At 46.2% G+C, this 60948-nt stretch overlaps 1 protein-coding gene across 4 annotated transcripts; it reads right to left on the reverse strand.

Annotated features, from left to right (window-relative positions):
- Positions 1 to 978: 978 nt before the first annotated feature.
- LOC146026467 (ADAMTS-like protein 2) lies at positions 979 to 59970 on the reverse strand. 4 transcript variants are annotated; one of them, XM_083157161.1, is made up of 16 exons: positions 59597 to 59970; positions 46279 to 46398; positions 45363 to 45438; positions 41229 to 41331; positions 37520 to 37665; positions 28825 to 28942; positions 26286 to 26366; positions 24289 to 24464; positions 21585 to 21861; positions 17548 to 17791; positions 13986 to 14077; positions 12869 to 12995; positions 12540 to 12753; positions 11946 to 12101; positions 10281 to 10425; positions 979 to 5075 (listed from the first exon to the last, which is right to left on the reverse strand). In XM_083157161.1, the coding sequence occupies exons 2-16, from the start codon at positions 46308 to 46310 to the stop codon at positions 4957 to 4959; spliced, it is 2106 nt and encodes a 701-aa protein (XP_083013287.1). In that variant the 5' UTR covers positions 46311 to 46398; positions 59597 to 59970; the 3' UTR covers positions 979 to 4956. The 4 variants fall into 4 exon arrangements, with proteins under 4 accessions (XP_083013287.1, XP_083013286.1, XP_083013288.1 ...); XM_083157160.1 differs by having other exon boundaries at positions 46279 to 46403; XM_083157162.1 differs by lacking the exon at positions 59597 to 59970 and adding an exon at positions 48006 to 48122 and having other exon boundaries at positions 46279 to 46403.
- Between the last annotated feature and the right edge of the window lie 978 nt (positions 59971 to 60948).

Here is a 60948-nt window from a genome sequence, read left to right on the forward strand (position 1 = left end):
CCCATTTACCACCAGGAGACCCGAATACTAGTTGTGCTTGTACAAATTAAGACATATGGGGGGAAATTTGCTAATAATAAGAATACAAAAAAAACGTATTTGTATTCTTAAAACGAATGGATACAACTGCATACGGTTGTTTTAGCCGAATGCAAATTTTTATTCCGGAGGAAAATGTACTAATCAGTCATATCTGACTGATTCGTATTTTCTGATGGCGTATCCATTCGCATTGTAGCTGATACAAATTTGTATTTTAAATATGAATTCGTATGGACTTCAGTGTAAAAATAAACCAACAACACGAACCTCCGGACTGAATGGAGGAGACGCAGGATGTTTGTTTATATCAGGCATGTCCAACGTTGGCCCTCCAGATGTTGTGAAACTACACATCCCAGCATGCTTTGCAATAGTTTTAGCATTCTCTAATAGCAAAACTGTGGCAAAGCATGCTGGGATGTCTAGTTTCACAACATCTGGAGGGCCAACGTTAAACATGCCTGGTTTACATCCTGCGCCTCCTCCTCCCGAATGAGGCTATTGGCCGGCTTGTAGCCTAGCGGCTCCTGATTGTCCACTCCAGGGGCATCGGGGACAGCCTGGGTAGGGTAATTCTGGAGGGGGGCCTTCATTGAGGGGGTCCCCACTCCCCCAGGACCCCTGCCCAGGTCAGGGGGTGAATGCTTTGGCCGGGGAGCCAAAGCATTCAATGTCTCCCCCCGGCTGTGGCATTACCCTGCTGGCTGGTTGGTCCTGGTGCCGGTTCTTAAAATATGGGGGGACCCCTAGTCATTTTGTCCCCCGTATTTTGGGAACCAGGACCGGCCCTTGGACCTGGTGCTGGTTGTAAAAAAATAAGGGGATCCCTATTTCAATTGTTCCCTGATTTTTTTTTACAACCAACGGTATAGGTGTATTTCTGGATAGAAATACACCTATTTTGTTCGAGTTGCCCTTAGTAAATTTCCCCCATGATGTCACAGCAGATAAATCATGCTTCAGTTTTCCACATGTGTGGCTCATGAGTTCCCATTACTACAGTATGTATATATAGATAATGCCTTGAAGAATAAAAAAAGTGTCAAAATACAATGTTTCTGTTTAGATCTTTTATTTATAATAATAAAATACATCTTTTTTTCAGCCATTTTCATTATAGCAGGAGCCGGGGATGGCGGCCGTTGTCTCAGGAATACAAAATTAGATTCTGCCATAGACCGTACACTGGGATGCTGCAGCATTAAGAGTGGGTTCTCGTCTCCCTTTTAGCCTCTGTGTTAGAGACCTACTGGCACTCCAGCTGGGATTAATCTACATCTTTGAAGATACTAAGAGATTAGTTAAGGGTTCTGTTAAAAAAGTAGAAGCTGGAATGCCTAAAGGGATTTTCTACTTCAAATAAGATTTCTAGCAAATTTTGCTCTATTGCATCACTCATATATCAATTCATCCCTGCCTGGCTCTCTGGCGGTCCTATGCAGCAGTTCTTAATAAGTGCCCATGCTGACTGGAGAAGAGCCTGCTGGCCATCAGTAACTGCTGCTTTGGGTCGCTCCTGCTACAGAGAGAGCCAAGCAGTGTTGAAGCATGAGGCCCAGCTATAGAGGGAATATTGGGGGTTATTGTGGTTGATTCGCAGCCTTGTGAGCCCACCAAACCCGCCAGGCGAATGACCGCCCGCACCCGCCTCGCAGTGTGTGTTCGCACGCAGGGCCTGTGAATGGATGTTTAACATAGACAACCATTTGCAGCCTGTGGGTGAACACCCACATCATTCAATGTTCGCCGACCATCGAATGATGTGGAAAGTGCACACATAATTAAGTGACTTTCAGGTCACTTAGATTGCCGTGCACCCTTGGGAGAAAGGGGGCGGGCAGCTGACTTCCGGTGATTACCATAGGAACGGGCGGATTACCATGGGAACGCCCAGCATTTATATGGGAACCCCCATGAACCGCTGGGTGTTCCCATGGGCGCGACTGCAAACAGTCTGTTCGCCATGGCCGCACGCACCCAGCATATGATCATGCGTAGAAATGACCCTGTGCCTGTGCATACGCCTACCATCGGTCCCCCCCATGTTGGGGTTCCATGGCAGCTATCCACACCAAAGGAATATTCTAGGGAAGATGGGGATTTACTAAATATCATATATAAAGTGAAAAATCCCTTTATGGCTACCCATCCTACCCACCATCCAGCACAGTGCTCCACAGATAGTACCTGAATGACCAATACATGGCCGGGTGCAGTAGTTAGCATGCACCCAAATATATAAATAGAATGCAAAGTAATACACACCGCAACATGACATGCCACTAAGGTCCTGATTCACTAGTGACTGGACCCTGGCGTATTTGCTCCGGGGACCAATGGTGCGGCTCCGTGCATGCGTATAAGCAACTATACGCATGTGCAGGGCCGCTGTGCGAATGTCTTTGGTGACTATCACAGTCACCAAGGCATTCACACAGAGAGGGGAAGGCAGGGGGCTGGTGCATGGCGACGCCCAGCATTTCCTGAGCGTGCCCAAAAAAACGGTGGGTGCGCCCAGAAAAACCACTGGGCATCCCTATGCAAACACAGGAGGGTCGAAGCCTGCATGGGGCGGGAAGCTGATGTCACATGACATAAGCGCCCGCCCCTTTCTCGGACATTTCCAAGCCAAACAATTTATTTGCGAACAGAGGAAAACATTAATTCGATGGTCAGCAATGATTTTTCCCCTGTACGCTCGCATGCAAATGCGTTTAGCTGCTCGTTATGCACTGAATGACCGCTGCTTAGTGAGCGGTACTGAATCAGGCACTAAATGCCAACAAATGAGAAGATGGTATGAATTAGCATAAAGAAATGGGTACTGTATTTCAGCATTGCTAGTACCGTTCATTGCTTCCCCATAAAATGCTGTTTTCTTCTTATTAAGCTCATACTGTACTTTGAGAACAGCTCTTCCCAAGTTATAGCAAAGACTGGTTTAGGGAATTGTTGGTTTTGAGGATTATTTGTTTCTGCCGCAGATTTCATGTTTTGGTGTGCATTATATTGCATTATGACACAGTACTTATAAACCACAGATACAACGCCTACAAAACAGGCTTTTATGTAAATAGCGATTGCACCGTGTAGCACCACTTTGGAATGAAAAATGTAGGTAACAGTATCGGCTATCTATACTTAAATCATTTACAGTTTACTTGCTGACTGTGGTACTACATAACACATGACTGCATAAGAAAGTTCCCATATTACGTCCCCATCGCTGCCTCACAGTAATATCATGGTATACTGGGTTACGCTATCATAGTACATTCTGGTGTCATAGGATAGAACATTAGACGGAGGTCAGGAAAGATGGAATGAGACCTACTGTATATGTAATGCAGGGGCAGTAAAGTCAGGTCTCTAAACCTAAAATTAAGTCAGGCGATAAGAGAGACTATAGTACAGTATTACATCTACATTTAAGACAGGGTGGTATTGTTACCTACTGAGATCTAACATAGCAGACAATCAGCTTCTATCTATAACTTTTCAAACACAGCCTGTAAAATGGAAGCTGATTGGTTTATACCAGTGGTAGCCAACCCTAGCCCTCGAGAGCTACCAACAGTTCACATTTTCCAGACAACCTAGCTGCTGCACAGCTGCACTCATTAATCACTGACACATTTTAAAAGATACACAGATGGAGCTAATTAGCTCTCTTGTGATTCTGTGAGGAGACCTGCAAAACATGCACTGTTGGTAGCTCTCGAGGACTAGGTTTGGCTACCCCAGGTTTATACAATATCTCTCCACTTTAGCTCTCCCCAAGGTTGGATACAATTCACCCTGCAATAATATAATTATAATTTCCTCACACCTGGTGTAAGCACTTGTTCTCTACACCTGGGGCTATAGGGGTAGATGTATGAAGCAGTGATAAGCAGATGAGAAGTGGCCCATGGGAACCAATCAGAACTGAACTAACATCTATCATTTGCATAATATAATATAACATTATACAGAGCAGCTGATTGGTTGCAATGGGCCACTTCTCCCTTATCACAGCTTCATACTGTACATCTATGACATATTTACGAAACAGCAAGTTTTCAAAGTCATCAAATTTTGGTGGCTTCGACAGTAGGGTGCAAAAATAACAAGCCCGATTTAGCACTTATTACTTACTATCACCGTTTTAATCTGAGCAGAAATACTGTAGCTGTCATTAATCTTTAATATTTAGCAGCTATAGCACCTGGTGTAAGACTGTTATGAAAATCCTCCTATCTGGTGTAGACTCTTTTCCGATCCAGATTGCAATATGGGTACCAAGCTTTTAAAACCATACGGAGGAAAATGTAATTGGGTTGCAAAGCTAAAGTTGATCCCAGGAAGGAACTCTTTAGCTCCCTGTGCCTGCGTCAGTACATAATGCCAAAGTTATATATATTTATAACAAAGAAAAACACAGGGCTTCACCATAAAACTGTATGCAGACGCACTGGAGGGAATGTGATAGCCCGCAAGAAGCAGAAAATGTGAAAAATCCCACAAGTTGCCAGTTCTGTTTATTTTTAAAGCGGCAATCATTTACACAGCAAAACTGACCTGGTTATTGCAGGCTAAAACATCCCCCCCCCCTCCTTTGTCTCTGTAGGGATCGTTATAATAGAAGCAGGCATGGGTAACCTGGGAAGGACTGAAGCAGGTGACACAGATTACCTAAGCTTGCAATAAAGGCATTTTAGGCACATAACAGAACAGCAGGTCGATCACTAGGCACTGTAAAATGATATTACAATGAAGAGGTAAAATAACCGCTGTCACAGACACACATCTTCATCTACCGTCTATATCCCCCCAATAGTGTGGTCATAGGGTTATTGTTAGGAGCACCAGGCACAATTCAAAATGTACAGAATTCACAAAAATAAGGGAGAAAATGCTCCAAGGGATCCACAGTCAGGAGGCTTTCCCCCCACAGGCTCGGCAACAGGCCTTCCGGTAATACCAGTGGGAGCACAGCTTCACCTTCAGAACCAGGGAGCAGTTAGCAGTTGCCTTGTCTTCACAGCTTTCATCTGGATGAACAGAAGAAAATAGTGGAAACCAAAGTTATACTTGCACCAATCATACGGCACCCATTTACCCCGGAGCGATTACATGTCAGCTGGTAAAGGTTCCATTACACACAGTATATCAGGGTGCACTATCAGTTCCACATGTGCTCGGCGGGGAAGTGAATATATTTCAGCAGTTTTCCTAATGTAAAAAATAAAAAAAACTTCAAACACATTTAGGGCAAGATGCACTTAAGCAAAATGTGGTGAAAAAACCCCCATTATCGAGATTTTTACAGCAGTTTGATATCCAGGAAAACCTGTACGTCGGGTTTCCGCTGCAGGTGGTATCAAACATGGGTGTCATACCGCATTCTCCGCCGTCCCACACAAACCCCCGCCATTACCCCCATCCTGTGTCCGGGCAGCCTCCTGCTGTGCTGCCGGGACCGGTGACCTCCTCCTCTGTAGCAGCTTCCCGATGCAGTGTGAAAATTGACAAGCAAACATTTGTATTCATCATAACAACCTGTTATTCACTTTATATAGGAAATATCCTTTTTTTTTTTTTACACATTTCTGTTTGAATTTATATAACAAATGTGAGCGGCGCCAGCATTTTCAGCAGATATTTTGCGCATCTCTCACAGAGATGTCGGCACTCAAAGGGATAAATAGAGATGAGCAGCAGGTTTTGCCAACTTAGCGCAAGTTCAGATCTGAAAACGTCATCTTATTGGCTCATTAAAAAACAAGAGATATATAACCAATAAGATGATGCTTCAGAGCCTGAATTAACTGAGTCATAACTGAGCCACTCATCTCTACTTTTAATTGAGGGCAATAACTCTCCGCCTACACTACAATCAGGCTGCGAGTACAGATATCCGAGAAGTCTGCAAAGTGATTCAGCATCTGGCCTAGAACACATAGAAGTCTGAATGAAAATATGGGTTACCCGTGCGACCTGAAGCCTGCACAGACCATAAAATCTGCAGAATGAGACCTTCAACAGCAATGCTTGTAGCGGCTTGCCTTCATCATGCTTCCAGTATATTCAGGTGAAATTGCTGTTGGTCAGCGGCCTTGCTGTGATAATGCTATAGGAACCATCTACTGTGGTGGATGAGTGTTAGATTAAGCACCATTTCCTCAGCTATCTTGCAGTCTGACAAACTGAGGAGGAAGGAGGGTGGGAGGCGGTGGTAAGGAAAGTGTCGTGTGCCAAATACACGTCACTGAATAATTGACAAAATGGGGCCGATTCAGACCCTTCCGAGATGTTTGGGGTCTGAGCATGCGCATACCCACGGAGCAAACGGCTTTGGAGAGTTTCACACTCGCCGAGCTGTCTGCTCCGGACAGGGATGGCCAGGGGTGGGCAGGGGGCGATAGGAGGGGAATGCCCAGCATTGTACTGACATCTTTATAAAAACTGGATGTTCCCATGGGAACGCAGGCTTGTTGATGCCTGCGTGGGATGGGTGGCCGACATCAGCGCCCGGCCTCTTTTTCGGCCATCTCCGTCCAGGGAAAAAAGTATAGTGTTATTTTTATCCGCAAATGGAGGCAAAAATCATTCGATGGTCAGTGATTATCGAATAATTTTTCCTACAGGCAGCTGCATGCGAGGGGATGTGAACATACGCAGCCTAGCTAACAGGACTAAATAAGGCCCAGTATGGGCGGTATTCAATGAGAATACCTGCGAGGTGCAGCGAATCCTTTTTAGGATTCGCTGCACATTCGCCATGTTCCGGAGCCTCGCTGGCTCCGGTATTCAAGGAGTCAGGGGCTCGCTGCCCCTGACTGGAGAATATGAGCTCCTGCGGCAAACGCCGCAGGGAGCCTGAGGACGATGGCAGGCAGAGAGATGGAAGTCTCTCTGCCTGCCCCAGAACGTTTGTGGGGGGGAGGTGGGCTCCCCGGGTGCCAGGCAGCACAGGCTGCCCCCCCGGGGTGCCAGCAGGGGACCACGTATATTCACTACACCCGATCATAATGATCGGGTGCAGTGAATATATGAATATCTAATGAGCGTCTCGGCTCCGGCGCCCCCTGCTGGCTGCTGTGTAAATAAATAAAAAATAAATATTTTTTTTAATTAAATATATATTCATGTGCTTACAGCATATGAATAAAAATAGCATGCCCCTCCTCAGAATAAAATTCCTGATTTTTTGACACCAAATCTAAAAAACAAAACACTTTATTTTAAAAGTTCACATTCCACTTCACCATAAAAAGATAGCGATTGCTACTCGGTGAATCATGGCGAAAAAACCTTCAAATGTATTCGCCATGTGGTCATTGAATAGGGTGATTCACTGTTTTAGTCAAAAATTCGCCAAACAGCACAAATTCGCCATAAAAACATGTCGAATCAGGCTCATTGAATACCGCCCTATGTGTTAATCAACAGTCTGAGTGTGACAGCTATACAGGAGGAGAGAGAGTCATGAAAGAAAGAGTGAGGAAAAAGAGGGATGAGAGAGAGAGGGAGGGAGGGAGGGAGGGAGAGAGGGGGAGAAAGGGGGGGGAGAGAGGGGGAGAGAGGGGGGGGGGGGGAGAGAGAGAGAATCTAGTATCTCCGTGGCCTAGTTTTCTAAGAATCACTTATCTCTATCTGCGAAATCCCCGTACAGTACATGTTTAATGTTCTCTGGGGTCAGTCTGGTCAGTGTATATAGATGTTTCCTCCATGCACAATCTGTGTACAAACTGTTTATGTTTTACTCATGGCGTGTGGGACGAAGAGCAATCAAGTCTGTTTACAGTCTTACTGTTTCCCTTCCAAATCTGCGTGGGTGCACCTCACCGCACATGTTTTGTGTTCCAGTTCAGACTTATCCAATTACTTTTTCTTTACAGTTCAAAAAGTTTATTCATGTTTTATATTGTACCTTTGACAGCTGTAATGTGCATTGTGGTCACACAGTTGTGGAAATGGTTTCTAGGACCAGCGAAGAGCAGTACTACTTATTATTTCTATTCTGTGTGTGCATACAGAGACATCCATATAGGCAATACAGTACTGTTGGCTGTCTTATGCAAACCCTTGACACCTGTGACAGCAAATGTATGGTACTTGTTTCCTAGAACGGCGCCCACTAAGCTATTTGCTTAGTGGGCTATTCTGCGTAGGGAAATCGCATCGCATGGGCCATTTTAGGGCAATGCGATGTGCGATGCTATGCGATTTTCCTATGTAATTTATTCACTGCTCTCTCAGCCCCGGGCCATCGCATCGGCGTGGAGTTGATTTTATACAGTGTGGCAGTGCAGCGAACCACGGAGCCCGAAGCGTGGCGAGCGCAGCGAGCCCAGCAAGGGGGTGCAGAATACATGTAAAGTAATCCGCGGCCCCTCGTGGTAACGCTCGCCACACTTCGGGTTCCGTGGCTCGCTGCACTTGCCACACTGTATAAAATCAACTCCACGCCGACGTGGATAGTGGGGTGATGAAAAAGTCGGGGGACACGTTTCATTTGCATCACCTTGGTATTGTATATTGGGATTGATTCTGATCTGATCGCTGGGCTGCCATTCTTTGGATCAGATAAACGCCGCTCCGCCAGTCTCCCGCAGCCCCTCTGCACGGCTGCAAATCTGTTTGCAGCCATGCAGACAGGGGAAAACCATTCGCACTCACTCACCATGAAATGGTTTTCACTCCATTTGCAGCACGAATATGTCTAGACTTACTCAGTGTTGCGATGGCCATAGGGCGATGGAGGCCCGCTGCTGACATCAGTGTCCCTCTCCGCCAATGGCCGGGCAACACCTGCGGTTTCCGGGGCACTCCCAGGAAATGCTGGTGTCCCGCCCCCAAATGCCCGGCGCCTGTCACTCAACTTGCAAACGGCCAGCGAGAGCTATACATCACTGGCTATGATCACAGGGATGGCTTGCGTATGTCTATTGTGCGCATGCACCTATTAAACTCCCTCACTGCAACACGACGACTACGAGAAAGAAGCAGCAGGCCTGGAAAAGAATCAGATATATCATTACTGGTACTAGGGGATTTTCACAGTACCCTTTAGATCAGGACGTGTCCTGTAACGGCCCAGTTATCTCTCTCCACTTTATCATTCTCCTCCTCCTCGGCCCCCAAGTGTTATCCTCACATACTCTGCCTTTTATACTTACTTTGAACTGATGCTTTTAATAACAACCATTGAGAATTGATTTGTGTTCAGTTACCTATTACCCTATAAGTGATAAGCCTTTCCTACTTACAGATTAATTGGGAAGCGGTCATCTATTAGAATGAACTTAGGTCTACAGTCATTAGGTCGACCCCACTAGGTCGACTGGCAGGAAGGTCGACCTGACTTAAGGTCGACATGGGCCAAGGTCGACATGACTTAAGGTCGAATTTGCATAAAGGTCGACATGAGGAAGGTCGACTGGTCATAAGGTCGACATGGGTTTTTCACTGTTTTTTGAGCCGACATGTGCCGACAGGCGGTATTTCATGCCCTACCATCCACTAGGGCGTGGTGGGAGAATAAAATAGTGTGCCGAGCGCAGCGAGGCACCGTGCCCGAAGCATTGCGAGCGAAGCGAGGGTCCGATTCTCATTGCCAACTGTGTCCATGTCGACATTCGGATCAAAAAACAGTGAAAAACCCATGTCGACCTTATGACCAGTCGACCTTCCTCATGTCGACCTTTATGCAAATTCGACCTTAAGTCATGTCGACCTTGGCCCATGTCGACCTTAAGTCAGGTCGACCTTCCTGCCAGTCGACCTAGTGGGGTCGACCTAATGACTGTAGACCTAAGTTCATTCTGACAGATGTACCGATTCCGATTAATTAAGGTGAGTACAGACTGATGGAAATATTGCTGGTCCATTGGCCAGTGATATGTCTGTGACTAATGTCGTTCACACAGTCAATGGGCGATATATCTAAAGATTATCGTCACATCATGCTGTGTGTGCGGGTGATCCGCTGACCACCTCTACACTCTCTGCACAAGCCAGTGGTGATTGACAACGCAATTAGTCCCTACTGATTGGGCAGAGTGCATGCAGAACACACTGCCATATCCATCTAGAGGTATATCGATACCCAGTGATTCTAGATCTCTAAATCAGGCTCTGTGCCTTATGCCTATATACAGGTTTAATGATAACAATTTTCCGAGAGATATATGTATGTCCACATTATATACAGGAATACAAACAGACCCAATGAAAGTGTGGCATTTACTCACCAGGGGTCTCAGTGGGGCACGCCTGTAGCTGACAAGCCTGCCTACTTTCTGGTTTAGTAGACTGATCACATCCTTCGCTCACCTCCTCTCCCAGGTGACACATCACTTCTCTAACCTGATGTCCAGAACCGCAGGTCTTACTGCACTGTGTAAGAGACATAGATGGTGGGAAATGTGCATGAGATATTAAACACAAGTCTCAGGATTTGATTAAACTGGGGCATCTTATTCACAGTACGTGTATCCATCTGGGGAGACGCCTTTAAATGAATGTCATTTTCTATGAAATAAATGTAGGCTAATAATGTACCTGACTTATACTGTGCTACAATACTGTATACAAGTGGTCGCCAACCTTATTTGGGGTGTGAGCTACTCAAGAAAAATGACACCGCTTGAAGGGCTACTAAAAATGTTTTAGTGCTAATTTTTCATATGGTCCCCGTACCTGTCTGGCCAACTTCCAACGGATCCCCTCTCCATCTCGCAGTGACTCAACTACCGCCCCACTTATATCTGTGGGAGTGTCAGCTGTTCTGCTGTCTGCCACCATTGGCTACCGGTGGTGTGCATCTTCGTGGGTCCCCGGAGCAGCCTCCAGTCTGCTATGGGATAATGACACTGGATCCCTCTGCAGCTGCCGGTGGCTTCCGGGTTCTCTCTTCCTGCCTTGTGGTGGCTCACGGATTTAGGTCCTGATTTCAGGAACTTAATCCCAGCTGACAGCAGTTCTGCAGCTGGGCGAGCTACCCAAACTATGACCGTGAGCTACTGGTTGGAGACCACTGCTGTATACGATACTAATAATATTTCACACAATTATAGGAAACTTTATTGATTAGTGTATACTTTACAATGGGCCTAATGCAGGATAACTTTCGTAGCCTTGCGATCAGGTATACATCGCCCTGACAGAGTAAAATCCTGCCTTGTACAACCCTGTGAATTGCTTAGCATGGCTTGGGAAAATATTGCAGGCCTACGATTAGCTGCAAATCCATTCGCAAGCTGCTCACAATCCAGTGATTTTCCCAGTGTGTGCAGTCTGTGCGTAGGCCAGGACTTACTCGTGGCTGCGATAGATGCAGTCGGATCGGGGGCGGAGCTGACATCACATGACTTACCCTCAAATGCCCGAGCATGCCCACTCCCAGAAAACGTCTGGCTACCACCCCCAAACTCTGGGTGAAATTTAATAGGATGAGAGATTCAGAAAGTGAGAGATCTGGTAAGAAATCTCCAGTGTTTTTAAAGTGGCAGCCATTTACAAAGCCAAACCAGTTTGATTTTACAGTGTAAATGATTGCCGCTTTAAAAAAACTGGGGATTTCTTACCAAATCTCTCACTTTCTGAATCTCTCATCCGAATAAAATCACACCCACTGTCTCTCTGTGAATCACCTTGCATTTGGCCAGAGAATTAAAAATTAGCAGGATTTTTATCGCAGGAAGGCCTCGCGCATGCATACTACAGGCCGTACGCATGCGCAGTCTACTGATAATCACCCGGCCTGCGAATTGCAGCCATGCAATCAGGTCTGAATTAGGCCCAATGTTCTTAATTCACCTCCATGAATACATAAATAATAAACCTGTTAAACAATAGTAGTCCTATAAATTTACACGGAACATAACTGATTTCTCACAAAGAGCGATGACACTCACTGGACCCCACTCAGCTGTCGTCCAGTGATGGTCACAAGGTGGTCCCAGACAGGACTTCTCTGCTGGAGGCTTTATGGTTTCATCACACTGGCTGGATTCTGTAGAGCACTTTACTTCCCTCCTTACCATTCCCTCTGTTCCACAGGCAGCAGAGCACTGATCCAGATACAACGGGGGAACAAAAAGGCAGTATAAGGGGACAGACTCACGGATGGTGTAATGGTTAGCGTTACTGCCTCACAGCACTTAGCTCATGGGTTCGAATCCCACCATGGCCCTAACTGTGAGTTTGTATATTCTCCCCGTACTTGTGTGGGTTTTCTCTGGGTGCTCCGGTTTCCTCCCACGATCCAAAAATATACTCATAGGTTAATGGGTTCCCAATAAAATAAACTGTAGAATGAATGAGTGTGCATGTATATGAGGTAAGGATTGTAAGCTTCGCGTGGGCAGGGACTGAAATATTCTCTGTACAGCACTGCGGAATATGTGTGCGCTATATAAATAACTGGTAATAAATAAATAACACAAACATAAATGACAGATGAAGTGAAGCGACACGCAAAGACAAGGTGAGTGGAGAGTTATACCTACCTCAGACCATTCTGAAGTCTCCCACTGGGGTCCACAGGGTTTGTTCTTACATACTTTCCTCTGGGGAGGTCTTGGGAGCTGTGCGCCCTCACACTGCTCATCGTATACAGAGCTGTCCAACCCTGGGGCCAGCATTTTCCAGCACCGAACGGAGCGAACTTGGACTCCTTGCCCACAGCTTCGTGAGCATTCACTCCATCCGCTGGACTCCCATCTTCAAAAAATACAGTATGCGTGGTAGGATCGCCTGAATAGGTCACATCAGCTGATCTTTGCGATTAATTACAGTACTTTTAAGGATAAGTGACTCAACCCGCGGAATCTCTTACCTGGGCATGCACTCTCGCCCTGAACAAAATTCCTGAGTTGGTTCTGGCCTCGTCATTGGATCACAGTGAGATTCATCTACTTCTCTCCCATCATAGCGGATGCACAAAGCATAGGTAGAACTGATTCCTGCAGGGGCATCACCACAAAGGTGTATGTATGAACATGGCAAATGGACCCAGTTATGATGGTGGGGTAGCACACAGCCAGGACAATAATGCTTTGCAGATCCATAGGGCATTTCATGCGACTATAGGTGAATTGGAATTGTAAGCACACATACTGTACAGTATATAGGTGAATCATATGTTCAGACTTATATGGTTTATATGCAACCCCAATCCTAAAATGCATTAAACGGTGAGGTTCCTAGGGAAGCTCTGCAAGGGGTTGAAGACCCGGTTTACTCTCACACTCCAAAAATATACAGGTACAGATGGAGCCATCCTCATCTACCTGTCTCTGGATAGCCATGGCTATCCAAGGCCTATTGTTCTCAGCTGCAATACAATACATAGAACAATACACAATAGTAGGGAATTGCCAGAGTTATTCCATTGCTCACTGAGGCCCTTATTCTAGTTCACTCTTTCTGACAAAATCTTTCTTAGATGGACAAAACCATGTGCACTGCAGGGGGGCAGATGTAAAATGTGCAGAGAGAATTAGATTTGGGTGAGTTATTTAGTTTCTGTGCAGGGTAAATACTGACTGCTTTTTATTTACACTGCAATATAGATCTCACTTTGAAGTAAAACCCCACCCAAATCTAACTCTCTCTGCACAAGTAACATCTGCCCCACCTGCAGTGCACAGTTGGTTTTGTCCATCTAAGAAGGATTTTGTCAGAAAGAGTGAACTAGAATAAGGCCCTTAATCCTATTAAAGTTCTAGATGAGGATTGCTCCATCTGTAGGTTTATTGGCTCCCAACAAATAACCCTAGCATGAATGTGTGTGCACGTGTACATGTGGTAGGGAATATAGATTGTAAGCTCCACTGGGGCAGGGACTGATGTGAGTGCTGCAGAATATGTGTGAGCTATATAAATAACTGGTAATAAATAATAAATACATAAAAGAGACTGTAGAATGATGTTCTAGGTCTGGTCCATCTTACCTGAGCTGCAAGTGGAGCTGCACGGTGAATATGCCGAGACCTTCCAGCGATACATATCAGCTCGGCTGATGTCCTGGCCTGTCACTAAATCACTGCAAGTAAGAAAACATGGTCAGGGAATAGGAACCTTTAGTAGATGGCTGCAACAATAGCCGGCCAATTATAGGTGACTGTGGATAACATTGTAAGAGCTAGTTGCTGCCTTACCCTAATGTACCTGAATGTGTAAGTTCTGAGGCCTCCACTTTAAATGGCCAAGGACAGTGTTAATCTGCCAGTAGTAGTAGTAGTAGTAGTACGTTTATTTATAAGGCGCCGCAAAGTGTCCGCAGCGCCGTACATAGCAAACAAAAAACTAATGACAAGGTAACGTACAGGGTGTGTTGAAAAATACAGTATAAATAGGGGTATAGCTGGTAGAACTAAAATCAGCATCAGTTCAGAAGTAGGTGTCAAAATTGTCGAGGAGACTGAAGATGAAGTAGAGGAAGGGAAGAACAGGACAGGAGCACAGGTGAGGTAAAGAGGTAGGGTGAGTACGTGAGGAAGGAGGACCCTACTCATAAGAGTTAACATACTAAAAATAGGTGGGTGGACGAACGAAAAACAACAGGTTTGCAAAGAAGAAAAGGGGGTATGGATCCGCACAGACTAATACATTGATTTTATGTATATCTGAAAAACATAGGTAAAACCAATATATTGGACTACTAATAATAGATTGGAGTAGTCGTGGATTGGTGGTGCGCCCAACACATTCAGTATTTGTAACTGAGTAGAGGGGGGTGTCTGCAAGGAGCAGACCAAAAGACAAATGTGCCTTTTTGGGCGCACTCTTAATAATATGAATTTGATATGATTATTGCATTAAGACATTGTCATGTCTTAATGCAATAATCATATCAAATTCATATTATTAAGAGTGCGCCCAAAAAAGGCACATTTGTCTTTTGGTCTGCTCCTTGCAGACACCCCCCTCTACTCTGAAAAACAACAGGATAAGTAGGAACGGAGGGGAACGGAGGCAGGATAGGAGGATCAAAAGAGGTTTAGGAGGAGGGATAGGCTAGTCGAAAAAAGTGGGTTTTGAGGGAGCGCTTGAAGGAGGTAAGGGAATCAGAAAGCCTGATGGGTGGCGGGAGGTTGTTCCAGTGCAGGGGGGCAGCGCGAGAGAAGTCTTGGACACGGGAGTGGGAGGAGGTGATTAGGTGAGAGGTCAGTCGGCGGTCAGCGATGGAGCGAAGAGGACGGGAGGGAGTGTGGATAGAGATCAGTGAAGAGAGGTAAGGAGCGGTGGAGGAGGAGAGAGCCTTGTAGGTGGTGGTGAGGAGTTTAAAGAGAACTCGGAAAGGAATGGGGAGCCAGTGAAGAGATAGACAGAGGGGGAGGCGGAGGTAGAGCGGCGGGAGAGGAAGATGAGCCTAGCAGCAGCGTTAAGAATGGTTTGGAGAGGTGCGAGGCGGGTGAGAGGTAGCCCAGAGAGAAGGATGTTGCAGAAGTCAAGGCGGGAGATGACAAGAGAGTGAATGAGAATTTTGGTCGCGTCAGTGGAGAGGAATGGTCTGATGCGTGAGATGTTGCGTAGGTGAAAGCGGCAAGACTGTGAGAGAGCACGAATGTGGGGGGTGAAAGAGAGGGAGGAGTCAATGATGACACCGAGGCAGCGCGTTTGGTCGGTGGAGGTGATCTCGGTTTCACCAATGCTGATGGAGATAGTGGGAGAAGAGGGGATGTTCGGGGGATGGAAGATTAGAAGTTCAGTTTTAGCCATGTTTAGTTTCAGGAAGCGTTGGGTCATCCAGGCTGAGATGGCCGTGAGGCATTCTGAGACCTTGGACAGGAGTGATGGGGATAGGTCGGGGGAGGAGAGATAGATTAGGGTATCATCAGCATAAAGGTGGTAATGAAAACCATAGGAGCTGATGAGGGTGCCCAGAGAGGTGGTGTAGAGGGGGAAGAGGAGAGGGCCAAGGGGAACCAGTCACCATCAGTGCATCATCACCCTCAGCATTGACACATGCTCCAGCTCATAATAGGCAAAGTGTGGGCATTGTACTTGTGACAGTGAATCTGAATTTGCAGCTGCTTGCATTGACACACCCGCGACACTCAGGTACCACGCCGTGATGCAGCCTGTGCTCACTACAGGCAACTCCTAGTCACCACCCAGGATGCCCAAGGTTTTTGCCTCGTCATTCCTTATACTAGCAATTCTGGACATAGGGGGTTATTCAGACCTGGTCTCAGCACTGCGATTTTGCAAGGCGGGTAATTATTAAAAGACTGTGCATGTGAGCGCTACACGACAGCAACAAACTTCTGCAAAGTTTTATTTGCAAGCCGGCCGCAGTTTGATTGGCAGAAAGTCAGCGCTTGGGGGTGGTAACGGGACACTTTCCGAAAGGTTGTGTGATGTCAGCCCTGGCCTCGATCAGCCAGGTACTGTAGGTCCTAAGCTCAGCTAGGCACAGACTGCACACAGTGGGGAAGTCATTAGATGGCTAGTGAGTTGTGCATGGATTGTGCAGCTGTGCGGCGAGCAGCAGTATTTCTGCAAGCCATTTGCAGCTTTGCGCAGGGCGGGGCGGCGGCTGTCTTATGGCAGGGTGCTTCAATTTCACTCAGCAGCTATCAGGTCTGAATAACCCCCCAATGTAGCACAGGGAGCCATACAATCAGGGACATGCATATGCCATAGGGGTTTTCACTCCTGCGCAAACATCAGCACTGCGCCTGTCTTTGAATCAGGCCCCTTGTTACTAATCAACAGCAATTATTTGTATATTGATCAGATGCCATTTGTCGACACTATTGAGGTCGACATACATTTGGTTGATCCCTGAAGGTCGCCAGGGGTCCACCCAATGTATGGGTTTCAGGTTAATAAATCAAAAAGGTCAACAAGGTCGAAGGTCGACAGGGCCAAAAGGTTGACACAAGCATTAGGTCGACATGGGGTTTCCCTGGGCTTTTTTCGAGCCGACATGTGCCGACGGGCGGTATTTCATGCCCTACCATCCACTAGAGCGCGGAGGGAGACTAGAGTAATGGGCCGAGCATAACCAGGCGTGTTTGGATCACTGAATAGACATGAACTAGGTGGATAAGCATTAGGTCGACACCACTAGGTCGACATGCATGAAGATCAACCTGACTGAAGGTCGACATACAGGAAGGTCAACATGCAGGAAGGTCGACAGGGTCATTAGGTCGACACAAGCATTAGGTCTACCTGGGGAAGGTCAGCAGTCAAAAGATCGACATGGGGTTTTTCACTTGATTTGTCCTGAGTGTTGACACAGTTGACATGGACACTGAAATGTAGCACCGCGTGTCATCGTGCACCCCAGCATCATTTACACAGTAATCCAGACAATCCTAACTTCATGTTACACTAGTGTGTTGGGATGATACATTTGCTATAATGCCAGTAAATATGAATGTGCTGCAGATAGATCACACCGGACTTGCATCATAAGACCCCAGGCATACTTGGCAAGCAAAGAGAATAAGAACCTACTAGTTTGCATCCAAGTACACTGTGCACAGAAGTGTACTGTACCTGCTGACGCCGGGTGCTTGTAGTGCCTGTGCCCCAGGAATAGAGCCAAGATCTTCATAAGCAGCTGGCAGCATTAGGCTGTCCCTGAGTTGTTCTGCTTCGTGTGTGGATTCTGCTAGGGTCGGACCCCCAGGACTGCCACCGAAGAGAGATTGGCAGAGAGCTGAGTGACTCTGTTGATCACACAGTCTCCATAATTCACTCTGTAGAAATCCCTGAGGAGCATCTGTGCTGGGCTGGAGGCCTGAGACAGGGAAATGAACTGGTGCTAAGTTACAATTACACATTATTTGACATTGTAAATACAATGCAGATGAAGTAAGAGTGAACCATACACCCCTGAAATTCCAAGAACAGCTCTAACATTTCTTTTTAAGTCTTCAAAATGTTCTCTGACAAAACAAATGTACAGTACCACCATGTGTGTTACATTTCTCGCAGGGACTGACAGATTTACAATATGGTTCCACTTCTGCGGACATTTCTAAAAGTATTGGTTTAAACATGTAGTTCATAATTAATAGTCAGTAAGGGACAGATTACTGCACGTATCAGAATTACGCTCACATCTGACGCAGATTTGGTCACGTTTCATGTTTATGTCTCCCTAAGAATAGAGGTGTCCCAAAGGTGGGGTGCAGTAGGCAAGCATAGGCTGAGTCAAGGCCGGGGTGTAAGAGGGGTACCATTTGGAACGCTGCATGCAGTCTGTAAAGTACACACATACCCTGCAGCCTGTTCAGCCAATGCCTTGCTGTAATTCAATCACATTTGGGGGGGCAGGGCCATCACAAGTTCATACAATATCTAAATAATTAGTGCAGGGATTCACAATCTTTTTCTAATCACGGCACCCTAGAGTATCAGAATTTTTTCACGGCACCCCTAGGCCCCCAAAAATATATATCAAATGAAGTAGATTGTGTTTATATGTGCTTCTTAGGTTCAGTTATGTGGTAAAGGGCAGGATTTGGTTCTGATTGTACACATTTTATGATTGGCAGCCACCAGCACTGGTCTTGTCCAGAAATAATTGATCATAAATAATATGAATTGGTCCTTGACGACCAACCCGAGGCACCCCTGCAGGTGTCCCGAGGCACCCCAGGGAGCCTAGGCGCACAGTTTGGGAACCACTGAATTTAGTGTTTTATAATTAAATGAAGTCACAGCCATCTATTCACATAATCTAATTGGCTATTACATTTAGAATGAAGGTAATGAATATTTCCATTTCACCGTTTTTTAAAATTATTTATATATATATTTTTTGCAAGTTACAAGTGAAAAATGGTCAAATGTACAAACAATGCTGTCTTTAAAATGGGCAATCAAGTTTTTGCATATCATAGAAATAGCGACATACAGTAACTGGAATATAAAAAAATAAAAGGGATGGAAAGTAAGACAGGTGCAGAAGTAGGAAAAGGGTCAGCAATGGAAAAGGGTCAGCAATGGACATCATTCAGGTCCGTTCATTGTCCCGCGTGCGTTCGCTGGTGTTAGCACTTTGTGCATTTCTGCGCATGTGCATGCGCTGGTGCGTGCACCCACTGCAAACAAACTGTCCCTGTGTGCACGCACTCATCTTTGCTGGTGGAGAGCAGGGGGTGCCGGGCTGGACCATCAGCATATGGGAAAGCCCAGCGTTTTATGGGCGTTCTCATGCTAATGTGACGGTAGTGACGGACATGCGGGAAGCTGGCATCACCGGATGTCAGCTGCCCGCCCACTTCCCCCTGAGTGTAGACACACATGTAAGGTTGCTCGGAGCAATGTAGACCATCGAAAGATGTGGGAGGGTCCAAGAGACATGCAAATGGGCGTTTATGTAAAACATCCATTCGCAGCCAGTGCGAATGTACGCACCTTGTGATTGGTCGGCCAGTGTACCACCATTCGCAAGGATGCAAATTTGCGTCTGAGTGAATAAACCAGAATAACCCCCTATGTCCTGATTCAGACCTGTTTGCTAGCCAGCGTATGAATGATATTTCCTCTGTTCGTGGATAAATGTAAGTATATACTTACTTTTATCCTGGACGGAGATGGCTGAAAAGGGGGCGGGTGCTGATGTCATATGACGTTAGCCACCCGCCCCAAGCAGGCATTGTCACGACTACATTAGCAGGGGTGCACCCAGCGTTTCATAAAACAATGTGCGTATCCCTGCTTCCACCCCATGCACGCTCACTATTGAGTGAATGCCCGGTGACTGTGAAACTCGCCAAAAGCGTTGGCTCTGGGGGTTTGCACATGAGCATATTCACGCTTGCGCATACCCCAAACAGCGAGTAGTGAATTCGGCCCGCAACGAGCACGTCTGAATCGCCCCCTATGTTGACCCTGTGAAAGGTAGCCAGGACAGTAAGGAAAATGAACATAGAAAAATGGGGAGTATGTACCACATATGTCATATGAGTGGTGGGTGATGTGGAGATGTAGGGATGGCAGCTTAGCATTTGGTGGCGCTTATATTTGTGTCATAAAGGTACAGTAGTAGGTGATCCTATTAGGTGGTTAAAGGGGTAGAAAATGGATGACTTTATCACAGAATTATTTTATGTTTCCAATTGGATAATTTGTCTTTAGCATTTACCACTAACACAGTAAAGCCTCCTCCTGACATAAACCAGGGAGAGATATATGTAACAAGCTTACATGGTTTTTAGGCCACATTTTACATGTAAAATATGACAGCTGTACATAAGCCATCTTTGGTCTTTTTACATTTGACCACTAGATGGAGCTCTATTGTTCTTTATTGTTTATAGTTAAAATTAGTTATCAGCTCATCCAAATGACGGAGCTGCTGGGCTCTATCATGCTGAGGTGTGTATATGTGTGTGTTTGTGCGTGCCCAAACAGAGATTCTTTTGGGCAACATCTAGTGGCTGCCGATGCACCACAGAGGTGAGGAGCAGTGTTAGTCATTATACAGGTTAGCCCACAAAAATGGAATATACAGAGAAATTGGATTGATGTCATTTTGGGCGCATTATAGGCCATAACTTAGGCACAATTTGCAGCCACTAATAAAAATGCATACCTCCCAACATGACCCTCTTCAGGAGGGACACAATGCTCTGTTCCTGGACTGGCTTGTTAATGTGTTATTAATATCACCTGTGGTGAAGCACCTTTATTACCAATTTTCCCTTTTTAAAGCAGGTAAGGGCAATCTTACATTAACAAGGAAGTCCAGGAACAGAGCATTGTGTCCCTCCTGGACATGTTGGGAGGTATGAAAATGTTCACTGAACAGCAGACTATTGGAGTATATGGTAATAGGGTTTACTGAAATTTACCAATAGTTGGCAGGAATTGGCAAAGTGTCACCGTCCTATTTATACATTGGTAATAATTGGACTTTTTAGGGATCTATACATTAATGTATATTTGTACAACTTTTTATTAATGTTCTTTAGTGTACATTATGATATAAATAAATATACATTTTATAACAGTTAAAGCTTTGAGTGTTTCTTGCCCTGTCTAGATATTTATTTCTTGTTTATAGGTTTGAAAATGAAACTGAGGGGTATATTCAATACCAGGCAACAAATGGGCAATTTTCACCCTTTTTTGGGTGAATTTGACTTGGTGAAATTGCTGCCTGGCGAAATTTGCAGTCCATCCAAACATCGATAAACTGCACATAAGCCCGGTACGCTGTGCCCATGCTCAGAGTCACCTTGAGTACGGACCATGCAAAGCATAGCCTTCGTTGGCCTTACGGCAGGTGACTGACAAGCGCGGGGCATAGAAATGCTGGGAGGGGTCCCAGTGAATGCAGGCATACCCCTGTCTGTTAGGGGCAGGCGCCCACCCCAAAATGGCATCCATACGAGCAACCACCAAGTGACGCGTGGTGTCAGGCAGGGGGAAGGGGGGGGTGTTCATTCGCCGGGTCGGTGGCGCAGCATTAACCTGTTCGCTGGGCTCCAAATCCGCACAGCCCAACGAGATCGTGTGAATGAGGCCCACTGTGCCAAGTGACAATTTAGCAGAGGAGATTGCATCCCTTTATAGCTTACCCTCTGTTTGGTCTTCATCTACTATTACATGTTCTTTACTAGATCTCTCTTGATGTAGAAGTGAGTTGACTGTTTCTTGAGTGTTTCCCCAGTTCCAGGTGTCAGAGGAATCAGGTAAACTGCTGTCAGATCCTCTCTGGACTCCACTTTGTACATTACGTGGAGCTGGTGGAACAGGTTGTATTGCTTCAGAAAGATAGGGCAGGGGCACTTCTGGGGCACGAGGCACAGTATATTCATATGTTATGTGGGGTATCTTTCCATTGAAGTTATAGTACTAGAAGCAAAAACATAAAATAAAGACTAATTAATATACTTTTTAAATATTTTTTTTCTGATTTGTAATACCACAATCCATTTCAAAGTTCTCCAGTGATATAGAAGTATACATAAAAACAAAGCTTTATGCACATCATCTACATACAATAAACAAACATCAACATATAGAAAAAGCCTACATAAATAAATGCCTTTAAGCACAATTATTGTTGCATTATGTAATAATACGTTTTTTAATTAGCCAGAGCTCATTGGAACACTACAGTTCCTAGGAGAATGCTGTTCCTGTATACACATTTGGAACTGTGTTCCTGCTGACTATAACCCTTTTCACACCAAAATCTCAGGTCTGACCTGGGAAATGAAATGGTTCCAATGCAGGTCAGACTCGGGAAAGAACCCTTATAGACCGCGGTTCAGACCGCTAGACAAGTAGTAGCTGGCAATGCAGCATTCCCTATGCTGTGAACAGGTTCCTTGTCGGAAGACCTGGGTGACCGGTTCACACTGCTCCTTCACCATGGTCCTTCCGGGTTGGATTCCCAGGTAGCTGGACTAAGATTATGGGGGTTATTCACGTTCATTTGGTCCTCCGTGCATTTGCATTTTCACGGAGAAACAATGTTGCGCGTCTGTACAGGTGCGTCTCAAACTGTCAGTTTGCCGGGTGCATGCACCCTACGCACTGCGTGGGGGGCGCCGGGCTGCCCAACTACCATATGGGAACGCCCAGCGTTACATAGGCAGTCCCAGTCCCATGAGAACGCTGAGCATTCTCATGGTAATGAGGCGGTGACGTGGGTGCGGGGGGCTGGCAGCTGACATCACCGGATCTCAGCTACCTGCCCATATCCATCCCAGCGTGCACGCATATAAAAATGGGTTGAAAGTCACTTTTATATGCGTGTACCTTCCACATCTTTCGATTGTCGGCGCAGCCTGTGTGGGCGAACGCGCGCTGCGAGGGGGGCAGGTGGGCGGACATTTGCCTGGTGGAGTTTGTTGTTTTTTCATGGCGGCGAATTCGCAGCCTTGCGAATCAACCAGAATAACCCCCTATATTTTTACTTGAGATCCTTTCATACAAAGCCACAACTCGGGTCGCCTCAGTAATAGCCTGGATCAAAGGCTCGGTGTGAATGGGGTATAGATGTTCACTATACAAGTAATTGCAAGGGAAAAGGGGTAATGAGGTATGTAGTGGCACTACTGATGAATAAAGTATGCCAGATACATATCATGTCCCCAGTAGTGCCAATTACAGATCATGTCCCCAGTAGTGCCAGTTACATATCATGTCCCCAGTAGTGCTGTTACATATCATGTCCCCAGTAGTGTTGTTACAGGTGTCCCCAGTAGTGCCAGCTAAATATCATGTAACCCAGTAGTGCCAATTACATATCATGTCCCCAGTAGTGCCAGCAACATATCATGTCCACAGTAGTCCTGTTACAGATGTCCCCAGTAGTGCCAGCTACATATCGTGTCCTCAGTAGTGCCAGTTACATATCATGTCCACAGTAGTCCTATTACAGATGTCCCCAGTAGTGCCAGCTACATATCATGCCCTCAGTAGTGCCAGTTACATATCATGTCCCCAGTAGTGCCAGTTACATATCATGTCCCCAGTAGTGCCAGCTACATATCATGTCCACAGTAGTCCTATTACAGATGTCCCCAGTAGTGCCAGCTACATATCATGCCCTCAGTAGTGCCAGTTACATATCATGTCCCCAGTAGTGCCAGTTACATATCGTGTCCTCAGTAGTGCCAGTTACATATCATGTCCACAGTAGTCCTATTACAGATGTCCCCAGTAGTGCCAGCTACATATCATGCCCTCAGTAGTGCCAGTTACATATCATGTCCCCAGTAGTGCCAGTTACATATCATGTCCCCAGTAGTGCCAGTTACATATCATGTCCCCAGTAGTGCCAGTTACATATCATGCCCTCAGTAGTGCCAGTTACATATCATGTCCCCAGTAGTGCCAGTTACATATCATGTCCTCAGTAGTGCCAGTTACATATCATGTCCACAGTAGTCCTATTATAGATGTCCCCAGTAGTGCCAGCTACATATCATGCCCTCAGTAGTGCCAGTTACATATCATGTCCCCAGTAGTGCCAGTTACATATCGTGTCCTCAGTAGTGCCAATTACATATCATGTCCACAGTAGTCCTATTACAGATGTCCCCAGTAGTGCCAGCTACATATCATTCCCTCAGTAGTGCCAGTTACATATCATGTCCCCAGTAGTGCCAGTTACATATCATGTCCCCAGTAGTGCCAGTTACATATCATGTCCCCAGTAGTACTTTTAGCAACAACAAAAAAGTAACAGGGGGTTAGATGGACTTTTAAATGTTCTCTAACGTATGAAACTGAAGAGTACACGGACAGGCTGGGGTCTCACACACACACCATGACACTGAGGGACTGGTTAGTCGGCCCTGGTGTAGTCAAATACTCCAGTCCATCACTCTGCACATTGGGCGGCCGCCGATACTTGACCAGCGTCCCAGCGACTCGGAAGTTTTGGGGATTATCCATCATCATGTTCCCATTAATGTAAAAATTCCCGGCAGAGTCTGCCAGAGCTAAGGAAGAAGAACCAAAAATGGTAAGAGATAGGAAAACAAAAAGGGAATTTAGTGCATATTAAATATATATATATACACATTTCTAGATATATTTCTGCATGTAAAAGAGCATTTCATAGTAGCATACATTAATTCTACAAATCTCATTGTTTGCAAGAAGCATGCCATAGTGATCACTCTCAAAGTAGGCAGTGCAACCTAGTAGTCCTACATCAGAATCCCAACTGTTAAATGCCCGACAGTTGGGATCCAAAATGACAGGAGCTATTCTCCTTCATGGGGGTCCACCACCCCTATAGAGGAAGAACATAACCTGTGGAGGGTACAGCGTGGTAAGCCGGCAAGGGGCCTCGTAGCGCTTGCCCCCTGTTGGGGTGCCGACAGTCGGGATTCCGATGTCAGACTAATGACTGTGAGAATCCCGGTTGTCTGATCATTATATCATACCCTAATATGCACTGGTAACTAGGAAGGAGAGTACCAGCAACAACCTGTAGGGGGTGTCAATGTCATATCTACCTAGCATGCACTCAACTGCCCTTACTCAGCTAAGCCTCCTCACTCTCTATGAAAGCCAATGAGCTTCATGAATAAAGGACTGGGATGATACATAAGCAAACGACAAGATTACCACCCATCTTCTCTTGAACCTAATGCAGGGTCCTTCAGGCAGCACCTGAGCCTGGAACGTCCCTAATACTAGAATTGTTCTACTGTATTTCATTTCTGTATTAAATATGCACATGACTAGGGATTAAGTGTATTATTGTATTCAGTCTTTTCATCCAGGATGTTATGAAGTGCGTGGGGGAAGAATAACTATGGACTTCCTTCACAGCAGCAGCAGATGATTGATCACTTATGTTCTTAGCTAGGTTACTGAGGACAGGGCTCCATGTGTTAGGGGCAGAGGAGGGCAATGTAGGCAGGGTCCGTCAGTATAATAAAGCACTATTGTGATACTCCTACCAAGCTGATTGTCAACTCTGTGTATGAAACAGAGAGCAACCAACTTTTTTTGTAATACGGAACCTGGATATCTGGTCAGAATGTTCTTGGAGGAAGTTCTGCTCTTCTTCACAGAAAAGCCATTAAAAACAGTCCACACTTAATGAATGTTTGTAATTATTTTCATTCAATAATGGCTTCTTTGTGATGGAGTTTGAATTTATAACATGATGTAATGAAACGACATTATACATGCAATAAACATGATACATGCTGGGCTTTATTTACTAAGATGAGAGTTCTTTTTCAGATACTGCGCTAGATGTATCAAGCTTCAAAAAGTGAAAAGTGAAGAGTGATAAGCAACCAGCCAATCAGCTGCTACTTGACTTTTTTCAAACCCAGCCTGTAACGTGACAGGTAGGAGCTGATAGGCTGCTTGTTTATCACTCTCCACTTTATCACTTTTGAAGATTGATAGATCCAAAATGATCGTGGTCCAGAGCATTTCAGATAAGGGATACTCAACCTGCATTTAGCCCTTTCTAGAGGATAAAAGATAGAATCTGATTGGTTGCACATAGCAACATCCCATCTAAAATAGAACCCAGCTGAGTGTGAGTTTTCATTATTCAGTTATCTTATGGAGCTGCCTGAGATATAGAGGAACCAGCGTGATTCTGCCGATTCAGCCCTAACAATTAAAGCAGCAATAATGTCAAAGGCAAAACACCTGATATTTCGTTTTCAATTATTGCTGCTTTAAAGCTACTGTACAGGCTAAACTGCCTAAATTGTGCCAGATCCTGCAACTCATAGGCTATTACTGTACATAAGGGCCAGAGACAAGGACCAGTCACTTTGTCTTACCTAGAATATTTTCAGTATTTCTCTTTTCTGTGATCAGTATGTCAAACGCACCCACAGGAATTGTTGTGATTAGCGCATAACCTGGAAAACATTAACAAGGAGCATGATGGACAGCAATGGCACAAAGTACCAGCTCTTATATGTATTACAATTGGGGAGTGGGACAATGGAAATGGTTATATACCAGGGGTGGGCAATAAGAGGCCCTTCAGCTGTTGATGAACTACAAGTCCCAGCATGCCTTGCATCAGTTTCAGCATGGCTAAATAACAAAACTAAGGCAAGGCATGCTGGGATGTGTAGTTCTCTGTTGCAGCAAAAAAGTAGCCCAGGACTTACTTATCTGCTGCATGGATTTCTCCGAATTGGGGGTGGGCACTGATGTCATGTGACATCCTCCGCCCACCCCAACCAATCCAGGGAACGCTTGTGTTCCCTGGGGCCCGCCCAGCATTCCTATGGGCATGCCAACCGTTTTTTGTGGGCAAGCAGATGAAACGCCTGGTGCACGTTGTGGGGGTCTGCACATACACATTGCCGCCTATGCACATGCGCAGTCCACCACCATCGGAGATGGGGACTAATTCGGATCTGAACGAGCAGGTCTGGATGAGACCTTTGTGCTTATTTATCTTTGCCTTCCTATGGTTGATTTGGTCCTGCCTAATTTAGGCCACTTTCAGATAACCTGCCAGGGCCACTATAAATTCCTGATGCCCCCATGGCAGTGATCACAGACAAATATTTTACTATGTTTTCAAGAATAAAACCCAAAACCAGGTGCACTGCATTAGGTGCATATATCAATCTGCAATTTTGCAGTGACCAGAAAAAAATGGCCCATTACCCAGTTTCAGTTCAGTACATGAATGGTGTTTCAGATATATTCCAGATAGAAAATAAATCAATAATATTAAAATGAGATCTTGGCGTGCAATCTGGTACTGCAGCAGGTAGGATCTAAAAAACGACCATACAAGTGGGTACGGGTTGCGATCGGATCGCTATCAGATCGGATTCATTTCCTGAGCGGGTCGTAGCTCCACCACATCGTGAGTGGGTCGTACAATCATAAGTCTATATATACATGATGAGTGGTAAGGTAAATCTTAGTCCAGATATTGGCACTTTCCGCAGTGACCGGGTCAGTATAAATAGGCAAACTGGCATATGTAAAGGGTTTCCCAGATTAGATCCGAGCATATTATGTATAGGACATTTCAGTATTGGAGGGAACCTATATATCCCAAGTTATATTGTTCTTCAGTATAATTAGAGAAGGGTGGTCCTTTATTAATAGGGCCTCAAGTCCAGGCTAAGGCTCACAAGCATTAAGATTTTTGTTTAGGGGGTTAGGGGCCTATATATGAAGTTGTATTTGTGGTGTTTTTTAGGGCAAAAAAACCCCCCACAAACAACAGGTATTCCACAAATAATAAGGATTCCCCTAATGTATCTACATGGCCCTTATTCTAGTTCACTCTTTCTGACAAATTCTTTCTTAGATGGACAAAACCATGTGCACTGCAGGTGGGGCAGATGTTACGTGTGCAGAGAGAATTAGATTTGGGTGGGGTTTTACTTCAAAGTGAGATCTATATTGCAGTGTAAAAATAAAGCAGTTGGTATTTTCCCTGCACAGAAACAAAATAACTCACCCAAATCGAATTCTCTCTGCACATGTTATATCTGCCCCCCCCCCCCCCACAGTGCAATTGGTTTTGTCCATCTAAGAAGGATTTTGTCAGAAACCAGAATAACCCCCCATGTGACAGAAGTAGATTCCTCGGTTTTGTTTACTACTGGATTTCTGTTACATTCCAGTACTTGCCCTGGTAGCTAATGCCATCCGAAGATGGCATTAGTCATTGTAGCCTATAGGCTACAGACTACAAAGAGTACTGTAAGAGGGATCCGTAGGACCCGTCCACATTGATGAATGTGCCCATGAGACACGTGCCTAGAGATGGCACTTGTTGTGGAGCATCTTTTCTTACCGTGGGCCCTAAATTATCAGTAACTACAAAATACTTCCACTCTAATATAGGATACACAGTCTTGAGTGGAGCATAAGCAGGTAGGACATGGACAGACTTCTAAGGAAATGTTGTACTATTTTAATCAAATGAATGTACTTATGGGATTATAGGACTAGAATAACTAAACTGCCTCGAACACTCCCCACTTGGACATCTGCTGGGAATGATGAGTTAATATTGTTTGATCTGGTAAGTTATCCTTAGAGCCAAATGTATCATGCTTCAAAAGTGATAAAATGGAGAGTGATAAAAAAACAGCCAATCAGCTCCCACCTGTCAATTTTCAAATCCAACTTGTGACACGGCAGTTAGAAGCTGACTGGCTGGTTGTTTATCACTCTCCATTGTATCACTTTTTGAAGCTTGATACATCTTGCCCTAAGTGAGTTTTGTTGTAACTAAATCAGCTCCCTTTAAGCCCCCACTGGACAGATGTATCTATACACGGCGCATGCGTTCACTGTGCGAAAGTTTATTCCATCAGTCCTTGTATAACTTACCTAATACGCAGTTTCTGAAGCTTCCTGATACCCTGTAACACGTGCCCCCATCTCCACCACACACACCACACCGATCCAGGGATCTGGCTGAATGCAGATTCCCATCACACCCTACTGGCTGCAGGTAAAGAGAGGCACATTCACATTATGTAATAGTGTCATTACTAGGTCATATACATTGTTGCTAGTAACTTTTAAAGAGACAATATAGCTATAATAAACATTGTGATATATGACAGTATTGCATTATGTTTAATACAAAGAGAATTTATGCACCTTTCACATTACAGCTAGAAACGTTTTAAACCCATTTCAAATCGGCAATATACCATGTTTAGCTGTAATGTGAAAGGGGTATAAGAAATCATTGTAGTCTTGATCATAACATATGACTATGTATATCGTTAAGGAAAGCCAACCAACTCCAGTCACTGACTTCAGGCAAAGGATCTTTAATAGCAAAGTAAAAAAACGGTTATTGGTTAATCTTTTCTGGCTTCAGCAAGTGGCTTGTTACCCTTAAGCTGGCCATACACTACTGCAATCTCTCGCAGCAGTGTATGGCCAGCTGCTCACCCGTGAGCCATCTGGGTCCTTCCCAGATGGCAGGGTCTCATGCGATCCATGTGTTCCCTGCCACAACTCAGGTCCAATGTGCATGGGACCGCACATTGGACCTGAGGGGACATCACACTCACCGGATTTGGGATTTTCACATTTTTGGTGTCAATGTCAACAGTGTCACTTAGAAAGTGACCCTTTATCACAACATTAACCTTCCATAAATATAAACATGTCTGCACAGACCTTTTTGTCCTTTCAACTATAGTGAACCCAATTTTGCTATGGAGCCTCACTAGATCTAGTTAGCCCCCCCCCCCCTCGCAGCATTGACAAGTGCATCATTGAGGCACTATGGATGGAGGATCTGTACATGAGATACAGAACAGATGTCAGATGGATGACTGACTGAAGGTGAGCTGTGCTATCAGTTACTACAGTGGCGTAGCTAAGTTTTGGGCGCCCCCCCCCCCCTGCCGCCGCCCCGCCAAGCACCCCCCGCCGCCGCCCCGCCATGCACCCCCCGCCGCCCATGCAAACCTCCCCCCCCAATCCCCCGCAGCCTTACCTATCGCACTGGTCCCGGCGGCTCCGTTCCTCTGCTGAGGACCACCACAAAATGGCCGCCCCCATACAGCAGACAGTTTCAGAGAACTGTGTGCTATATGGGGGCCGCCATCTTGTGGTGGTCCTCAGCAGAAGAACGGAGCCGCCGGGACCAGTGAGATAGGTCAGGGTTGCCAACCCTCCCGGAATGGCCGGGAGGATCCCGAAAATCGGGCCCCCCTCCCAGCCCCCCGGAAAGGTGGGCAACCCTCCCGGATTCCGGCTGTACCCACCACCCCTCATGTACCTGGTGGTGCCGGAAGCTTTAAATTGCCGCGATTCGCGGCTTTCCGGCGGAAGGGGTGGGGCTAAATATGCAAATTGTGCATATTTAGCCCCCCCCCCCCTCACTGGAGACCCGTGTATTGCGATATTTGCATTACTGGGGCAGGGAATGATGATGTCTCCATCAGGCCCTGCCCCCAGAGGTGATGTTGACAGTCTCCTCTCCGGGGTTCTCCCGGAGAGGAGATTGTAAAAGTCGGCAACCCTGAGATAGATAAGTCTGTGGGGGATTGGGGGGGGTGTAACTATAGCACCGCAGCCCCTGGCACCCCCACATGCACAGTGCCCCCCCGCGGTGGCGGGGGCTGCGGTGCTATAGTTACGCCGCTGAGTTACTATCTAGTGATACTGACATATCAGTGCTTGCGTGAAAATCATAATTTAAAGAAAATATTTCGGTACTTATGTAGTATCTGGGCTGCCGATTTCTAAATCGGGTCGGATCGGGAGATCGCATCGCATCGCATGCGACCATGCGATTCGATGCGATGCGATGCGATGCGATGACCCGATTTTTCCATAGGAATCAATGTTAAAATGGACTGAGTCCATTTTAACATGGAATTCAATGGGAAAAATGGGTCCTTTTCATACCCCTACTATCCAAGTGGGCATGGAGTTGGATATAAACCTGTGGCGAGCGTAGCGAGCCACCGAGCCCGAAGCGTGGCGAGCGAAGCGAGCCCCGCGAGGGGACGAATACCGTCCCCTCGCGGGGCTCGCTTCGCTCGCCACGCTTCGGGCTCGGTGGCTCGCTACGCTCGCCACAGGTTTATATCCAACTCCATGCCCACTTGGATAGTAGGGGTATGAAAAGGACCCATTTTTCCATAGGAATCATTTTAACATTGATTCCTATGGAAAAATCGGGTCATCGCATCCGATATCGGATGCGATGCGATGCGATGCGATATCGCATCGCATCGCATCTGATTGTATGCCTTAACTTAAGGCATACAATCAAAAAATCGGCAGCCCAGATACTACATAAGTACCAATATTTCAAATGATTGGGGGCAGTAAGCACGCCCCCCCGGGTAGCACAGGGCAGGCCCACTCGGTAGAACACTGTGGAGACATTTGTCTGTAGAAGCTATGAGGCCCCTGATCTAGTATTATGGGGGCAATAGATTGTGACCTTGATCTGTGGCACCTGCTGTACCAATGTTGTCTTCGCTCCCACCAGTTCTATATCTATGGCTCTACTGAGTGCTGGCTGTGAGCTTCTAAATGACAATACTTCATGCAATAACACTAGACTTCAAGGACCAACCTCCTTGTAGTCATGGGTCAAAGCTGACTCATGAGGCCAAACTTATGGCGCTGACCTATTCGCTAGGCTGCAAGTATACTACGCAAACAGGTCTGAATCAGGCCCATAGTGCACTCAGATATTCCCCACAAGTGCTAAGCGGGCTTAATTATTAATAAAGGCTGTAAAGAGCTACATGAAACAATCTCTCCAGTCCACAGCAAAAATGGTTATGACAGTTCAGGGTTGAAAGGTCGACAGGGACAAAATGTCAACATAAAAATGTCAACGTGTCGACAGTCAAAAGGCCAACAGGGTCAAAAGGTCGACATGGTTCTTTCATATTTTTTTGGTGTCTATGTCAACATAGGTGGGTATGGACTCCATCTAAATCTCGCTACGTTCGCCATGCTTCGGGCACGGTTCCACGTTGTGCTCGGCACACTATTATGTTCTCCCTCTGCGCGTAGTAGATGGTAGAGCAGGAAATACCGCCTGTTGATACATGTCGGACTATTTCCATATCGATATTTTGACCCTGACGACCTTTTCACTGTCGACTTTTTGACTGTCAAACTTTTGACCCTGTCAAATTTTTGACTGTCGAACTTTTGACCCTGTCGACCTTTTGACTGTCGACCATGAGTCCAGATACCAGAAAAAATGCAGTGTTTTATTTCCTTTAAAAAGTAGTTGCCCGTGTATATACATTGTGATTAAATTGCTTAGTCAGATGTATTACAGCACAGCACCAAGTATACTGAGATACCATTCATCTACTAGACTTTGAACAGTGCTTAGAAATGTATTGAATCTGATGTTATGTACAGTAGCATTCTATAATGGAGGCTAAGGTCAGCAGTTGGAACTGGAATACAATTACAGCCCCAGTAATTGCTGGTATTTAAAAGCTGGAATGCACCAACCACAGTGTCTGGTTGCATAATCCCTGGGGCCTCATTATCTTAAATATGAAGGGTATTTAAGCCTCAATCGATACTACCGCAGTCTACTTTATTAATGTAAAAGTCCAACAGGCAGCTGACTGCTCCAATCATTATATAGCCATATTGTAGCAAAAAAGCCACAGAAAGTGGTTTTACACATGTACATTATCAGCAGAAATGCATTGTGTTGTGTATTCTAATCCTGTATTCTAAGTATACACAAATCAGTTGCATAACCTCAATACCCACTGACTATAGTAAGCATGCAGGTTCCTTCTCTCCGCAATTACCAGCACTTACTGTATGTGCTGTCATTAGGAAGCCTTCTGTTTTCATAGTAGTAATAATGACAGCTGTTTCTGGACAAGATATCTTACCAAGCAGCCCCTATCCCCTTCCCCCTCTGTCTAACTCTGTGATTAGGAAGGGAAAGACCTGCAGGAGTCCTTACATAGTACTTGTTACCCATACACATATACTGTACCTAAACATTAATAGCTGACAGCTGAATATGTTACATTTACTGTGATTACAACCTTTTTTGGTACTTGTGTATTATCACGGCGCCCACGATTTCCATCGTATGGGCTCCTAAAAATCTCATTGCATCGCAGCCCCCTGGAATATTGCGGCATGCAATTGTTAATTGTACAACCACCCATGCTATGAGATGTGATGGGCGCTTACAATGAGATGTAACCCCCAGTATCCACACCATCCCGAAGCGTGGCGAGCGGCGTCGGTACGCGCCCTGTGACCTTTTCATACCCCCACTATCCACGTCGGCGTGGAGTTGATTTTAGAAGCGTGGCGAGCGAAGCATGCCCCGCGAGGGGATGTGGAATCTGAGCCCGAAGCGTGGCGAGCGCAGCGAGCCCCGCGGGGAGACACGGATTACTTTACATGTATTCCGTGTCCGCTCGCCACGCTTCGGACTCGTATTCCACGTCCCCTCGCGGGGCTCGATGCGCTCGCCACGCTTCGGGCTCGGTGGCTCGCCACACTATCTAAAATCAACTCCACGCCGACGTGGATAGTGGGGGTATGAAAAGATTGCAGGACTCATACCGCCGCCGCTCGCCACGCTTCAGGATGGCGTGGATACTGGGGGTTACATCTCATTGTACGCACGCATCACATCTCATGGCAAGGGTGCTTGAACAATTAAATATCGCATCGCATCCCATTGGCTGGCATGCGATGCTATGCGATATTTAATTGAACAAGCATCGCATCGCACGCATCACACACCCCTAAATCAGGTACATGATGCCATGCGATGGGCGCCGTGATAATACACAAGTACCCCTTTTTTTTACATGCCTTCATGAACTTAATCATTCTGAATAAGTCTGAAATATTTATGCATATTAACCCTTTGAGTGAATTTGTCAAAATGGGTGTAAAAATCGCCAAGCAAACTTTTTTATTCATCATAATGGCCTGTAATGTTCACCTGATATCATAAATATAATCTTTTGACACATTTTTTTTATTTGAATTTATATAACAAATGTGATTGACGCTGGCATTTTTAGTGGATCTCTCGCAGAGATGATGGCACTCAAAGGGTTAATGAGAAAGTGACCCTGGCAGTAGGACGTCTACGCTGGTTCTGAGACAATAAGGCTTATATGCTAATACTAAATTCTAATATTTACCTTAGTAATCAATAAACAATAACCTTCATTGTCCAACCTGGTGACAATTTGGTTGCCATGATTCAGTCCCAATCTGGCCCTAAAATGCAATGTTAATAAATGAGCCCTAAATTCTTTGACAACAGTAAATTGTTGTAAGTATGATATGCTCCTAATTGGCTCAATGATCAGGATATTAGTGAATTAGGATATTCAGCCCACAAGCCATCCCACCTATTTAACTAGTCCCTAAAGTATTATAGCCAGTAGTACAAGAGAGAATGGGAGGGACATACAGTAGGGGTGCCGGACAGTTTCCCGACAGTTATTACCCCGATGGCGGGATCCCAACAGTCAAAACCCCGACACTCGGGGTCCCGACGGCCACCGGTTAATCTCCTTCCACGACCCCCATAGAGGGAGAATAGCATCGGTGGCGAGCATAGCGAGCCCCCGTGCCCGCAGCATGGCGAGCGCAGCGAGCCCACAAGGGGCTTTGTTGCGCTCGCCCCGCTGTCTGAGTCCGGCCAGTCGGGATCCCTATGTCGGGCTAATGACTGTCGGGACCATATACCCAGGGCCGGCGCCACCACTAGGCAAATCTAGGCATTTGCCTAGGGCGCCGGCCACTGAAGGGCGGTATTTTGCCCCCCCTTGCCGTTCGGGTCTCTGTCCTGCAACGTATATGTGCGTAAAAGCTGGCGGCGGTGGCAGTGGGGGGTCCCTGTCAATAAGAAATAACGAGCGCTATCCGCCGGGCTATGCGGAAGCATGCTGATTGGCCAGAACAGAAGCGCTTCCGCATAGCCCGGCGGATAGCGCTTGTTATTTCTTATTGACTGCAGGGACCCCCACTGCCGCCGCCGCCAGCTTTACAGCGCCACAGGACAGGTACCCGGGCGGCAGACACCGGGGCGCCCCCACCCCGACTTGCCTGGGGCGTTCTGGTGCCTTGCACCGGCCCTGCATATACCACACCCATAACGTAGGGTCTGATTCACAGCTTGTTGGTAATGCAGCCTGGAATGCAGTCGCTCTCTCAATAGCGGATGAGGAAATATGCAAATGCAAATTTCAGCCTTCCCTTTGTATATTATGGCTGATACCCCACTTTCTGGCTCCATGGTCTGCGCAATTGCTATGGAGATTGTAAACACTCCAACATCGATGTAACATCGCTCGCAGCATTGATATTTGCCTAGCCCAACTACTCTCCACAAGTCCAATATACATGGCCTCCGAAGCAGTGAATTCGTGACTCGGAATGCAGCAGCGATCCCAGACACACCCATGAAACACACCCTCTTTGCACTCACTTTAGGACACCTCCCAGTATCCACCCTCAAGCAGCCTGGGATCATAAACGCATTCTGAAGTGTTAGTGATACAGTATGCCATTGTGAACGCCATCGGACATTTGGGTTTGCATGTGCCCATTAACCCCTTGAGTGGTACGCCCGGAAGCGGGCTGTCCCGGAAAATTTACGGGCATAATACAAATATGAAATAGGTGCGCGCCAGTGGTGTCCAGGTGTGCACCACTGGCGCAGCACCTCTAGAGCCCCCCCAGCCATTCCCCCAACCCTCCCATTACCTGTGCTCCGGCGATCGCACGCCAGAGCTCTTCTAACAGCGCTCCCCCAGCCGCTTCCGCCTGCCGCCATACTTTTAGTAGTAATGACGTCGGCGGCAGGTTCTGGAATGTTCGGGGTGGCTCGGGGGGACTCAGGAGCGTTCAGGCACCCGAGTCCTCCCGAGCCGCTGCGAACATCCCCCAGCCTGCCGCCGACGTCACTGCTGAATGTGGCAGTGGGGACAGTGGCGGCAGGGAAGCTCCGGCGTACTAACGCCGGAGCAGAGGTGAGGGAGGGGGATTCCAACTGTGGTGGGTTTTGCTGGGGCAGAACAAACCTGCCCTGGTAGGTTTGTCCTGCCCCAGCAAAACCTACCACTCAAGGGGTTAAAGGTCCCCATTGCAACCAATTAGAATATACTTCTTATATATTTAGCACCTTCTAGATGATAATAGATAAAATCTGATTGGTTTCCCATAGCAACATCCCATCTTCAGTAGAACTCCCATCTTAGTAAATAAACCCCATCAACTCTGTGTCTATCTCTGAATAAGGCCCATGGTTTTATAGCCAATTTTTCTCAAGAATAGTGTGTGTTCAATACAATTGGGCTGTATACCGTAATGTTGCAATTTATAGTCTGGGTCTAATTCAGCTTGAGTTGTCGTTTTGCAAAGATTCGCAAAACTGCAACCCCCAGCGGCAGCATGCCATGTCCCTCCCCATGGTGCGATTGCAAAAACTTGTAGAGCAAAGCGCTCGCATCTTAAGAGTAGGCCCATGACTGTGTAGCTAAGCTTTGAATCTAGTCGCCTGGCCGCCATTTCTCGGGTCTCATCTGCTGCGCGTTGTGTTGTCTGGGCCGTGCCCCCGCAATACTACGTTGCCACCCCAAAAACACTGCATTGCCGCCCACCCCCTACTGCCCGTTAGACTGAGGTAGCATTGTGCTGAATGAGACCACAGTTTCAAGGCTTGCGCACGCAGGTTCCGCGGTGTGCACAGGCACAGATTCTCACAGACTGCTGAATAGCGATTATTGCTAATCTGATTATGAACCTTAATTAAGCCCTATGCTTTTAAAAGGTGAAATAAAAAGTTCTTCCATCTTACCATGGAAATGGAGATTCTATGAGTGAATTGCACAGTAATCAACAGCAAATAGATAAATAACATGTAGGGCGAGATGTACTAAGCCTTGAAAAGTTAGCGTTGACGTTGATCGTGGGGTGGCGTTAACAATTCGGGTGGCCATTATTCACTTCAGGGTGCCTATTTGGCCTCTGTGGCCCATTTAACATTGTTTCCTATGGAAAAATTGGGTCAATTGAGGCATTGAACAGGAAAATCGGGTCAATTGAGACATTTAACATTGTTCCCTATGGGAAATCTCGGGCATCTCGTCTGTCGCATCGCACCTGATTTTTTAGTGCATTCAATGCCCGAGATGGCCGAGATGGGCGCCCTTCTAAGTAAAGAGTACCAAAAGTTATAAAGTGGAGAGTGATAAACCACCAACCAATCAGCTCCTACCTGTCATTTTGCAAACACAGCCTGTGACATGGCAGTTAACAGCTGATTGGCTAGTGGTCTATCACTCTCCATTTTATCACTTTTCAAGCTTAGTACATCTGGCCCATAGTAAGAAACTCTGGGCTAAGTAATCCTGAGGTTTGAGAAAGAAATTACCTAAATCTAATGACTCAGGAACAAGCCCAGAAAGAATATGTTAATTAGACCGTGTAATAGAAATGTTAGCCTAGAGCACTACAAAGAAAGGATTTTCCCAGTCACAAAATGTATGCATCAAGTATACAGCCCCAGTGGTACCTCACATTTGCCGTGGATACAAACTCCCTGATACGTTCTGTCTCTACAGCTTGTTCCATCATGGGCCGGCACCAAGAGCTGCCTCTCCCTGTTAGTACTGGTGCACTGAAGATCGCACGGCTTGCTAGAGATGCTGGTGTAATCATCTGAGGGAAGGAAAGAGCTACAGTTATAGAGTAATCTGGAACCAGGAAAAGAATGGACACTGGAACACAAAGAAAAGTAATAAAATGTTGCATGACTGCCAACAATGGAATGTACAGTATGTTCCCCCGGATATGCAGGTACATTATTGGATATAAATAAACACTTTAGTTGTGTCTACAGATTCTGTTGCATTAAGATATTCAATTAATGTTTTTTTAGTAGTGATAGGCAGTAAAATTACTTTTCTTGCATAGATGGCAACCTAAGAAGCATCAAGGTATTACATCCCCAAGATACTCAAGTATGGTCGCTGATTCAGGATGTTCCTGAACAGTTACTAGTAGGTTGCGACAGGGCAGGCGACAGGGGGGGTCAAGGGGGACAAGTGTGACGGGCCCCAGCAATCTGAAGGGCCCCAGAGCTTCCATGCCCCATCACGGCCACCGTCTGTTCTAGCTGGCCTGTCAGTGACCCTATGGCGGTCTACTGTGTACCATCTGTGTGTGGCTGAGACTGACTGACTCACTGTGTGCCACTGATGTCTACTGTGTATGCGCCCTGCCGTTGGGCACTCAGAGCCATCTACTCTGTGTTTGCACACGGCCTGGGGCTGCAGCCGAACAGCCATACCCGCCACTGGCACTGTGGCCTCAGTCTTTGGCTTCTTTTCTTTATAGCGCATGTGCAGGTAGTCTGTTTCGTGCCTGCTCGTGATGCTCGGCATTCTTTTGTGAAAGTGACAGGCCAGCAGAAGGCAGCAGCCAGGAGCCAGGCCAGCAGGACTGCACTTGGAGGCAGGATCTGGAGCAGCGAAAGGTTAAATGAGGCTCATGCAGAAGAGGGTTGTGTGGATTTGGGATTAGGTGGGGGCCCCAGAAATATCATTGTACAGGGCCCCAAGATTTCTATTGCCAGCCCTGGGTGGCTGTTCACAAGGATAAGGACTGTCCATCGTATGGGCGTGTTATGGCAGGCGTTTCAGTGAACTGGTTGCAAAGTGAAATTTGATTTGCTCATAGTGGAGGCGTTGCTCTCATACTGAGATTCTGCACCCAGCATAGAAGAAGCAGGCGTCTTATTCCTTGTACATGCACATGCATCGATGTCCACCAAGGGAGGGCTTGTATTAACATAAAGTCATATACAATACACCAGCAAAAGAGACAAATACGGTCACGGAGGTGTCTCATTCAGAAAAAGCCCCCCAAAAATATTTACTTGATAGTTTAATCACCAAATGACTGTCTTATACAACAATCTTCTGACTATATTTACCCCAGCTTAGACTAAGGGCTGTGATACACAGCAGTACTCTGCCATTGGTCACCTGCAACACCAGGGCACAGGCACTAAATATTTGTCTTTTCTTTCTGCAACTGCTGACCCGGACCTTCTACACTAATTCCTATTGCAGCATTCAATGCAGGCTATGGCTGCCAACTTGTCTCTGCTTCCTGTAAATACTTGTCCATCTGCTTGAAGTTGGGAACACACTGGGTAATTTATATCGGCCAATTAAGTGAACTGGTGATAATTTATAAGCTGGTTGGCTGATGTGTAACCCCAATATGTCTGCTGACTGGCCATGCACTTGCTGCTGGGACTGAAGTTAAAGCTCAGTCAGCAGTTGTAATGTCAGTGACATCACATTGAGTGGCTGATCAGAAAGTGTGTATACTTACCTGAAGCCACTAACATAGTAATATAGCTTATGAGGTTGAAAAAAGACATCAGTCCATCACGGTCATGTGATGGTCATTCAAACGTCAAGTTGCCCAGGTGTGTACTCAGCTTTAGGAAGCCATCATGTAGGGGAGACAACTTATATCAAGCAACAACAGCATAGCACAGAGCACCCATGGAGTCCACAGAAATAGTTTACAGCGCATGTATTATCTATGACCCTATGAAAATCACTAAGAGGATAATCCCTTTTGTACAAACACCCTTAAACACAGTGGCCTAGGAAATTATTTTGAGGACTATCCCAGTAACACTGCAATCTGCAGCGTCTACAGCAAAAAGAAGAAAAGTGGGTACTTGTTTCCTAGCACGGCCACACCGATTAACATCGGGGTGGTCGTGTCGGAAAAATCGGGTCGATCGCATCGCATGCGATTTGGTCACATGCGATGCGATCGACGCGACCGACCCGATTTTTTGATTGAATGAAATGTAAATCGGGTCCCAGGGACCCGATTTTACATTGGATTCAATGTAAAATATTCCCAACCCCCCCAAATTTAACGGCGTAAACCCCACCCCACGATAGACGCCAACCCGAAGCGTGGCGAGCGCAGCGAGCCCGCGAGGGGCGGCGGTGCGCGTCCTCCGACCTTTTCATTCCCCTACTATCCACGTCGGCGTGGAGTTGAGAATAGAATAGTGTGGCGAGCGCAGCGAGCCACCGAGCCCGAAGCGTGGCGAGCGCAGCGAGCCCCGCGAGGGGACGCGTATACCTGTGAAGTTATACGCGGCCCCTCGCGGGGCTCGCTGCGCTCGCCACGCTTCGGGCTCGGTGGCTCGCTGCGCTCGCCACACTATTCTGTTCTCAACTCCACGCCGACGTGGATAGTAGGGGAATGAAAAGGTCGGAGGACGCGCACCGCCGCCCCTCGCGGGCTCGCTGCGCTCGCCACGCTTCGGGTTGGCGTCTATCGTGGGGTGACGACGGGGACATCTATAATGTGAAATGGGTCATATTGGCCCATTTCACATTTTTCACATTTTCTCACGATTTCAATGTTAAAAAATATTTTAACATTGAAGCCTATGGAAAAATCGGGGGCATCGCGTCGGGACCAATGTTAATGGTCCCGACCGACGCGATGCCCCCGATATTTTACCTTTCCCGACACGATTTCAATGTTAAAATATTTTTTAACATTGAAGCCTATGGAAAAATCGGGGGCATCGCGTCGGTCGCGTCGGGACCAATGTTAATGGTCCCGACCGACGCGATGCCCCCGATATTGTGTCTTAGCCGGCCAAATGGACCTGATTTCAAAGGAAATCGGGTCCATCGTGTGGATCGTGTACCTTAACTTAAAGGTACACGATCCATAAGATTGTGGCCGTGCTAGGAAACAAGTACCGAAAAGTGTTTGTAGTCTCAGCAGGTAATTCAGTCTTCAGGATCCCGACTGTCAGTACTTAACCCACCTGGGATACAGGTGTGTTACCAATGTGCCCCTTAAATGGACAGAACCCACAGCCAATCCAATGCAACACTAGTTACACACCCCCATCCACACTTTACTTTCTGTGACCACAGCTGCAAACAGATAAAGGAAGGAGTCCGAAACATCTGGCAAAAGTGTAAACAAAACAAACTAACAAGAGAAATGCAAGTTTGAAAACCAATTAAAATACATAAAAAAACATACAACCTAGAATTTAACTTCATTTGTTTACATTGGTTATGTCATTTAAATAAAATCAAAATCTAACATCTGGTTAACCCACCCTCTGCATGCATACATACATGGACATTTTATTGAATATACACTATAATGTAGTGTAATCTGGCTGTATGATGTCACAGTAAGGGACGGTAACTGACCTGGATATAGTGGAACCCAGCGGTGATACAGTTTTCCAAATGCCTTAGCATTAAATGCAGAACACTGATACTGTTTGAAGCTTGCAGAGCCAGCAGGACAAAGCTGAAGCCAGAGAGAGCAGATAATTAATTTATTGCATGACTAGAACTTGACATTAGCCACAGATGGATCAGAATATATTCTATAGTGTGCTGGATATTCCATCAATGCAACATTTAATCTTGCCTTTACGGAATTCACAGAAAATTTAAAAAAAAAAACAGTTAATATTTACACAGTTTGATAATGGCAATGGGGTTTATTCTGATTCACTCGGAAAGGCACAATCACTCTTTAATGGACAAAACCATATGCACTGCAGGTGGGGCTGATGTAACATGTGCACATTTGGGTGTTTTATTGTTTCTGTGCAGGGTAAATACTGGCTGCTGTATTTTTACACTGCAATATAGATATCAGTTTGAAGTACACCCTCCACCCAAATCTAACTCTCTCTGCACATGTTAAGTGAATCAGAATAACCCCCAATGTACATTATCTGGATGCTGATGTACTGTAGTCATTTTACATAATAGGCCTTCCAGAGGAGCTGCAGTGCCAACTACATAGTGCAAGTACATATGTGCTGGCTGAAGGTCCTTGGAGATTGGTAGCACTGGGGCAGATGTATTAATCCTTAACAAGAGATAAATTCAAGTGTGATAAAGAGAGATAACCGTCCAGCCAATCAGCTCCTTACTGACTTTTTTCAAACACAGCCTGTACCATGACAGTTAGCAGGTGATTGGCAGGACGTTTATCTCTCCTTATCACACTTGCATTTATCTCTTGTTAAGGCTTAATACATCTGCCCCACAGTGGCGTAACTATAAATTTTGCTCCCCCAAGCCAAAATAGTTTCAGGCGCCCCTTCCCCATAATGCCCTTTACACATTACACCACACACCGTAATGCCAGTTGCACTATACAACATATGCCGTATTGCCACTTACACTCCCATGACATTTTAGTGCTGATTATACTGTACATAAGGCCCCCAGTAGTTCCATTTACATAGAAAATGCCCCCCAGTAGCGTAATTTACATAGAGAATGCCCCCCAGTTGTGCAATTTACATAGAGAATGCCCCCCCCCCCAGTACTGCAATTTACATAGAGAATGCCCCCCCAGTAGTGCAATTTACATAGAGAATGCCCCCCAGTAGTTCCATTTACATAGAGAATGCCCCCCAGTAGTGTCATTTACATAGAGAATGGCCTCCAGTAGTTTCATTTACATAGAGAATGCGCCCTCAGTAGTGCCATTTACATAGAGAATACGCCCCCAGTAGTGTAATTTACATAGAGAATGCCCCCCCCCCAGTAGTGTAATTTACATAGAGAATGCCCCCCCCCCCCCCAGTAGTGTAATTTACATAGAGAATGCCCCCCAGTAGTGTCATTCCGTACTGCGCCCAGTAGAGAAGGGGGTGGGAGCTGGTGTCAGGAATAGAAAGGTAGGGGAGGGGAGAGGGCAAAGGTAAGGGGGTGATAGAGAGAGAGTGTCAGGAAAGAGAGAAATAGAGGGTAAGAGAGGGAGATGTAAGGAGGGAGTAATCAGGAGAGGGGTGCAGTGGATGGATGTGTGAGGAGAGAGTGAGCAGCAGAGGGGAATGTGTAGGAGGGGAGTTCAGCAGATAAGAAGCAGAGATACCAAGACACTGGAATAAAGAAGACACTGCATACAGAGCCTACGTGCCCCACTGTGTCTATTACAGGCGCCTTGCAGCACCCAAGCTCAGCATTAGGAATCACTGTCCTTCAAAGCCTACCCCCCAGACTCCCATTGGCTAGGTTTCACAGGAGTCTGGAGGCAGGATGTGAAGGAGGGTTGAGATGAATGCTGCATCCATGTCCAGCATTCAACTGCTGGGCCTTTATGACTATTCATTAAAGCCATGGAACCATTATAGAATACCCAACAACGGTACCTATTTGGCTTGTGCGGTACCATTTTTTATGGCCTGTACCAGCCAAAAATGGCTTTGTATTGGTTTTCTGGGTCTCCAGTGTGGAAAAGAGGACGACACCTCCTTTACCCGTGACCACGCCCCCAGTTTCAGACGTTGGAGGGTATGTTATAGTTTACTGAAGATATAAGTCATTTGTCCAATACTTACAAACATAAAAGAATTGTGGAAACATGAGCCAGGTCAACAGTGTCGACATATGGTCAACATGCACAAGGTCGACATAGAGAAAAGGTTGACAGAAGCAAAAACTGATGCTTTATGTGATACCCATATGTGCATGCAAGGTGAGGAGGAGGAGGGGGGGGAGCCTAATTATTGCCTTTCCCACAGGTGATGACAATTCTAGAGGCAAATTTACTAAGGTGGGAGTTCTACTGAAGATAGATTCAATCTATTATCTTCTATCTTCTAGAACATGGATGGGGGAACTTTGGCCCTCTAGCAATTGTTGAACTACACATCCCAGCATGCCCTGCTACAGTTTTGCTCTTTGGCCATGCTAAAACTGTTGCAGGGCATGCTGGGATGTGTAGTTCAACAACTGCTAGAGGGCCGAAGGTTCCCCATCCCTGTTCTAAAAGGTGGTAAATAAATAAGAAGTAGAATCTGATTGGTTACTATGAACATTCCGTCTTCCATAGAACTCCCATCTTAGTAAAACGACCCCCTAGTTTCAGCCCAGTTGGTCTTGCGATGGTGGAGAGAGAGAGAGAGAGAGAGAAGTGAGACATTATCTCAACCCTTGAAATGTATTTTCTTGTTTGTTACATTCTTCTTGTAAGTTCCACAGCATATTGTGAATTACTACAAACCCACTGACCGCTTCAAAGACCGTACACAGCCTTGTGCCACTCCTTGAGGCTACCGATGGCTGTGAATGAGTTAGCCACGGTTATTTGCTGTCCCCACAATGATATATGACTTAGACAGGATTATATGTGGGTAATTACATGCTTTACGTGAGGGTAATTACAGGGCTATGTGTGGATAATGACAGGGATTACAACAGTTGTGCAGCGTTATGTAGTAAGCGTAGCGGGTAACAGTCACATCATATCCGCTTGTTTTGTTACAGATGAGGGGACAGTGGTCACGTACAGAGTGTCACCTGCAGTTAGTAGACCAGATTTTATTGAGATATAAGTAGTAAAAGTATCTGTTCTACTGTAATACCGCCCATATATCTATGCAGAAGCGCACCTCCCATTATACCCCTCTGCAGAATATTTTGGCACCTTAGAAATAACTATGTTTAGGTTCAGCAGGAATGCAGACTGTGCTATGTATAGTGTATGCGTGGGTTCCACAGGTCATAAAACAAGTACACAAATATACTGTACGAGGATACATGATTATTATACTGGTTATGAATTTTAAATATCTTAAAGGAGAACGCCAGTGTGTGTGTGGGGGGGGGGGGGGGGGGGATAGTATTCATAAGGCACTCTGACTGCCTGTCCTTGAGGCCTAACAACTTGAATGATAGATGGGCTTTTTAGTTCTGGTTTACACTTAGCCTGCAGCATGTAGGATATAAGTTCTCAAACAAGGGACCGAGGTAGATGTATGAAGCAGACTTCAGTGATAAGGGAGAAGTGATAAAGTGCCTGGTACTTTATCACCGGCCAATCAGATCCTAATTGTCCCTTTTTTAACCCAGCCTGTAACTTAACAGTCAGGAGCTGATTGGCCGGTGATAAAGTACCAGGCACTTTATCACTTCTCCCCCCTTATCACTGCTTCATACATCTACCTCCTGATGCTGAATTGTTAGGAAACTGGGCTCCAGTATTGAGTGCACAGGGAAAAATGAAATTATTTGCCTATATGCAGTTGTACGCATCTATTGGTTTGCCTGGTTAAATTAATGGGTGCCGATTCAGCAGGCCTGTGAATTTGCAGCCCTTGCGATCATCAGAGAATGGCGCATGGCTCAGTGCACATGTGCGAACCTTCTATGCGATCAGAGGCTCCGAACACCTGTGATTGCAAACAGCTCTCTATGTGATTGACAGTGGGCGGTCATTTGGGGGTGTGCTGCCGGTGTTTTCTGGCTGTTGCGCCCAGCCAATGGGAGGGAGATAACAGGTATAAAATACAATAGTTCCGTTCCCTTACTAACCTGTTTCTGACACAGATGGTATTGTTTTGCCTGTCCTCCACATACTGTGCTATCCATTCCTGGAACTGTCTGGAGCCTGCAGGAGACACATTAGTGGGTCGTACAACAAAACAAGTGTATTCTTTTACACATTCCCCTTAATTATAGGTGAAAATTACCGGTTTCTTTCAGTTCTGGGCCACATTAGAATAAGCAACAAGTTTAATTGGTTAATAGTGGTTTGTAAGTGTCCCTGCTCCCTATTAGTAGCCTTGGCTCTTGGATAGGGCAATTCACTGCACCAAGGGTCTGATTCTGGTTGATTCGCCAAGCAGTGAAAATTTGCTGCTTAGCTGCCAACTAATGCCACCCACAGGGCGAGCGAATGCCCGCCCCCTTTGCGTACATTACTGAATAAATGTTTTACATAAAAATCTATTGGCAAGGGTGCGTACAGAGGCGAAATCCTTCGATGGTCGCTCCAATGATTTTTTCCCCCTGTTCATGAATATAAGTCAGCATTGACTTGCCCTATCCAGCCTGAGAACGGGGAGGGTGGCTGAAGTCCTGTGATGTCAGATGCCTGCCAGTGTTTTTGCATGGGGACGCCCAGCATTTTCCAGGGTGCACCCACAGTTTTTGGTTTCCTGGGAGCACCCCCCCATGCAAACGCCCCCTGCCCCCCCCCCCCCCCCTTGTGCGAATGCGTTGGCGACAATACAAGTCGCTGAAGGCGTCCGCACAGCAGCCATGCACATGAGTATATGCGAATATGCGCAAAGCACAAACATCAGTCCCTGGTACGAATACTCAGAATGAGCCCCCAAAATTCTAATGTGTTTGTGAGTGAACCATAAGTCCCTAAAGTTGGATCTATTTATATGGCTTAGGAAAAAACACATCATAAATGGCATTATTCAAGCCTAGCAATACCTACCTCTGACGTAGGCAATGCCTTTCTCGAGACATCACTCCCCCTCCACAGGTTCTAGAGCAGGTGGACCAGGAACTCCACTCACCCCACCACTCAGTCACATCTTCTTCCCACACCTCACTGCTGTCCTGACAAGACCAGAGAGCGTCAGCAAACAACACAGCACCACAAAGCATAAGCATTACACCGATAATTACTACACCACTGAAATGGCCGTCCAGTTTGGCAATCTTGGGTCACTTTGTTATAACGGGAAACGGTCATCTGTCAGACCACACTTAGGTCGACAGTCATTAGGTCGACCCCGGAAGGTCGACTGGCCCCAAGGTCGACAGGGTTAACAGCCGACATGGGTCAAGGTCGACATGACTTAAGGTCGACATGGGCCTAGGTCGACATGGGTTTAGGTCGACAGTCATTAGGTCGACATGAGTTTTTCACAGTTTTTTTAGCCGACATGTGCCGACAGGCGGTATTTCATGCCCTACCATCCACTAGGGCGTGGTGGGAGAATAAAATAGTGTGCCGAGCATAGCGAGGCACCGTGCCCGAAGCATCGCGAGCAAAGCGAGCTATGCGAGGGGCTGCGGTTCCACTCCAACTGTATCCATGTCCACTGTGTCGACATTCGGGTTAAAAAACAGTGAAAAACTCATGTCGACCTAATGACTGTTGACCTTAACCCATGTCGACCTTGACCCATGTCGACCTTTAACCCTGTCGACCTTGGGGCCAGTCGACCTAATGACTGTAGACCTAAGTCTGGTCTGACAGATGTACTGATTCCGTTATAACATACATACTGTAGTTATAATAAATGTAGTGGCAGAGCAATGAGCAGTAACATTGTAATGTTAATATACAGTATGTGTAACAATATAAGCACAGCATACCCTATTGCAGATATGGGCCAGATGCACTAAGCTTCACTGTGTTTGAAAAATGTCAGGCAGGAGTTGATTGGCTGGCTGTTTATCACTCTAAATTTGATCACTTTTGAAGCTTAGTGCATCCGGCCCTGTGTCGCAAACCAATCAGCACCTATCATTTATCAAGCACAGCTGTAAAGTGATAGTTAGACGCTGAATGGTTGGTACTTTACTTTTCTCCACTGGATCTCTCTCCAAGCTTATGGGTCCTACACACAGGGAGATGCTGAAGCGTGAATGCTTCAGCGAGATTGCTCAGCACACAGCGATGTGTCCCGGCTGTGTGCGATCTGTCAGGGACAGTGTTCTCCAGTGAGAACACTGGTCCTGATCTCGGCAATTATAGATTTGTCCCGCATGCTGGATATTAATCGCCTGGAGATAGCAATGCTTGGGGACGTTATCGGTATCGTCTCCACACACCTAACGATGTAGGGGCAATTTCTAAACGATTTAGTAAGATCGCTTAGAAGATGCCATCAAATTGTGTAGGCTCAATTAGATGTTTCCCCATTATGGCCTTAATAGTTGATTACATATTCAGTAACATTTAAGATCCTCCTATTATATAGTAGATGCAAAATGAGATAAGTCTCATAAGTCTCAAACAATTCCTGCTATTGTGTGATTGTGTGACTATTGGGAGTGCTACCGTGTTTCCCCGATAATTAGACCTCCCCCGAAAATAAGACCTACCCCAGATTTTGGACATGTGTCCAAAATAAGACCTCCCCCGAAAATAAGGCCGATTAAATTTTCAAAGCAATGGATTCCAAACAATAAATACTAGCCCCCGCTAACCTCCGCTAACCTCCAGGTGATCTTCGGTCACCTCTGAGGTATTTAGAGACCACCGGCTTCTACAGATGCTGCTTTGCTCCCGGTCCCAGGGATGCATTGCGGGAGGCGGCGTGACGCCGCTGCGCACATCACGCGGCTGCAGCAGAGCACGGAGCGCTGGTGTTGCTGAGACTGAGCGGAGGAGAGGTGTGTAAAGGAGGCTGTTACGGTACGTTCCCTCTCTTTAACGGACTGGGGGCATGTTTTAAAGGAGGATTGCTGTCAATGTGTACCGTATTAAAATAAGACCTCCCCTGAAAATAAGGCCTATGGTGTCAGTGTCTTATTATCGGGGAAACACAGTATTAGCTTTTCCCCCCATATCTGTACAGTAATCATCTAGATGTATCACACTTTCCACATGTGAAGTGGGAATCGATAGCATTGAGGAGGAGCATTGACTGCACCAGGAATGGGTAAGGGAAGCGGAATGGGGTCATGTGAGGGATAGAGTGTGGGGGACGGATGGAGGTAACACAGCACATAGCAGGTCTCTTATATAGAGGCCTGATTCAGAGATGGAGGTAGTTCACATCACTGCTGCATCTCTGGAAATGTGCTAATGCAGCAAGAGACTTCTGAGGGAAATATAAACTTCTCCTGACAGCATCGAAGATCCGCTTGCTGCATCCTAAGATGCAGTATTGTATCGTATGCATGAACATCGGTCATCTGAGTAACCCTGAGATTACTCAGACTGGCCCTTACATCTCTGCAGCAGAGGCCAGGAAGTCTTCATCAGAAGATGCAGACCCTGTCCACAAAATTGGGACAATACGCCCGTTTGCAGTTGTACGCAAACTATTAATTAGGCCAACGGATAGATAGATAGATAGATAGATAGATAGATAGATAGATAATAGATAGATAGATGACAAGTTATGCTGACCATACATCAGGATGACCTGCTAACAATCATGACTTTGTCCAAATTTTCCTTCAACTCCCCAGCAGTCCCAGACTCATGCATTGGTGGTTTTGTTCGTCGGGAGGCTTGCCACCTAGCAACAGCTGGTGGGTTATGGTGTAAGCCTCCCGACATACGCTGGAATGGTATAGTGAAATAAAATTTTCACTTACCTTACCACAGCCAGGGGAGTAGGGAGCTTAGCTGCTGATGCATGACATGTGCACAGGCAGTGCACATATACTGCAGGTCATGCAGGTGCACTCTAGTCACATGCTCCTGCTGTATATAAGGCTAAGCTCCGCCCCCTGAGGTCAGATTTTACCTCAGCGCTGAAGGAAGGAGGAAGCTGTGTCTGTGTCTGCTACAGACAGACTAATAAAATCCCCATCCTTCAGCAAAACAAACGGCCCTCCAAACATTACATGGCTGTGGCTGCTTATACCTCCTCTTCCTTACAGAATGAGGTATTATTTAAGAGGAGAAAGTTATTTAACCCTGTCAGGTCGGGAGACAGCAGGGAAGTTTCTGTGGAGAAAGGAGAGCCCAGTCAGGCAGAGTTTCTTCAAGAGATGCCTGTTCAGGCAATAACATCTCTTTACCAGGTATTGCCTGCAGTAGGAATACCTGAGAGGTCTGTAAAAGGAGAAAGGAGAGCCAAGACAGGCAGAGTCTCCTCCTCCCCCTGCCTATTCTCACAGTGTTGTGGAAAGGCACAAAAATAAACAAACAACAGTTTATGTTTCTTCAAGAGATGCCTGTTCAGGCAATAACATCTCTTTACCAGGTATTGCCTGCAGTAGGAATACCTGAGAGGTCTGTAACAGACCACCCTCTCTTGCCCATGGCCAGCACATTTTCCTGCCTGTCACTGGCAGTATGCTCAACAACAAGCTCATAACAGGGACTAGTGCTCAGAAAAGGGACTAGTCACCACAGTACACAGTCCCCAGCTAACTCACAGGGAGTGGCTTGGGAGTTGGAGGATGTAACAAGATCCAGTGAATCCTCTCACAGGGGTGAATATAGTGATTTGCAAATGACCTGAGTGGCATTGGCAAGTGAAATGCCCCATTTATGCTATACACAGCACACTCTGCCCTGAACAAGTGCTTGAGGTGTAGTAATTCACCCAGCTGGCTTTTGCAGCCCCTCATTAAGGAGGACAGATTGTTGTCTGTAACACCTGGGCATTCCTGAAATCCCTGCCCCTTTTTACCCTAGAGATTGACTCTGCTTTCTCAGCACAAGTGGGGGGAAAAGTGCTGCAAAAAATAAATAAATAAAAATAAATAAAGTTCATAGTAACTGACACTGTGGGCCAGTATTATTTGCCCTGGATAAGGCAGAGTAAAAAGGGTTCCAGCGAACTCCCTAGATTCCCTGCTTCCAAATGGCCCTATTGAAAGCTGTTAATAGAGCTACCCTGATGATTGGCCAGGCCTTTAATTCTATTTCAAATGCCTGCAGAACTGCCAGCAAGCAAGTGCAGATCTCAGTAATGTAGCTCCTGCATCAGTGGATGTCCCAAACCTAATTCTGATCTTTCAGTCCTGACTTCATACACAAGGTTAAGTCCCTAACCCTTCAAGGGGCCTGTTTGCTAGGAGGGTCATTCTGTTAGAGCCAGCAGTTTGAACCTAGAGCAATGTGACAGCCACAGAGTGCTCAGAGGAGGCTTCTCCCAGACACAGGTCACGAGAGGTGAAGTGAATATCATCCTAATAAAGACAGAGGATTCCTCCCTGTCTTTTTTACAGAGCATTGGCCTCCTGTAGGCGGACTACCATGTATAGGTGGGATAGGGTTACCACCCGTCCGGGATTACTCCGGACAGTCCGGTAATTAACACCGGCGTCCGGAGTCCGGAGGGGTGGCTGCCCCGGACTATACATAGTCCGGGAATTGATCTCACCCCCACCCGGCGGCAGCCGGCACCGCCGATTACTGCAGGCAGCAATTACATGTGTCACATTCAGTGACACATGTAGGGTTACCTCAAGAGACATACCTAACCCACACCACGTGAGGAAGCCGGGGGGTATGCAGTCACGCCGCCGCGGCGCTCGCTGGGAGGAGGAGGGAGGCGGGACACAGACTTGTGAGTGTCACTGTGTGACCAACTCCTCCCCGGCTCCTCCTGCAGGCAGCGGCGCGACACAGTGACAGGTGAGTGCTGCTGCGGCTGGACAGATGGCGCCGGCCCGGCGGTGAGCTATGGCGCTGCGCAGCACTGGCAACGGTGCTACGTCTAACCCCCCAGACCAGCATCCCTGCCCTCACCCACCCTGTAACTCGCGCTGTGCAGCAGTGGCAACGGCCCTACGTCTAACACCCCCCCCCCCCCCCCAGCATCCCTGCCCCTCACCCACCCTGTAACTCTCCCCTAAGTGTCCCTGCCCTCCCACTCCCTCTATCTCCTCCCTCACCTACCCTGACCCTCCTCCACCCTGTAACTCACCCCCTCAGCATCCCTGCCCTAATGCTCCTTCTAACTCCCTCCTCAGCAACCCTGCCCTCCTGCACCCTCTACTTCCTCCCTCAGTGACCCTGACCCTCCTTCACCCTGTAACTCCCCCCCCCCCTCAGCGACCTTGACCCTCCTGCACCCTGTAACTTCATCCTCAGCAACCCTGCCCTCCTGTACCCTCTAATTCCCCGCTCAGTGACCCTGACCCTCCTTCACCCTGTAACTCCCCCCGGCCCTCAGTGACCCTGCCTTCCCGCTCCCTCTAACTCCTCCCTCAGCGACCCTGACCCTCCTGCTCCATGTAACTTTCAGAAGCCAGTGAGGGCTGCTGCCCCTCTGGGAACAGTTGCCCCTGTGGCTCTCTTGCAGCCATGTAGGCCCCACACTCTCTGTATCCGGGCAATATGTTTTTAAACCGTGTATTATTTTTATTATTATTATTTTACTTACTGGTACTTACTCCAGTGTTTCAAAGTAGCTGATGCTGGTGCTCTTTCAGTGTTGGGATACAGATAGGAATGGTGCTGCACTCATGGCATCACGGAAATGTGCAATAATACCAACACAGTTTACCAACATTAAACTGTGGTGTAATATTTCTACGCTTCCGTGATGCCATGAGTGCGACAACATTCCTATCTACTGTATATACATTTGCATGGGAATTCTCTTTGAGTCCATGACACTTGTTGCAAGGTCATGCCCTTAGTTTGAGGCCTTGGAAACTTGCCCCAGAGCGTGCATGCCTTCGGCGTGCACATGTTACACCTACACCACTTCCACTGTCATTTTTTTTCTGGATCCACCCCTGGTGACGATTGAACTTGTGGTGCGCAGTTACTATTCCAGGGCAGTGCAGTATCTACAGGCTGCACACTGTGCAGCCCGACCTGCAGTCCTGCAGTCCCCTCCCGCTGCTGTATCTCCTACCATGTACCCTGCGGCTCAGTCTCTCTCTCACCTGATCAGCCAGCTACTGGGGCCTGGCCCAGGCCGCAGCTACTGTCATCCAGGACTATCAGCGCAGTAAGCAGATTAGCAGCAGGCACTGGCAGCCAGCAGCGCCAGCTCATGAGGCACAAGCTCACTGCCTCGATGAGCATTTGTACTCCCCCTTGGCAATGAGCGTTTGTACTCCAACTTGGCAATGAGCATTTGCACTCCACCTTGGCAACGGGCATTTTCACTCCCCATTGGCAGCGAGCATTTGCCCTCCACCTTGGCAATGAGCATGGAGTCCCTGGCATCGAGCATTAAGAACCTGTCTTCGAGCATGAAGGAACTGGCATTGAGAATGAAGGACCTAGCAATTAACATGTACGTAGGCAGCACTTATATGTCATAATATGTAATAGCCATTATGTTGTGTTTGGGATAACGTGTAATGGGCATTAGTGTGTGTGGCAAAACATGTAATGGGCATGTAGTATACTATGTAATGGGCGTGCGGTGTAAGTTTTGGAGTGCGCCTTCGGCACACACTGTCCCTGTTGTCCTTATTTTTTTTTTTTAAATGGCTAAATGGGCATAATGGCATGTGGTATAATATGGGTGTGTGACCCATATTATACCACATGCATTATGCCAAATAGGCATTATAGTGTAAATTATTGGTGTGCGCTTTCGGTGTGCACTGTCCATGTTGTTCCTATTTTTCAAAAAATGTCCAGTCATGGCATAAGGTGTAATGGGCATCACAGTGTGTGGCATAATGAGTAATGGGCATCACCGTGTAATCGGCATTGCAGTGAATTTTTTTAGGCGCGCATTGTCCATGTTGTCGCTCCTTTAGAAAAAGTTTGTTGAGTCCTGGCACAATGTGTAATGGCCTTTGCGATGAATGGTGTAACATGTAATGGACATTACTGCGTGTGATGTAACTGGCATTATGGTGTGCAAAATCAAAAATGAAATTAAAGCAAAGGTTAAAAAAAAACAGCATAAGGCGGGTCAAGGGGCGGGGCTGGGGCGGGTCAGTGGGTGGGCTGTGGGTGTGTCAAGGGGTGGGTCACTGTCCGGGAATCCCTCAACACAAAGGTGGTAACCTGAAGGTGGGAGGAGGGGCATATTCCCCTTGTTCCTTTTCCTAACCAGATATGCTCCCATCCAGGGAACACTAGTTCTGGATGCTGGATAAATAATGTCCCTGGCCCTTTAACAGGGCTAGATCGAGTCGGCAGACAATTGCAAATAGGTTGGGTCAGCTACCATTTCCCTGTAAGGAAACAGGACCTTTCATATAGGCCAGTACTGAATATATATGAAACCTTGGTCTTTCCATATGGAGGGTTTAGCAGATATACCCTTTAGGCTGGTCCAAGCTAAACATTGTAGCTAAACAGACCTGAAGGAGGCATTTAACATGATACTGGAACATCCAAATCATAATAGGCTGCTAAGTTCCCTGTGGAGAGACGTTCCATGCAACTGGATTGTAATGGATTTTGGACTGTCCAATGCCCCTTACATACTCATATGCATCATGAAGGCAGCAATTACACACCTCAGACAGTAAAGGGTTTGCTGTTATTATCTACCTAGGTAATCTCCTGGTAGTGAATGCAGAACAATTGTCCCCCTTTTCTCCCAGGTATCTTATCCTGTCGCTCCTCTGGCATCTAGGTTTTCATAAGAACCTTGAGAAATTTGTATTAATACCTTCGCAATCTGTTGTCTTTCTGGGGTCTTTGATAGATTCCTCTTCTTTATCAATAGCGGTTCCCTCAGACAAGTGGAACGCCATACAAGTCTGTTTCTTAGGTGCTCAGTTTTCACTGAGAGACTTGGCTAGGCTGATAAGGAAAATGAGAGCCTCAGATCCTGGGTTTTCTCCACGTACCTCTCATATGCAGACAATTCCAGAACCTCCTATCATCCCTTATTTGACAGGATTAGGACAGACAAAATGATACTATCTCCCATAGTCCACAAGGAGATTCACAGTTGGAAAACATTTCCTATTCCAGATCTCCCCTACCTCCTACTCCAGACATAGTCATCACATCAGATGCATCCCTCATGGGCTGGGGGGCATTCACCCAGTGCAATACAGTAGGAGGGAAGTGGACCGCTTGAGATTCTAAAGCTCATATCAATCTCAGAGCTAAGAGCTGCCAGATTGGCTATATCCTCTGTATTTCCCTCAGATCCACGGGATAATTCAGTTCAGCTCTGTCTGGACAACAAAACCACTGTTTATCTACCTCAAAAGAATAAGAGGCACTTGATCTTGCATTCTCTGTCAGCAGGCAATAAATGCCTGGAAGTGGGCAGTACAGCGGTCCATTCTCCTGTTTGCTACATGCATACAAGAAGAGTTAAACAAGTTAGCCATTTCCTTATACATAACCAGTCATACTGTGGATTGAGCGACTCTCCAGTTCCTTCGGAGGTGTAGATTTAGATCCCACTGCTGCCATAACACACCAGAGATCTTTCTCAGAATTGCAAAGACCTTGGGTCACCCACAAGTGGATACGTTTGCAACACCATCAAACGTACAAGTTCTGACATTCATATCCAAATATCAAGGGACTCTCCACAAGGATGCTATGTCCTTTTTCGCGGGCCGACATTCCACTTTCATATGCCTTTTTCCCTCTGGCTCTGCGGATGTGGGTCACCCACAAAATCAAAACTGCCTTGTCCAAAATACCCAAATATTTCTGCTATACTCTGTCTGGCCCTCCAGAGTTTTGTTCCCTTTATCAACCTTTTCCACAAGGTTCCGGGCTTCCTCTAGGTTCATCTACAGACTGCTTCCAGGGCAGCACAGACCTACTGAAACATCTTCCACATTGTATGTGGATTGCAACATTACTAGGTTGCAGACCATTCCCAACCTCTCTGCCTTTTCCACGCCTTGCCTGTTTTAGGCCTAGAATAAGATCCAGATATCAATCCATAATTGAATTTCTAGCCTTACAGTCCTCTAACCTTCCTTTTTCAGGCCCCCTTTTCCGAGCCTAGCATAACTCTGGACTTCCTTGCCACCACATTCGAAACAGGTTTGGCTTATGCCAAGATATGCTCATATGGCTTGACTCTAGCTCTCCTTATCCCAGGCCTCAGAGAATAAGAATACTTAAAGGATTCTTTCTAGCTAGCCCACCATGCTACGGCATTCTACCTGGTGGGACATTAACCCCTTTTTGTACTTCTTGGCCACTATACCACCATCTGCAGATATCTTTGGCCTTTCAAAGAAGTTAGCTTCACTGTTAGCCCCTGCCTTTGCAGCCAGAGGGGCTGAGTTTTCGTCAAACCACATATCTGAACCTGGATGACCCCTACGCCAGTGGGTTTCCTTATTATTCTACGGGGACACACAAAAACAAGTTCCATGCACACACCTCTGGTGGAATGTAATCTGGTCAGAGACCAGTCAGATCCAGATCTTTGTATAGTTGATTGCCAATCCACTTACTTACCCCTCACAGTACCTGTAAGGAGAGACATCAAACAAACTTCTCTCTCACATGCCAGAATATTTTTCATCCTGCCAGACCTTTTTATGACCAGGGAGTGTATAGTTTCCACCATACAGAGTTCTGGAATAGACACTCCACTTCAGAGGCCATCCCCTTCACTGTGACGCAGTTAATTCAATGGCTGCTAGAGGCATACCATTTCAGCCTGTATTGCAAGCTGCACATTGTTCATCCGCTTGGACTTTCTTTAGACATTGCTGGAGGCCTTTTGGTTCTCAAAGAATTGCGTTCCTTAGAGCAACCACCAGGTGTGTGGTAGTCTACCCACCAGCTGTTGCTAGGTGGCAAGCCTCCCGACGAACAAACACTAGTTTGCAGGAATCTATGATCTGCAAACTCTCTTTGTTCTAGGGAATAGGATTGCCACCTAGCAACAGCTCCCACCCTTCCCACCCAGTACCTTGCTAGGTCTGCTGCTTGTTCTCTCTAAGGTTCGGTTATATACCTAACTTATCCTTTGATTCAAGGCACTCCAAAGGCCTAGAAGAAGCAACAAGTGCAGTCACCTAAAGATCAGAAATTAATTATTTCCTCTTCTCTGCTATACTCACAAGTTTGCCTCAGTTTATAACATGCCTGGCTACAATACAGCATGGCAGTTATTTTAGTTGTTGGTTCCTAGTCCAACCCAGTTTCATTCTTACTCCTTCCAGTAGAGTTTCTCAGATCTGATCTATGTTCGTTATGAATGTTCTAGTTAACATTATTTTTGCATAAAATGGTCTTTGCATACAATGGTATTTCTCTCTTGTTCCACTTTAGGATTGCCATCTGTAAGCTTCTGTAAAATCTGACCTCAGGGGGCGGAGCTTAGCCTTATATACAGCAGGAGCATGTGACTAGAGTGCACCTGCATGACCTGCAGTATATGTGCACTGCCTGTGCACATGTCATGCATCAGCAGCTAAGCTCCCTACTCCCCTGGCTGTGGTAAGGTAAGTGAAAATTTTATTTCACTATACCATTCCAGCGTATGTCGGGAGGCTTACACCATAACCCACCAGCTGTTGCTAGGTGGCAATCCTATTCCCTAGAACAAAGAGAGTTTGCAGATCATAGATTCCTGCAAACTAGTGTTTTGGACACGCAATGTACTCACAATGTGCCCCAATCCATCGTATGATCCAGCTGTTTCATACAATCCAGCTGCTGCATACGACCGGTCGTCTCACGATCGATTCTATGCGCCTAAACTGCCTGAAAACCGCCACTCAAAATTACACTGTTCGTGTCAGCTGTAGAACAACCGGTTGCATGTGCTTGAAAGCAGTCATGAACTGCTGCCAATAGTGACTGATCAGATGTGCAGCATGTCTGATCAGAGGACCAACCACTCGAGCCGCAGGAGCGCGCATCATCATGAGATTGTATACTTGGGAACAATATCGTTCTGATGTATGGGGAACTATAGATCAATAGATAGATAGATAGATAAAGGCCACTCATGATGGTACAGAAACGGGCATCTCCAAGACATGAAAGGTATTTAGAAAACCATTCGAGGCTGAGAACAGAATAAAACACACAACTCCCAGAAAAAAATAACTTAAATATTGAGATTCATCTAAAAGTTGTAGGGAGAAATCCCTAAGTGCAGGTCATTTGTCTTCCCCCCTTTTCCTTCTCCCACTACCCCCCAGGCCTGGTGGTGTTAAAAGCTGTAAACCTCTCCTCTAGCTAAAACGTTTGATCTCCTACTTAAAAGGGACGCCAGCAGTTACACCCCTTCAGTGCTGGTGGGGGCAAGAGCAGAAGGAAAGGATTAGGGAGATGGTGTGAAGTGATAGACGAGGGATGAGGGAAATTTAGAACGAGGGTCAGTAAATGCTGACAGATGAAGTATAATAGCCACATCTGTATTCTGGAACGAACATGGAGGAAATACATTCTGTGATAATGAATAAAAGTTGAATACATTATTTGAGCACAAGAGAAAGGGTTAATCCTTTAGCCCTATAGCAGAGTAGTAGTTGGCTGCATGGGGGGCTGCAGGAAAAGTCATGTGTCTTTTGTGCTAAGGGTAACCTAAGGTCTTACCATTCACAAACCACTGAATTTGCAAATTCCAGCATGATTCTGCACATTGTGCACACATCTAACATTTCTGAGCCCAACAGCACAGAACCTGAGAACCTTCTGCCCTAAGGCAAGTGACTCTTTTCATTTAATGATCCTAAGCTGTACTCTTTCCAAGGACTCATAGCACATACAGTACCAGGTGCATTAGTGTTGTCATCCGAGGATAAGTTCCCATTAACTCTCTACTGAAAGTCTGCAAAGCCCAGTAATACAGGTAATCTGTCATGTATCGTAGCTTTAGAATTGGGAAAAGGACACAAAATAAGCCTTTGATGAGAATTTAATAAACAATTACTGAATTAGAAATGTCGGAATCTGATTATGATGTGGGTGGTATATTACACCAATAGGTACATTTATGGCATTTTCAGCCAGGTATATTAGTAAACAGTGCTAACTACACTGCCCAATGCATATCTCTGCATGATGTCATACAGCTCACACCGATAGGTGCAGACACAGAACCTGCAAATCAGATGTACCAAACACATTACATATAGTCCTTCAAAACCAGTATTCAATGCGAGCAGTGACAGCAAACATTCGGAATGAATTCAACTGAGTATTCAACTGACCCTCCCTGCACACGCCGTTTCCACCTTGCTGGGTTTTTACAGGGGCGTGGAAACGTCGCGTGAGGCCGCCAAAACAGCGAGGCTCGCAGCTACATGCAGTGGGCTCCCTGCATTAGCCACGGACCTCGCCGCTTGGGGGAATCCTCGCCGTCCTCTGACAGCGAGGATTGTTCCGGAGAGTTGAATAGGGTGAGCGGCCGGCACGGGGGTTAAACTAAGAGGGTCACTTGTTTACGGCGATTGCTGGGCGATTGAATACGGCCCATAGGCACACAAGGTCCCACAGTCAAGGTTATGTCTATGTGTGAGCATATGAAAATATATATATATATATATAATATATATATATATATATATATATATATATATATATATGGCGCTGCGGACCACTTGTGGTACATTACAAATAAAATTTAATATTGTAAAATATAATATGTATGTGTATATCTAGATGTGTGTATATGTATATGATATATATATATATATATATATATATATATATATATATATATATATATATATGGCGCTGCGAACCACTTGTGGTACATTACAAATAAAATATAATAATGTAAAATATAATATTTATGTGTATATATAGATGTGTGTATATGTATATGATATGTATATATATATATATATATATATATATACACATACACACACATATATATATATATATACACACACACACATATATATATATATATACACACACACACACACACACATATATATATATACACACACACATACACACATTAATAATCTTCACAAATATAGAATTCTAGACATACAAACTACTGTATGCAAATACCTATTTTGATCATAGTGTTAATTACATTATTATTATATTTATTATTATTAATAATAATAATAATATTATATTAAACTTTATTGGCATGTGCATGTCATGTATGTAGAAAAGAGTCTCTCTGCATGTACACTGCACGGTGTGTACACCAGGCTGCTCCATGCAGCATGTCCCCTTGATTGTACCCAGTCATAGCAATGGTAGGTGGGATGCCTGTTACCTTAGCGCTGGAGGTGGCTCCGGGCTGCAGGCAGTGGAGGATGAGCAGCAGGATCAGCCCGGGGGGGCGGCGGTGAGAAGCAGACATCCCTGTACTGCAGCTGCGGCAGGAAAAGCCTCGGCACCGGCTGGGGCAGCCCGCTCCCTCCCCGCATGGCCAAGTAATTACAGGCTCTGAGCTCTGTGAGGCTGGGGGAGCTCCGGGCCGGGACAGGGGGAGGGGGAGAGGGGGGCACAGGAAGGACAGGGAGAGATGGCTCAGGGGAGGGAGAGAGGTAGATAGGACGGTGGTGGGGAGGAGGACAAGTACAGGGGATGGGGCAGAGGAGAAGTGTCAGCGGCAGGATGGCTGCGGTGATGAAGTGGGAGTCAGGCTGAGATTTGTGTGCTGATATGAGGTGGGAGAAGATATAATGGAGGGGTGTGAGGAGCAGAGGAGGTGACAGGAGGAGAAGTCATAAGAGGGAGGGCAAGAGGTAGACATACAGGTAACAACCAGAAGTGTATGGTTGGCAACAGTGAAGGCTGCTTACATGCCAATCCCAACAGGTTGCTATGTATTTGTGGCTGTGCACTGGGGGTGTGAAAGATTCTAAACACCCCAACATTAATGCCCGGGGGTCTGATCATGATAGGGGTTCAGTAAATTAGATAGACAGTGAACATGTTGTCATTCATGTCATCATGAGAATGTCGAGATGGCACAAGCATTGACATGCAACATGTCAACGTATTCAGCGTGATGACATGTAGCTTATGAAATGTCTACATGGTCACAATTTGCTAGGTAGACCTAAGCAAGTTGACACTTTGCAGATGTTGTCATTTCAACCATATCAACATCATAAAATGTAAAATTCTAATGTCAACATAAATGTTGACATAGTGAATGTCAGCATCGTGACTGCATTACTGTGTGCATGATGCATATTTTCCAATGTTTATATATACATATATATATATATATATATATATATATAATGAAATAAAAATGTGTAATAATCATAGTCTATATCAGTGGTGGATTTCACCTATGGGCTGCTGGACTTCAACCCCCCCCCCAGTAAAATTTGAAATTGCAATCTGCGTGACTTCAGTGGCTCCAATATCCGATATCCACAGCCCCCCTACCTTCAAAAGCTAGGAGCCACTGCAGGCCTATAATTCTGCCTGTGTTTCCACTGGAGAGCGCCTGATGGATCACCGGGACACACAAACACCCCTCTGTTCATTGCACCACCACCACCACCACCCCCCCCCCCCCCCCCCCCCACCACCACCACCACCACCACCATATACTGCCCCACCATATACTGCTGGGAATCAAGGCCGGTGCCAGGCCTGTCTGGGCCC

The sequence above is a fragment of the Crinia signifera genome, chromosome 8 (genome assembly GCF_055691185.1).
Source record: "Crinia signifera chromosome 8, ASM5569118v1, whole genome shotgun sequence".
In the NCBI taxonomy this organism is placed as follows: domain Eukaryota; kingdom Metazoa; phylum Chordata; class Amphibia; order Anura; family Myobatrachidae; genus Crinia; species Crinia signifera.

Excerpts from the sequence above, each read along its gene's own strand:
- LOC146026467 (XM_083157160.1), bottom strand. The coding sequence starts at position 59,683 with ATGTCTGCTTCTCACCGCCGCCCCCCCGGGCTGATCCTGCTGCTCATC. Across the intron at positions 46,404-59,596 it reads GAGCCACCTCCAGCGCTAAG|GACAGCAGTGAGGTGTGGGA; the intron begins GTAACAGGCATC and ends TGGTCTTGTCAG. Across the intron at positions 37,666-41,228 it reads CTGGGTTCCACTATATCCAG|ATGATTACACCAGCATCTCT; the intron begins GTCAGTTACCGT and ends TCCTTCCCTCAG.